The sequence below is a fragment of the Rattus norvegicus genome, chromosome 7 (genome assembly GCF_036323735.1).
Source record: "Rattus norvegicus strain BN/NHsdMcwi chromosome 7, GRCr8, whole genome shotgun sequence".
Lineage (NCBI taxonomy): Eukaryota > Metazoa > Chordata > Mammalia > Rodentia > Muridae > Rattus > Rattus norvegicus.
The window spans coordinates 114,640,688-114,693,187 of NC_086025.1; the positions used below are offsets into that span (position 1 = coordinate 114,640,688).

Genomic DNA, 52,500 nt, shown 5'->3' on the forward strand with positions numbered 1-52,500 from the left:
ACTTAAATGGCAAAAAGGAAGCATGTGGCTGGAACTTGGGGGGAGCTGTACGGATCTCTCTCTGCACATTAAGAAGGGTTAACAGGCAACTATGTCAGCCAAGGACTTAGGCTCTGCATCTGGTCCTGGTGCATAGTGACAGTGTTTGATTGTGGCTCTCCAGGAGCTGTCAGCAGGAATCTGCAGAGAATTCTCTAATGCCTGTGCCCTCAGAGCCTGCCGTCCATCATTAATCTCTGAGTGGACTTATTCTCTTATGTTCTGATAATTGTTTCAGAGAGTCAAAGACAAAACCTCAGAACACTAGAAAATAAAACCTCCATGGCTGGCTCAGACTGATCCTGTGCAGAGGGAGGTTTGTTCTGTCAGCCCCTGATGATTGCCACAGTGGAAAGCCTGGGACCACCTTTGTGTACCAGTAAGGGCTAGCCATAGTCATCTAGCCAAGGAGATGTTTGGAAGTTATCAGGACACAGGAAGGATTTAAGGTGACCTCCAGAGTGTTTAGGGACCACGGGTGTGCCAGTCCAAGCTTCTGAGTCCCCAGCACTGGGAACAGTACCCCTGGCTCTTGCCACGTGGTCCAGCTTTCCTCAAAGCAACCAGACCATTGGCCCACGCCCCCTTTGCGTTTGCAAAGACTAGGATGGTCATGCAAGACAAGCCCTAGCCCCTGTGAGCTCAGAAGACCGCCCTCGGAGGAGCTCTCAGAGGAGCTAGGAAGAAGGCTCCTCCGCATGGGGTGGCTTGAGCCTAGCTGCTGGCTCTGTAGGCAGTCAGGAGTAGGAGCCGCAGCCGGGACTGAAGAGGTTAACGTGCATCTGCCTCCGAATGTTAATGTGTCTAGGTGATGTCAGTGGGAGCTGGGAAGGAGGGAGTGGGGCGAGCAGTTGGGCTCAGAGGCAGCAGAGGCTGCCAGGCGGTGGAGGAAGACCTTTTTCTGGACTGCGGGGCTCACGCTCGGGACAAGGCGGTGGCGGGCGCTGGAGGCTGCCGCAGCCTGCGTGGGTGGACGGGCGCTCAACTCCAGGGAGCAGGCGACCTGCACCGGCTGCATGGATCTGCAAACCTCGTTGCTGTCCACTGGCCCCAATGCCAGCAACATCTCCGATGGCCAGGATAATCTCACATTGCCGGGTGAGTTGGAGTCCTCCCTCCTCCGGGATGGGTGTGGAAAATGGGAAGGTTTCACCTCCCAAGCCAAACTGCCAGGGAAACTTTATCTTACAGTTCTTGGTGATAAGATCTGCAGTCTGCTTTGCCTGAAGGGGAAGAAGAGAGGAGGGGACACCACCTAGGACAGAAGGGGCAGGAAGGAATAGAGATGTGGCACATTTAGAAATAACAAGGGTTGGTGACGAGGCGTGAGGCAGGCAGGGGAATCTTGCCGATGAGTCCCAAATATGCTTTGCAGAGAAAAAAAAAAAAATCAAGGCTGTAGAAGCAAACAAGCAAGCAAGCAAGCAAGCAAGCAAGACAGCGGGCGGGTAGCATGTGGGAGCCGGCGGAAGCGCTTTGATTCACCGCTATCCTGGGCTCAATCCTCTGGCCTCGAGCTGGGGTAATGGGGTCTGAGTGGTCCTTGCTGTCTTGTAGGTAAGGCTGCTGGGAGCAAAAGACTTCACAGGGCGTGAAAGGATTAACTTTTCTGGTAAATTAAGCTTCTTGACATTTGCAGAACTGCAATGCCTTGAAATTCTAGCTCTGAAGGAGAAGGGAATGAGGGGAAAAGAGGAAAGGTTTGTGTGGAGAAAATTCCCAAGCTTCTGGGGTGTAACACAGCTTCAGTCCCTACCCTGTAGGGAAAGCCCAGACTCAGGAGACATGGTTCAAGGAAATCCCTGACAGAAAACCTGGAGAGGGCAGGGCTGTTGAGCCTGAAACACACCCCACACCCATCGTGACGGTCACTTCTCAGATATGCCTAGGAACCTATCTAAAACCTTTGGCCATCTCTCTCTGAAAAGATGAAGCTGCAAATACACACACACACACACACACACACACACACACACACACACACACACACACGTGCACGCGAATGTCCTTCAAGCCTTTTTGACAAGGTTTCCTGGTGGATCCCGGGGACATGAAGTTGTTCTTAGCAGATATCTGTGGGTCTTGACTCCTGGCCCTCTGAGTAAATGGATGAAGTGAAGAATGGGGTCCTTAGAGTAACAGGTGGATCTAGAAAATTCAGTAGGAGTCACCAGGGAACAGCGGAGGAGGTTAAGGCACAGAACTAACAACACCATGAGGAGGGGGGATGGTGGGAGAGGTTCCAGAGACATGTTGACCTCAAGGTGCAGTGACAGGCACGAGAGGCCAGCCAGAGGGCCGTCGGTGACAAGTTGTCACCTTCTACAGCGTAGGGCGGGTCACACTTGTTCTTTCTATCACAGGGTCACCTCCTCGCACAGGGAGTGTCTCCTACATCAACATCATTATGCCTTCCGTGTTTGGTACCATCTGTCTCCTGGGCATCGTGGGAAACTCCACGGTCATCTTTGCTGTGGTGAAGAAGTCCAAGCTACACTGGTGCAGCAACGTCCCCGACATCTTCATCATCAACCTCTCTGTGGTGGATCTGCTCTTCCTGCTGGGCATGCCTTTCATGATCCACCAGCTCATGGGGAACGGCGTCTGGCACTTTGGGGAAACCATGTGCACCCTCATCACAGCCATGGACGCCAACAGTCAGTTCACTAGCACCTACATCCTGACTGCCATGACCATTGACCGCTACTTGGCCACCGTCCACCCCATCTCCTCCACCAAGTTCCGGAAGCCCTCCATGGCCACCCTGGTGATCTGCCTCCTGTGGGCGCTCTCCTTCATCAGTATCACCCCTGTGTGGCTCTACGCCAGGCTCATTCCCTTCCCAGGGGGTGCTGTGGGCTGTGGCATCCGCCTGCCAAACCCGGACACTGACCTCTACTGGTTCACTCTGTACCAGTTTTTCCTGGCCTTTGCCCTTCCGTTTGTGGTCATTACCGCCGCATACGTGAAAATACTACAGCGCATGACGTCTTCGGTGGCCCCAGCCTCCCAACGCAGCATCCGGCTTCGGACAAAGAGGGTGACCCGCACGGCCATTGCCATCTGTCTGGTCTTCTTTGTGTGCTGGGCACCCTACTATGTGCTGCAGCTGACCCAGCTGTCCATCAGCCGCCCGACCCTCACGTTTGTCTACTTGTACAACGCGGCCATCAGCTTGGGCTATGCTAACAGCTGCCTGAACCCCTTTGTGTACATAGTGCTCTGTGAGACCTTTCGAAAACGCTTGGTGTTGTCAGTGAAGCCTGCAGCCCAGGGGCAGCTCCGCACGGTCAGCAACGCTCAGACAGCTGATGAGGAGAGGACAGAAAGCAAAGGCACCTGACAATTCCCCAGTCGCCTCCAAGTCAGGCCACCCCATCAAACCGTGGGGAGAGATACTGAGATTAAACCCGAGGCTACCCTGGGAGAATGCAGAGGCTGGAGGCTGGGGGCTTGTAGCAACCACATTCCACGGGGGCCCTCAAACTGCTAGGGAGGCTTGCAGACAGGTTTGGGGGGCAGCTTCAGACTTCGGGGATCCCCTTGACAGAATAGAAGTGGAGCCAAGAAGAAAATGATGGTTTGACCAGTTCGCGGGTTTCTCCATGTGTTGGCTCACATATATCTTTCTCTCAAGGGAAGAGGGTGAAGGTGCCTAGCTGGGTTCATTTAAACTAGGCAGGGTTAGGAACTGAATGGCTAGGACTATCCTGTGAGACCGAACAAGCGGAGCCCTCCCTCCCATCTCTCCTTGGTGTGGTAGAAGGCAGTCTTTCTCCCAAGCTGGTAGATCGTCTGAAGCATGCTGCCTGGGCTCCAGCATCCTGTGTGGATTTCACTCTCCCTTTAGGGGATGCATGCTTACACTGGGGTGGGGCTCTGAGCCCACACGAGTTTTAAAAAACACAAGAGAGCCCAGTGTATCGAAAGATCCAATCACCAAGAATGACAAGGCGACCTGGGGTGGATGCGGATCTTGAAATTAATAAAAAGGGGCTTTCACGGTGACAGAGGCATTCTCTTCATAGGGCACAGCTGTCAGTCCATGGCTGATCCAGAGAGAGCATCCGTGAATTCTGCATGTGGCAGGGGTCACTCTAATGCCTGATATTGTTGGCATCATCTTTGTGCTTGAGCCTTCCAGTCCCAAGTTGAAATGAAATAAAGGCAAATCCCCACCCACGTCATTCTGGAGGCTCCTGCGTAGTTGCTTGTGCTGTGTGTGTGTGTGTGTGCGTGTGTGTGTGTGTGTGTGCGTGTGTGTGTGTGTGTGTGTATGTGTGTATATGTGCGCTATACAAGGAAAGAGGGGTCACTTGACTATAGTATTTGGATCTTGTTTGGTGCTGCATTTTTAGGGAGCCTGAAGTTAGGGGATTTGGTTTCTAGATCCACAGAGTGAAGGTTAGCAATATTACTGTGAACTCATTCGATCGCGGGGCCTCAGCTGGACCTGTTCTGGGATTCAGCGTCCCCGGCTTGGACTCCTGTCGTCATCAATGCTGGTCCCTCAGGCCCCCAAGGTCTAGCCCCGCATGACTCCCCCAGACCCTTCCCCCCCTCTGCCTCATGCTGAGTCACCAGCTGCAGGGCTGGCTCTTGGGGGGAAGTCTGAGCTAGTCTCTGCTTGATGCAGCTGAGATCTGCTGGGCACCTTAATGCAGGCGACCACTCGGGCCGCTGGGAGGCAGTCGTGGCTGCTGTTTCTTAGCACTGCCATCAAGAGGGTGCAGGAAGCTGGAGTCGTGGGGATGTTAATGAGAGCTGCAGCAAGTTGTCCAGAGGCATCCTGGAGGGTGGCCCTCCTCCTGCCGGTCACTTCTCACAGCAGAGTCCTAGTAGTAGCTACTTAGAATACTTCTAGGCAGCCTCCGCGGGTGCTGGGGGACCAGCCTCCTCATTAGTAGAGTTTCTTGATAGGAGGTCAGTTCTCCTTCCTCCTCTAGCTGTCCTCTACACACCACACCATATTATGACCCCTCATAATAACAGTAAAGTTTAAAGAGACAAAGAGTTCAAGTGTGGAAAAGGGGGTGGGAAGAAAGGTAAGAGCTGGAGCACTGGGAGGAGCACTGGGAGGAGCGAGGGAAAATGCTGTCTTGGGTGCATGACTGGGTCATCATAGCCGTGAACTCACTCCAGCTGTGACAACTGCATAAGATCAAGTTCACAAGGTGTAGCAACATTCCAACCGGCAGTACTAGTCAGACTCGGGTTATTAACAACACAAAAGGAGTGGACATAAAGAAGGAACCCCAGGCCATCCTGGGCTACAAGAACCCTGTCTGAGGAGAAGAGTCTTACAGGAGGAGCCTTAAGGCAAATCTAAGGAGGAGCAGCTACTGCCCACTAGTGTAGGAGGAGGCTTCCTTTTAACCAGCCTGTCTAAGAAGTTTCCCATCATCTCCACACCCACAGCCAGGTGATAGGGCCTCTCCTAGGACACGTGCCGACCAAGCCAATAGCTAACCATGGTGGCGATCTCAGAAGCTCTAAGGAAGGGTCTTCCTTTCTTGTTAATCCCACAGGGGAGAGACTGAAACGGAAACAAAGTATTCTGAGCTTTGAGAGTGAGTGGGTGGAGATGTAAACAGGAGAGGGTAGAAGAGGGGGAGGGATCGGGGATCCAGGACGGTGCAGAGGAGGCTGTCACCAAGGCTAAGAGAGATGGGAAACTGTATTGGGAGTGTGGTGACTACCACAGGCTCTTAGCTTCCTGACCTCATCAGTAGCCTGGGCAACTCCTGAGGTGTCATTGGGTAAGAGTGAACATAGGCAGTCGGGTGTGGTGACTTACACATAGAATCCTAGTGTTCAGGAGGCTGAGGCAGGAGAACATGAGTTCGAGGTCAGCCTGGACTACAATAATAAGACTTAGGAGGAGGAGGGGAAGGAGGGGAGTTTGTGCAGTGTGCTGAAGTCAGGATTAGGCCGCAGGACAGCTTGCTGACAGTAGGAATGGAGTATTCTGAGGAAGGCTGTTGTTCAGGTTCAAGGAATGAATGAGTACAACTTTCCTATCTTCTTTCAGCTCAGGGCTTGGCAAGCCAGAGTTGGGATGGGCCCTGAAAGATGCAGAAAGTTGGAGGAGTGTGCAGCTGATCTCTCTGCTTCATGTTCCCCTCACACACCCCAGCTAGTCTCTCTCAGGGGCCTCGCCATGTAATCTCCCAGAACGCAGAGAGATTTTCTATATTGCTTCTCTAACTCTCCCCAGGAAACGTTTCTCCATTGTGAGGACGGACCTCCTAAAATTCTCTGTGGTAGAGAAATACCACAGCCGAGCTTAAGATCTCACAGTAGCTCAAGTAACAAAAGACCACTAGAAGGGCTATGTGAGTCCTTGTGTGTATGTGTGTGGAAGTCTGAGGACTTTCTTTCTATCCTCTTTCATTTTGGTCTTTGATTTTGTTTTTTAAATTGTAGTAAAATGTATACTTTGCCATTTTGACCTTTGTTTTGTTGGTGGTGGTGGGGTTTTTTGTTTTGTTTTTGTGCTGGTTTGTTTTTTGTTTTGTTTTGTTTTGTTTTGTTTTATCAAGACAGGGTTTCTTTGTATATCCCTGGCTTTTTTGGAAACTCACTCTGTAGACCAAGCTGGCCTCCAATGCAAAGGTCTGCCTGCCTCTTCCCCTCTTATACTGGGATTACAGACCTGTGCCATTACCATTTGACCATTGTAAGTGGATCGTTTGGGAGCGTCCACATTGTGCAGCTGCTGCCATCCAGGTTCAGAATATTTGTCATTGAAACTTAAAGCTGCAACCATACTAACTCACGGGCAGGTAGGGAGGCTCAGAGAGTGAAGGGCTTGCCCTGCAAGCATGAAGACCTGAGTGTGAGCTTCAAATCCAGGTTAAATAAAAAAGCTGGGTGCAGTGTGTGTACCTGTAATTCTAATGCTGGGCAGAGACAGGAGGGTCCCTGGAGCTCACTGGCCAGCTAATTTAGCCTAATCGATCAGCTCCAGGCCCAAGGAGAGATTCTGTCTCCAAATCACATGGTGGAACTGTCGAGATGGCTTACTGGATAAAGATGCTTTCCACACACACAAATAATGGATACACGTAAAGACATAAAAATAAAGATACATACACGTGAATGTTTCCTAAGCAGCAACACTAAGTTTGTCCCCTGGCTTCCGTGTGCACCCAAATACCCACATGCCCTCACACAAAATGACTACGAACTTAACATTCTCTCCTGCCTCCAGCTCTTGGCAGCCAACCGTTCTATCTTCTAGAAATCTTGACTCTTCAAAGCGGCTTCTACAAATGCCTCTATGTGCTATCTGTCCGCAATTTGCAACTGGCTTATTTCTCTTAGCACGATGTCTTTAAAGTCCATTGGTGTTCCTGCGGTAGGGCCTTACCACACTGTGCTTGTCTACGGCGACTGATGGGCACTCGGGTGTCATCGTCTTTTGACGACTGTGGTTAGACCATGCTGCTGTTAACTGTTGGAGTCTGGGCTTTTAGTTCCCTTGGGTGTATAGCCAGAAGCGAGACGGGGGATCTTATCACAGTTCTATGTTTAAGGTTTTGAAGATACCTAGCTGCCTCCCTACAGCAGCCGCATGGTTTTACATTCTTATCAGTGGCACACAAGGGATCCAGTTCTCTACACCCTTACACCTGCTTTGTCTTTCCCCCTCCTCTTCCTCATCTTCTCCTTCTCTTAAATGAAACCTGCTCAAACAGGCGTGAATCAGCCTCCGCTGCCTCATCATTAGTGAGGCGGAACAGATTTTCAACGGTTTGGTCTTCATTTGTGTAGACTCTTTGGAGAATTGTCTTCAAGTCCTTTGTCCATTTTCTTTTAATTGGGTTGTTCTTTTGTTATCGTTAGAATGATATTTTACTCAACTCAAATCAGTAATAATTGGTTCTGGATGCTTTGCTACTAGGAAAAAATAGATTGAAAAAAACAATCTAAGCTTTCTCCTCTATGTGCTTTAATGAAATTCTTGCCCTTTTTACAAAATTGAGTAGCGCCTGCCAGATGACTCAGGGGGTAAAGGCACTGTCCTATCATGTTTGGTGACCTGAGTTCTATCCTGGGGATTCACGTGGTGGAAAGAGAGAATCTATTCCTACAAGTTGTCCCCTGACCCCAACATGTGTACTGTGGCATATGAGTGCTCTGAGATACATGCACACACATAAATGGATAAGCATAATTAACTTTTTTTTAATTTTAGGATTCACAGAGATAGTTCAGTTAGCATAAAAACCTGAGTCTGAATCCCAGCACTCAGGTAAAAAGCTGGGTGCCGCTATGCGTGTTTATAGTCCTGGAGACGTGAGACAAACAGATTATTGGGGCTTGCTGCTCAGCCAGCTGAGCCTAAACATGAGATGGTTCTTGACAAAGATACCTGAGGTTTTCCTTCAGCCTTCACACATGCTTACATACATGCAACTCGCACATTACACACGTTACATACATATACGATCATTATACAAATTGAGCATATGGCCAAAGAACATGAGTTTCCCACAAAACTCTTTCTCCTCTATGGTGATTTGAATAAGAATGGTCCCATAGGCTCATATATTTAAATACTTAGTTATTAAGGAATGGCTATTTGAGAATTAAGGAGTGTAGCCTTGTTGGAGTAGGTATAAACTTATTGGAGGAAGTGTGTTACTGGGAGTGGGATCTGAGATTTTAAAAGCTCACATCAGGCCCAGTGTCTTTCTCTCAGCCTACTGATTATGATGTAATTCTCAGCTACTTCCTCAGCACCATGCTTGTCTGTCACCATGCTCCCTGCTGCCATACTTCCTGCCATGATGATAATGGGCTAAACTCCTGAAACTGTAAGCAAGTCCCCAATTAAATGCTTTCTTTTTAAAGAGTTGCCTTGGTTGTGGTGTCTCTGCACAGCCATAGAACAGTGACTAAGACAGAAGTTGGTACCAGGAGTGGGGTCAGCAACTAAGACACCCTTCAAAGCTTGTGACCAGCAGTAAGTCCAAGGGATTCAATGAGTCGAGGAGGTCAGGAAAAGCAAAGCAGTTAAAGAGTGGTGGTGGCTTTCCCAAGTGCCCATTCAGCTCTCACTCTCAAAGGTTAGAAGAGGGCAGAACTTCCAAATGGTCAGAGATGGGATAGGTAAACCTGTCATTTGTCTTCAATGCTGCTTCCCGAGAGGAGAAGATGAATGGTGGTCATCCCAGGCTATGGAGAAGGGAAAAAGTCCTTTTTAAAGGACAGAAGAGGGCAGGTCAGATGACTCAGTGGACCAAAGTGCTTGTCACACGTCTGTCAACCTAAATTCAATCCCCAGAATTCACAGTGGAAGGAGAAAAATGACTTCACATGTGCATAGTGGCATATATATGTACCTGCACTCATTGACAAACACCACAGAAACACACACACACACACACACACACACACACACACACACACACAGATGCACACATAAGTGATGAAGTTTAATAAAACATATATTAAAAGAGAAAGCATATAACTTCTTTTCTTAGGGGGAATGTTCTTTGAGACAGGGTCTCACTATGTATCTCTGGCTGGGCTGAAACTCTCTATGTAGACCAGGTTGGTCTCGAACTCACAGAAATCCTCCTGCCTCTGTCTCCTGAGTGCTAGGACTAAAGCTGTATACCAGCATATCCAGCCCACCAATAATCTAATGTTTAAAGATTTCTCTGGTTATTTAGGTTGAATAAACCAACTTAAACTTCAGCTTGGGAGAAGGGCTGCAAGTAGGTCAATTCCTTGGATGTTCATGGCAGGGTCCCTGTGTACCACCTGCACCTGGTTCAAGTGACCTCTGTGGTGTCACTGACTCTCCAAGAAGCTCCTGCTCTCTGTACAGATAGCCTCAGGCACTCAGCACTAGTTCAAGCCTGAGAACAGAAGGAGTGAAGGGCCCCATTAGGAAGGATGGGGGCTGACTGGTAGGCCTTGAGTTGAGTTGAAGGCCAGTTGATGCCTGCAGTGGGGACATTCCCCCTGCCCTCACCTCCCAGGCCCAGACTGCTGCCCTGCTTCTGGGCCATGACTACTGGACCTAAGTCCTTTACTTACTTATGGTTTCTTCCCAGTTCCAGGGCCTCCTGATCTCTCTTCTGGTTAAACTAAAGAGATGCTACAACTTAACACAACAGGAAATCTATTCACGCCAATGAAGACACTATTATGCTCCTGCAGAGCCAAGTATTCCTCTAAGCCACACTGGAGAAGGGGAGGCGAGAAGCTTTATCATCTGGCCCTCGCAATGCTTCTCTAACATTTGTTTTGTCCAAGATTCTTAGAGCAGAAGCCAAATCCAGCCGCTCAAGGGCTGATTCACAGTCACAAGTACAGGATATTTTCTCTTATTTTTTTTTTTATAATACCGGAGAATCAAACCCAGAGCCTCGTGCACGCGAGGCAAGCGCTCTGCCACAGAGCTAGTGCCCTGCACAGACACGTGTTCTTTCTGCTTTACCTCATATGGAAAGTTACTAAGCTAGTTGCCGACTTTTACCATTATAGATCTACTTAAAACGTTGGGTTTCTGTTGCTGTGACAAAACACCTGAAAATGATCCACTTAACTGAAGGAAAGGTTTGTTTTAGTTCAGGGTTGCAGCCACAGTCACTGGAAGAACACAGGGGTGGACTGCTCGCCTCATAGTGATGGGAGAAAGCAAAAACAGTGAGACAGGAATACCATGTCAAGGCCGAACCCTGGTGATACAAGTTCTCATAAGGTGCCATTCCTGAAGCTTCAGTACCTCCTAGGAGTGTTGCTTCCTAGAAACCAAGCCTCTGGCCCGCCTCAATGCGTAAAGGTGCTTGCCGCCCAGAGTTCCAACCCAGGAACAGAGAGGGTAGCCGAGAACTAGTGCCTCGCAAAGTTTTCTGTAACCTCCGCACATGCGTTGGGGCATGACCTATAAATACATGCCTTCCCTCACTAATAAATAAATGTTAACAAAATTATGTAAACGGCAGGGCTGGGGATATTCCCCAGCACCATATAAATGTTAGAAGAATGTGACAGGCTGTCTATAATTCCAGCGCCAAGGAGCCAGAGACGGGATCCCCAGGGCAACCTTGCTAGCTGTAGAGTAGAATCAGCAAGCTCTGGGTTCTCGTGAGAGACCATAGCTTAACACATAGCACAGAAAGGGGCTGAAGAACACACATAAGCTGCTGGCTTCCACATACATGTGCAACCCAACCTGTACATACACAGGCACCCATATCCATGTGAATGTGTGTGGTTCGCGTGGGCACACAAATCCTACGCCGTTCTTGTGGCAGCCGGAAGGCCACTCGCAAGAGCTGATTCTGTCCTTCCACCATGTGTGTTCAAGGGACTGGGCTCAAGTTGTCAGGAAATGCCATTACCTGCTGAGGAATCTCACTGGCACCCTTCCCAGGAGCCTGGCCTCAGATGAATTCATCATCTCTGGATCCATTGTGAGACTTCCTAGCTGCATCAGTGGAAGATTAACCTTGCTGTGCCGTATGTCTGGGGTTTCTCTTGTGAGTTATTGCCCTGTCTCCCCATTGTAAGCTGTGGTTAGAGAACCTGCTTCCTCCGTATCTCACCCCCACCCCCCACCCTCCAGCTTGCACACAGTACCTTGAGCAGAACAGACACTTGGTACAGAACGGTTGGCTGGTAACGTGAACACTCGTCCCTAGAAGTGGACACTGATTGCTTCGCCTGCGAAGCCCTTCTTCCTTTTCTGGGAACTGTTTACCATCTCCCCCCTCCCCTCTCACGGTTAAAAAAGGAAGCGCTGCTCCCCTCCTGCAGTATCCCCCACCCCCACCCCTGTTCATATTCTTCTGAGTTCCAGAAAGGAACACACAGTCTCACCAAGTTCTTGGAAGGGATCAGCAGTTATGACAAACATTTGTTGAGCGTGTGCCAGGGACAGCTCCGAACGCTGAATAAACATTGTGTTCAAGTTCGTTAATTCCCTACAAGGCACATAGTATTATTTTGTTTTGAGACAGGGTCTTGTGCAGTCCAGGCTGGCCTTGAATTCGCTGTCACTAAGGACCCTAATTCATTGGGTGCAGGCATTAGAGGTGAATCGCCATGTGAGTTACGTGCCTTCCTAGTTCCTCCTAAGCACAGCCTCAGGGAAGTGGGACCCACTGATTGGCTAGTATAGGTCACATGTTCAGCACAGTGGACCATTTTACTGACCCCAGTGTGAATGCACGGTGTGCAATTTGTGTGGTGAGAGAGATGTGTGGTGTTTGTGTGATGTGTGTTTTGTGCATGATGTACATTATGTGTTGTATGGACAGCAGATGTGATCTCTGCGTCTGTGTGCAGTATATGTTATGTGAATAGGAAATGTGTGCATATTCGTGAGATGGGAAGTACTCTTGTTTTTAAACCTGTGTATGTATGCATCCATTCACATGTGTGAATACACACATACATGTGTTTGGAGGTCAGAGTATACAACGTTGGCAATCAGTCCTTACATTCCAATTCGTTTGAATGGAGCCTCTTGCTGGCTTGCCACTATGTATACCAGGCTAGCCAGGCCTCGAACCTCCTGTCTCTGCTTCCAGTTTTCTCTAGCAACACTGGGATTGCGGGCGCGCATTGCTAAGCCAGATTTACGTACAGTCTGGGGATTCAAACTCGGGTTCTCAAGCCTAATCCTCCGAGCCATCTGTCCTGATTCATTCATTCATTTATTTATTTATTTATTTATTTATTTATTTATTTATTTATTTATTTATTTATTTATTTGTGTGTGTGTGTGTGTGTGTGTGTGTGTGTGTGTGTGTGTGTGTGTGTGGTGGTGGTGGTGGTGGTGGTGGTGGTGGTGGTGGTGGCTGGCAGATAGCAGGGGACTTCTGCGGCCTAAGCGGAGTGAACGGTACATGAGGTAACGGCTGTGCTACCTGGTAGGGTCTCCCCAGGTAGAGATGAGAATTCAGGGAAAGTGTGCAAGGAAAACGGAACAGAGCAAAGGAAAAGGCTGGAAAGATCAAGGCTTTGTGAGCAATTTCCACGAGGACTTTGCCCAGGGAGGTATCTTTGATTTTACTGTGGTACAGACTTCACGAAAACTCTGGAGCCCACCCTCCCAGATGCACTTTTGCGTGCTTTTACAATTGCCAAATAGGTATGGAAGGTGTAGAAACTCCTTCCCAGAGTTCAGAGGCACAAGCCCTGGTCCTGGAGCCATACCTGGCCTGAGAGAACACAACAGGCTGCAGAAGCTAAAAAACTCAAGGGTCAGAGGAGACCAGCAACCGTTTCTCCAGTCCACAGGACCCTGGGTTCCGCCAAACTCAGTTCTGGCACTAACCACCCAGAATTAGTGGGGTTTTTTGGGGGGTTGGGGGGTAGAGACAGGGTTTCTAGGTCTAACCCTGGCTGTCCTAGAACTTGCTCTGTAGACCAGGATTCAGAGAGCTACTTGCCTCTGCCCTGAGTGCTGGATAAACAGTGTGCACCACCCCTTGGCTACGTTTTACCATGTATGTGTAAGCACTGCTAGGATGTGTGGGTAGGGTAGGTAGATGCATACCACAGTTCACCTGTGGAAGACAGAGGACAGTTCTCAGGAGTCAGCTCTCTTCCCACCATGTGGGTTCCAGGCATTGAATGTCCACCACCCCTGACACCACCCACAATTAATATAGACCACACAGGCTAATGATTCCCAGTCCCACAAGGCTGGCCCCTACCCTCAAATGCCAATCCCAACAGGTGGGTTCCTTGGTTGCCCACAACATCTTCTTAAATTGCCTTCAAGTTGGAGGTTCCCATAAGTCTTTCTTCATGGTCAGTAATCTACTAAAATAGCTCCCAGAAAGCCTGTTCAGCACGGGGTATGGTACCTGTCCCTGGGGCAAGGGGAGGCAGGACTGTTCTTCTCATTGGGCTGCCGATGTGGGGAGATGGAGTTTTAGGATAACCCCATAAACAGTCATAACGTTACTGATTGGACTCACCTAGGAGAGGTCTAAGGCTGTGAGGAATAGACCTGCTAGAGACTTTACCTTGCCATAATCTAAGGGCCAGGGAGGAAGGGCAGGGAGGAGGGGAGGGCACCTTCCCAGCAGACAGTCACTGTACCTGTGCAAGAGCCTTCTGCTTCTGCACATGCATGGTCTGCACACGCATGGTCACGGGATGGATCTGGGGATGCCTCAGCTGGGTGCTCCTACTTTTGAGTCCTTCTGGGGTCTGGTTTGCAAGGTGTGATAAGATAGCAAACGGTCTGGGGTTACCTGGTGCTGTCAGCAGCTCTGAGCAAATCAATTCACTGCAAAGAAGGAAAAAAGCAAGCGTGTTTGTTTCTCGGAGACACCGCTGGCTTCATCTTGGTTTCTCCTGGGTTGCGCCAGGAACAAGCACTGGAAACCCAAAAGCCAGCAACATCTCCAAAGTGGGTAGAGGGCTGGCAAGGGCGGAGATGTGGATTTCGAGCACAAGCTCTCCAGGTTCCTGTACCTTACTTGGTGTCTCCTGTGGTCGTTTGGGCCGCTCCGCTACCCACTCTCAATGGAGAAGCCTGGAAGCACTGAGCCCAGGCTGCTCCTCCTGTTACTTCTACAGGGACCACTTGAGGATGTCTGGACTCCCTCCCCTCCTCCCTCCCCTCCTCCCTCCCCTCCTCCCTCCCCTCCTCCCTCCCCTCCTCCCTCCCCTCCTCCCTTTCCTGTTCCCTCCCCTCCTCCCTCCCCTCCTCCCTCCCCTCCTCCCTCCCCTCCTCCCTTTCCTCCTCCCTTTCCTGTTCCCTCCCCTCCTCCCTTTCCTCCTCCCTCCCCTCCTCCCTTCCCTCTTCTCTTCCATCATTCATTCCCTTTCCTTGTTCTTCCCTCAGGATACAGAGTAAAAATTAAATTATAAAAATAAAGCCTTCAGAATGAACTGGAAGGGAATTCAAAATCCCACAGCACCTTTCACGCAAAGGGCTCCAAGAAAGCTACCCCTAAATTCTAACCCCTGCTTGGCCTCCATCTCCTTTATTATTCAGTCAATTTCTTAGCCTCTTGGCCAATGCTCCCCAAATCCCCCCTTCAAGCCCCAGGGTTGAACTAGGGATCTTTGGTATATATGTTTAAATGATGTACACATTTATGCAGTGTGTGTGTCACAGTGCATGGGTGGATCGTAGGGGAAAACCTCAGATGTCAGTGTTATAGACTGCCCACCAGAGATGACACAGATTTCACGGCCAATTGAAAGTGTTTATTCTAAAGCCAGGCAGTGGTGGCGCATGCCTTTAATCCCAGCTCTCTGGAAGAAGAGGCAGATGGATCTCTAAGTTCAAGGTCAGCCTGGTCTACAGTACAAGTTCCAGGACAACCAGGGCTATACAGAGAAACCCTGTCTCAGAAAAGAAAAACAAAAACAACCCCAAAACAACGACGACAAAAGGAAAGTATTCCAGCCAACTTGGACTGCACTCAGAACCTAAATGAAGTCTTGAGCTTTCGAGCAAGGGACTTTTAAAGGCAAAACCACATCCTGTATCTTACTCGGCAGCTGCGCAGGAGCTTTTGTGCAAGCAGGGAGCTTAACAGAAGCTAAGATAAGCAGTTAGCTTAGCTGGAGAGGGAGGTTTGCACAAGCAGGTAGTTTAACAGACACTAAGAAGAGTCAGCTGGGCATCATGGCCTCAGGTTCCTAGAATACAGTTGTGTAATTTTCCAAGGGATTCTCTATCATGGAGACCAATTCTAGTTAAACATAATATTTCCTCAGAAAGAATATGAGATGGAGGATCCTCTTCACTGCCTTTCCCTGTCAAACCAGTTCTTGCTTTCTGTGTTTTCTTTTGTTATGTTTCCTTTTGTTTTGTTTTTAGAGACAGGGTTTTTCTGTGTAGTCCTGGCTGTCCTGAAACTTTCTTTGTAGGCCAGGCTGGCCTTGAACTCAGAAATCCACTTGCCATTTCTCAAGTGCTGAGCTTAAAGGAGTACACTGTGATGCCTGGCTCTTGCTTTCCATTGTGATGGAGACAGGGTCTCTTCATTGTTTTTCACTGTGTTCTCCAGACTAGCCAGCTTACAAGCTCCCGGGGAGCCTCCTGACTCTGCCTCCTGTCTCTCGGTAGCATTGCTAGGAATACAGATGCTTATGCTATACATCTGGCTTTACATGGGTTCTGGGGGTCTGGCCTCATGTCTTCATGCTTATGTGGTAAATGACTACACACACCAAACCCCACTCTCTCCCTTTCTCATCCTTTGGTCCAATGTTTCCAATGTTCATGCACCATCTCCACCATCACAGAAGTAAATATGGCTGAACTCGAGCCCTCACGACCTTTTCTATCTCTCTCCGTCCATATCAACTTGTTCAGCAACATTCTCCAACTGGATGCAGAGGTGTCTGCTTGTTGCCTGTTATCCCTGAGAAGGAAAACAAAACCAATTTTCTTTAATATTCCCATAGCACTTCAGTTCTGACACTAAGTGTGCACCTCTGGGAGGTTTTTGCAGCAACCACTCTTACAGTGGTCCAGTTCTCTCAAGGAGCTGGCCTCTGTCTACTCAACGTGGCTACAAGCCAGAGGTTCCCACAGGCTGTTTTTCACAGTCAGCCATCTTCCAGATGGCTCCTGGAGCCCGGGGAAGCCTTATTTCCTATTACTGACTTCTCATGAGAATATTTTATTCTTGTTCTTATTTTGGGGATGCTGGAGATGGAACCAAGAGTGTCAGTTTCCTCCCAAGCTTAAAATGTGTTGAGATTCAGGAAGGTTTAAATGATATTGTGTGAGTTTGAGGGTAGCCTGGTCTACCAGCTTGGCAAGCACCAGGACAGTCAAACAGGACTACATAGTAAGACTGCTCCCCCCTCCAAAAAAAAAAAAAGAAAAACAAAAGAAAAGAAAAAGCAAAACAAATAAACAAAAAAAACCAAACAAGCAAACAAAGAGGAAAATGAGGTTGGAGATTTAGCTCAGTGGTAGAGTGCTTGCCTAGCAAGTAAAAGGCCCTGGGTTCGGTCCCCAGCTCTGAAAAAACAACAAACAAACAAAGAGGAAAATGAAAATTTCTTAGCAGAAAGAGATGGAAGGATTGGGCGTTTAAGACCATAGCAAGACTCAGTCTCAAAAAATAAATAAATAAAATTTTCAAAAAAGGCTGAGCTAGGTACCTAACTCTGTGCTAGAATCCCTGTCCAGCAAGTTCTAGTATCTGCAGAGTCTGGGCTCCCTCTTCAGCATAAAAACAAACAGAAGCACAGGCTTACATTAATTAGGTTAGTTAAAAGGGCAGGGTTAGCAGCTTCAGAACAGGTCAGGGCTGCAAGGGACCTGGTGGCCTTGAGATAAGACAGGGGGCATCTGTAGATGTTCCTTGTTTGAATTCCACTGCTGCCACTTCCTCCCCCCTCTGCCAGAGGCATCTGTTTGCTGAGAAAACCGGGATGCAAAGCAAGGAGGAAATGGGCGCTCAGCTGTGAACAGCCCCCGAAATATTTCTGAGTCTGAAGCAAGCAAGGTAAGAGCTTCCAAACCTAGTCTGCCAAGGCAGAGAAGGATGCTCTAAATAGTTCAAGCTCGTGGAAGAGATCCACAGCCTCCCCCTCCCATGGTCTGGATTGCCGAGCTTCATTCTGTGTGTTTGCAGTGGAAGGAGATCTAGACAAGAGGCAGTAGAGGCTGCTGAGGATGACCACAAAGGGACAGAGGTGAGGGTCAAGGAAGTCAGTCCTTGTGTGTCTCAAGCACCCCTCAGGCTAATCCAGGGGTTAACAAAGGCTCATACTAGAAGAGGTGAGGAGGAAGAGACAACTAGAAGTATGGGGTTCTTGGCCCATTTGTTGGTTCAACCCTAATAGGGCCCGTATACTGGAACAGACACTGTCTACACCCAGCAAGGAGAGCACAGGAGCTGGAAAGTTCCTGCAGGCACATCATTATTGTGTTTTATAAAAAAGAAAGAGGGGTTGGGAGTTAGCTCAGTGATAGAGCGCTTGCCTAGCAAGTGCAAGGCCCTGGGTTCGGTCCCCAGCTCTGAGAAAAAAAAAAAAGGAAAAAAGAAAGAAAGAACCCGGATATGTTTGGTAGAGGTAGGGTATAGTGTGGGGGAAGGGGGTGTCTCTGAAAGCCCATGCTGAGGCATCCCTTCCCCCAGAGGTACCTGCCACATGATGGTATAGTATAGAATAGAGTTTATTTAGAGCATGGGGAGGGGAATTAAGGGAGGAGAGAGAGAGACAGAGACAGACAGAGACAGAGACAGACAGAGACAGAGAGACAGACAGACAGAGAGAGCAGAGGCCAGCCAGGAACATGTGGAGAGAGGTGGGAGGGGAATGTGGAGAAAAGAGACAGAGGGGGAAGAGGGTAAAGAGAGAACAAGAGAGTAAGAGAGAGAGAGAGGAGGGGGCAAGCAGCCCCTTTTATAGTGAGTCAGGCACACCTGGCTGTTGCCAGGTAACTGTGGGGTGGAACCTAGAAAAAATGCTAACAATCATTAAACTAAAAACACAGCTAACGGGGTTGGGGATTTAGCTCAGTGGTAGAGCGCTTGCCTAGCAACCACAAGGCCCTGGGTTCGGTCCCCAGCTCCGAAAAAAAGAAAAAAAAAAAAAAAAACAAAAACACAGCTAGCCTTGGACCCATCCCTACCACACTCTTGGCACAGCTAAACCTGACCCCAGAGAAATCTAAGCTGTCTGCCTTCAGGCACAGGTGGTCATCCTAAGGGGTTATTTGAATGGAACGCACTGGAGTCTTGTCAGTCAGTGAATGAAGCTTTCTTTCCTCTCTCCAGTTGCTGCCCCTCTGAGGGCAGAGGTTCATAGTGAGTCAGATTAGTCACAGGAAACAAAGGAACTGGCTGCTCTCCTGGAACACTTCCTGTGCTCCTGTCTCAGTCACGAGGCAGTGCCATGAAGCCAGGGCAGAGAGCAGGCTCCTAAGACCCACCCCTGAAGGGATCTGTCACAACAACCTGAAAGGACCCTTGTGGGTAGGGCCTGAAAGGTAACCACACAAATAGTCACTGTTCTCCTGAGAGATGACACTATGCCGTGGTTGTGTCTGGGATGAGATTTAGACAAATCAAACCAACACTTTACCTCCAACCTCCCCTGCCCCCACATTCCCACCCAGCACACCCAGTCAATGATGATGATGATGATGATGATGGTGATGACGGTGATGATGGTGATAGTAATGATGATGATGGTGATGGTGATGGTGATGATGGTGGCGGTTTTCTATAGAAGAGCTCACATTAGAGAGGTCAACCAAGGGAATTTACCAGAAGCTGCTAAACTGAGATTGGGTCCATTTGAGGCTTAGAAGAATCATTTTTATGGTACCTGTCTAAGCTCACTCAATCCCACCACAGCCCTCAGCATTCCAGAAAAAAAAAGCAAACCCAGTCATCGGTTCCCATATTTTTGTCGGGAGGTTTTGAGTGCAGACAATGTCAGTGACCCTAACGGTTGGATGGATTCAGCCTCCCATACCCTTACTGTCCCCAACACAGCCGCTGCCTGATTAAAGAAGGCACGTGCAATTCTGAAGGGAGAAGAGAGCTGGTAATTTGGGTGGGGCAAGTCCCTCCTGTCTTTGTCACTTAAAGGGAGATTTAATAAGCAGCTGTCACCGCATCTGGGAGTAGGGACAGTCCCTCTGCAGTCTGGTTTGCCTCTCACAATGGGTGAAGCGCTAGAACATGACCTTGCAATCCAGGCAGACTGAGGGTGGGGGCCAATCACTTCAGCCTGCACGCAGCAGTCTGTCTCCATTTTTGGTCCGAGTGAAGCAGTTGGAAAGAAGGGCGACCACTTTACAGAGCTGTTAAAAGAATTAGATGAGGGGGTGTTAAATCGTGTGGCCAGCCTAGAGCCTGACTCAGAACAGGTGAGAAACTGGAGAGAAGAGAGAAAAGCGATTTAATTTGGCCCATCCATCTGCCGTGCTCTCCCCGGCTCTATCCCAATCCACATTTTCAGGGTTGAGGGGGCAGCAGTACAGGAAGACTGTTTTCAAAGGTCCTAGCAAAGTTACCTTTGACATTTCTAAAGAAAGATCTAGAAGGGCTCCTGTTGAGCGAGGGCAGAATAGCCTTGCTGGGGGCTTGGTACACCTGTTCTTCTGGAAAAAGTCAGGAAGACAGTCCTGGTTAATGGTGGTCTGTGACATTGGCCTTTGAGTCCAGCTACCCAGGTGGCCTTGGGCCTACAGCAGGGAGGAAGGGAGGGAGGGCCAGTTCCACACACACACACCCAGTGAGGGAATTGGGGGAACCACATTCTCTCTCTTGGTGACAGTTGTCCACAGACAGGAAGCGTATTCTAACCTCAATAAAAGAACACCAATTCTGTCTTTCTTTCTCAAGTTATGTGGAAGGGAAGGAGTCCCTGCCAGGTGCAGAAGAAAGAAGAAAGCCCGCTCTTGGCAGCAGGGGAATCAGGTTGCCACAGCAACAAGCTTCTTCCCAAGTCCACTCATTATATGGCTTTTGAATTAGACTTCCTCTGTGTGTATACACCAGCGGCTTTGATTCCCCCCGCCCTGCTTACCACCAATCTGCCTCTCAGGCTTCTCCCCAGGAAAGTGCCACTGAAGGCAGCCACTGACTCCTCCTTTCAAGGCCGGGTCCCACTTGTCTCTGGGATGCATAATATTTACTTGTTGGTTAACCCCAGGAAGAACCCAATGGGTACGCAAGGTAAAAAGCCCTTCGTCTGCTGTGGATGGGAGGGAGACAGCGAGAAGGACTTTTTCAGGTATCGATTTGGCCAGAGAAAAATACAGACCCTTTGAACTCAACCCTCTGGGACTTCCATTTGTTTTTAAATTAATTAATTAATTTATTTATTTGAGACAAGGTATCTCTGCATAGCCCTGGCTGTCCTCGAACTCACTCTTTAGATTGGGTTGGACTTGAACCCAGAGATCCACCTGCCTCTGCCTCCCAAGTGCTGGGATTGAAGACATGTGCCACCACTTCCGGTCACTGATGGGAGTCACAGTAACCATCAGCTTAGACCAGGGTTCTCAACCTTCCTACTGCTGTGACATTTAAATCCAGTTTCTCATATCATGGTTACCCCCAGCATACAACCATTTCTGTTACTACTTCATAACTGTAATTCTGCTACCATTATGAATTGAGATGTAAATATCCATGGTTTTGGATGGTCTTAGATGACCCCTGAGAAAGGGTCATTTGATCCGCACGTGGCTTAGACATGGAATTCTACACAACGGAAGGACAGTCAGCCAGAACTGACACACTCCCGTGCAAAGATGGATTGTTTTGTTTTGCTTTGTTTTAAAGTGAGTTACTCAAACCCAGAATCAGAAAGAACAGAGCTGGGGGAAAGAGAAGTAGGGAGGTGTTAACATTTACAGAGTTTTACCTCTGCAAAATGAGAACACTCTGGAAACAGTGAGTTGTTAGGGGGAAAGGGACAGAAAGGTGAGAAGGTGGACCTGTTGTGTGGTGGGGGGGGCAGGGGAGTGGGAAGGGGGGGTCAAGGGTAGCTGGGATTGAGATGCTCTTACAGCCAGGTTGTGATGGCAGACACCTTTAATCCCAGAACTTGGAAGGCAGAGGCAGCTGGATCTCTTGAGTTTGAGGCCAGCATAGTCTATAAAGGGAGTTCCAGGAAGCTGTGTGTGTGTGTGTGTGTGTGTGTGTGTGTGTGTGTATTAGTACTTATATGATTGATATATATACTCATATATATGTATATATGGAATTGTCCACAAAAATGAGTAACAGATAATTTTAAAAGTTGTGATTAAACAATGGTATGGCCAAATCCCTACTGACCTCAAAACAGTTAGGTTGAGCATAGTAAATCTACACCTATAATCCCAGCACTTGGGAGGCCGAAGCGGGTAGATCTATACTCTATGAGTCCTGGGCCATCCTGTTACGGATAGAGATACCGTCTCAAGCAAAATAAAATGAAACAAAAGATGCTGGACGTGTGGCACTTCGAAATCGTAGTCTCAGTATTTAGGGGCCAAAGCCAGAGGGTCCAGAGTGTAAGACCTGCCTGGATGTGTGGCGAGAACGAGTGTGTATTTCTGTTTGTTTTGAGACTGGTATAGCCTTGGGCTGATCTTGAACTTGGCGTGTAGCTAAGGATGACCCTGAATGCCTGTTCTTACCCCCTCTGCATCTTTAATTTTGGAATTAGATGCCAACCTGGGGTTTGTTTGGTTTTTAACAAAATGTTAAGCTATGTGCTTGCTTGGTACTTTTACTTTTGAAAGATCTAATATATGTTTGTGCCTCTCGTTTTGCTGTTTTTGTTTTGTTTTGTTTTGTTTTAGAAATGGGTCCTCACTATGTAGCCTCTGCCTGGTTTAGAACCCCCTATGTAGACCAGCATCAAATTCACAGAGAGAGATCTATGTGCTTCTATCTCCCAAGGGCTGGGATTAAAGACGTGCACCATCATGACCCGTTCCGCTTAAAATTTTTTTAGAAAGTTTTACATAAGTTTGGAAGGAGATAAAAGTAAGCTCCTGTGAGTATTTATCTTTGAGGATTTTATTCCCTTTTGAAACTTTCAAAAGCCTCAATCAAGGGGCTGGAGAGATGGCTCAGAGGTTAAGAGCATCCGCTGCTATTCCAGAGGACCTGGGTTCAGTTCCCAGCACCCACATCATGCAATTCACAAATGTCTGTATTGCCAGCTCCTGAGAACCCAATGCCTCTGGCTCCCAAGAGCATTTGCATTCCCGTGCACATAGTGCCATGCACACACACACACACACACACACACACACACACACACACACACACATCTAATTAAAAAAATAATAAAAGGGAATCTTTAAAGCAGAATCGATATCCATTATCTTTATAATTCAGTAGGCTGATAAAAACAGAGAGATGGAATTAACATGCCTGATTTGCTAAACCTATCAGTTCAACAGGCGCTGAGTGTGTACCAGCAAGAGGCATGGTCACAGGGGAGGGGAGCAGGGTAGCCTTGCCTCTCCTTGAGCCTACACTCTCATGTGCAGAGAGTCGCCAAGCAGGACAAATGAGTATGACTGTAGAAACCGAAACCTGGAAGGACAGACGCAGACGCAGACGTGGAGAATGATGTGGGTAAAGGCTTGCTTCGTGCAGTGGGTCATCTCTTCCCGTGCCTCTGAGGAGGTGATGCTTAAGCCAAGAGCAGAAGGATGAGACTGAAAAGCCATGGGAAGATGCAGGGCAGGGCACCCCAGGCTTAGGAAGGGGACTGCAAAGACCCAGAGCCAAGAGACAGCTTGACTCGTAGCTAAGAGCGCAGGTCATTTTGGTGTGAGAAGTGCAGAAGAAGAGGGTGGGTGGCAAAGAGTGGTGCAGAGGGAGCCACGTGTTCCCAGGGCAATGGGAGGGCACCCGTGGGTTCCAAGCAGGGGATGCCATGATCCTGTCTATGTACAAAGCAGATCATTTGGCTGCTGTGGGAGGCTGGGCCACACAGAGGGCAAGAGAAGAAGCAGAGAGACAGGATAATGATGTCTTTGTTAGCTTCCTGCTGAATGACATCAATGACAGTTCGGTTTTAGACAAGGTTAGAAAATTGCTGGTAATTACTGAAAGAGGTTAGAAGAATATGCTTTTGCATAAGCCTTCTGTACACACAAAACAACTGACACTTGTTATCTTAGCTGGGGTGGGAGGATGAGTTACCACCAACTATTTTCAAACTTTAAAGGAGCCTCAGGCTGGTGGGGTCTTATTCCATGAAGAGATCCGACAAGTCTGGCTAGGACCTAAGATAAGCTCCTTCCTCCTCTCTCCCCCTCTTTCTGGCAGAGTGTTATATAACCCATGCTAGCCTCAAACTTGATATATAGCCAAGGATGACCTTGGCTCTTTGACCTTCCCATACCTATCAGTCCAGTGTAGGAATTTCAGGTCCACAACACCAAGCTCAGTTTAATGCAGTGCTGGGCTCGCTCCCTCACAAGCTGGGAAACCCCATCTCCCCTCCTTCCCCGAGCACCACCTGCACAGAGAAAACTCCCTGGCCTCTTGGAGAGAACTCCAGGCTAACATGTCACCACTCCTCCTCTCTGAGTTTCCGGTAACCCACCCGAGTGCCCGCCCAGGGGCTCAGTGTTTGACCACAGACAGACACAACCCCAGCTCCTAGCTGGCTGTCATCACTCCTCACCTAAGCTCTATAAACCCCCTTGCTTTAGCCTGGATGTGTGACATCACTGACCTCTGATCTCCACCTATGAGATGGGCGAGGCCACCCGAGAGCTGCCTCCTAATAAACCTGCCTTTATCTGCTTTCAATCTGGTCTAGCCTGGCCTACATCTGTGTCGAGAAGGGAGAGGAAAAACCAAGCAGCTTCATGTACAGTAAGCTCTCGACCATCTTAGTCCCGCCCTCCACACCCCAGCCCCAGATAGATTCCAGAGTCCTAACAGGTTCCTGGGTGTTTGCCATAGCTGCTGGTCTACAAAACACATTTTTTAAAAAAGATTTATTTATTATGTATATGAGTATGCTGTAGCTGTCTGCAGACACACCAGAAGAGGGCATTGGATTTCATTACAGATGGTTGTGAGCCACCATGTGGTTGCTGGAATTTGAACTCAGGACCTCAGGAAGAGCAGTCAGTGCTCTTAACCGCTGAGCCATCTCTCCAGCCCCCTACAAAACACATTTGATATAGAAAAATGTGCTGAAGCTCCAGCTCCAGAGTTTCTAGAAATATCAAACTCTTTTGTTAAAAAAAAAAAAAAAGCATCATTGGAGGCTGGCAGTGTAAGGTTGAGCGCTTGCTTAACGTGAATGAAACCCTGGGTTCAAACAGGGGTGGCTCAGGCCTGCAATTCCAGCACTTGCAAGGTGGAAACAGGAGGATCAGAAACTCAAGGCTATCCCTGACTCCATAAGGGAAATACATAAAGCTAGCCTGGACTACATGAGACCCTGTCTCAAGAGAAAAAAAAAACCATTTACTTTTGTGCTGGAAAATAATTATATAGAAATTCTCCAGCTTTACTGACAAATAATTGACAAATTAAAAATTGTGTATATATTTACTGTATACCTTTGATGTTTCAACAGACACATGCACACTAGGAATTATTGATAATCAATCAAGCTACCTAACACATCCGCCACTTCCCATAGTTACTATCTAAAAGAACATTCTTCTTTTCCTTTTCTTTTTCCCCTTGGTAGGGTTTCACTCCATGGACCAGGTGAGCCACACTCCTGATCCTCCTGACTCAAGCCTCTTAAGAGCTGGGGTTGTAGGTGTGGGCCGCCCTTCCTACCAACTCACCAGAGACTTCCTTAAATTTCACGTTTACCTCACACAGCACTGCTGACTGCTCGAGTGTGTCTCTGCTTTCTTGCCTTCAAAACACATGCTCAGATGTGGTCCCTAGTGGAGCGGTGCTGAGAGCCAGCAGGACCGAAAGGAAGCAACTGAGTCATTAAGAGAGGTTAGTAGAGTTCTCTGTGGACCACCCCTCCCTCCACAGCAGGTGGTTACAGATACGGGCCTCCTTTTAGCGCTTTCCCATATTCATGTACCTACTCTGCCTATTCCTCTGTCCTATCACGATATATATATATCGTGATATATACATATACATATATATACATACATACATATACATATATATATATCAATACAAACATGAGTGCAATAAACCTTCCTTTTATAGCTATTCAACCTCAAGTACTCTGTTTGGCAATGAAATACAGAATAAAACATCCAGGTCTACACTAGAAATCCGGAACTTACTTATCTTGCGTAACCGAAATGCCTTACCTTCTGACCAGACCCTCTGTCTTTACTCCCTGGCTCCCACAGTTACCATTCTGCTTTATGTTTCTGGGGATTCTACTTTAAATCTCTCTCTCTTTTTTAACCTGCAGCCTGGGGCATCCCAGATAAGTGCTCTATGCACTGAGCTTCAGCTCCTGTTTAAATTCAGGGTTTTTTTTTGTTTGTTTTGGTTTGGTTTTGATTTTTCAGATCCCACACGTGAGATCACACGGTGTTTTCCAGGGTCTGGCCTATAGCACCCAGCAGAATGTCTTCCATTTTTATCTAGGTTATTGCAAATGACAAGGTTCCTTCTTTGAAACAGGGTTTCTCTGCGTAGCCCTGGCTGTCCTAGAACTCACTCTGTAGACCAGGCTGGACTCCAACTCAGGGATTAACCTGCCTCTGCCTCCTGGGATTAAAGGTGTGCACCACCACTGCCCAGGTATGGTTCCTTCATCTTAAAGACCGATCAGGCCATGAAGATAGCTGTGCTTAAAGCATTTATTACGTAAGTGTAAGCCCAGGAGTTTGCAGTCCCAGAAACCCAGGTCAATGCTCGGTGAGCATAGTGACCCATTTGTGACTCTAGCTTTGGAAGAAAGCGGATCCCCAGAACAAGCTAAGCAAGAGTACACTTATTAGTAAGCTCTGGGTTTGATTAAGAAACCTGGTCTCAATGAATAAGATGGAAAATGGTTCAGGAGGATTCCTGACGTCAACCTTGGGTCTCCATATACACGAGTACCCACACAGGCAAAATCATGCACATGCACTTGTGTGAGTGCTTATGCCTATGCATACACCAAATACACTATGCACACACAGGAAAAGGAAAAACAAACACTGAGTAATGGCCCGTTGCAAATATGTGTTGCATTTTCTCCATACATTCATTAGGTAACAATTAGGTTGTATCCGTAACAGTTATCGTGGAAACTGCTACAATGAACATGGGGTTTTATCTAGTTCTTTTAAGATACTGATTTTCTTTGCTTTGGACCCCTGGAACTAGAGTTAGAGATGGTTGCAAGCCACCATGTGAATGTATAAATGTGTGAATATATAATGAATGTATATGTTTGAATATATATGAATATATGTGAATATATATCCATCCAAAGAAAACTTGGGCCCTCTGGAAAAGCAGCCTGTGTTTTTAATTGTTGATCCATCTCTTCAACTCAAAAAAAAAAAAAAAAAAAACTCTTAGGTGAATAAACAGAATCACACTGGGAGTGTCCAGAAGGGAAACTGACGGAGGGCAGGGCTGCTGCAGAACCAGCCTGTAGAAAACTCATCTCCCAGGTAAAGCCAGAGTCAGTGATCCATAGGCCTGTGACAACGATTTACCTCCGATGTATGTCTTCCGGTGTCAGGTGTGGCTCGAGGCAGATTTGTACAGGGTCCTGATACTTGGGTTCTATTCCAATGCTGTGCACTGAGTGTGCACGGGTACATCTTACTTACAGTTTCTGAACCTCAGTTTCCTCCCCTGAAAAAGCAGACATGCCGTAACTGGTAAGGGTGGTGTGAAGATTCTGTTACGTATGGTTCTCAAATGCTCACATATTCGCACATCTCATGCATACATTACCACTGCATGCCAAGCGTCCAGTATGATGCCTGGCACATGGCAAGAGCTTTGAAAGCACACATTTCACTACTGAATTCCTCTGATGGTTTTGCGGGCCTACGAATGTGAATGCTTGTTCTGTAGGTAAAGGTACAGAGACTTGGAGAGCTCTCAGCTCTCGGAAAGAATCCTACACTGTGCTCTGCCTTTTCCTAGAGGTCTCCATGCTGTGGGAGAAGCCCCAGGGACAAAGCAGGGCTCGCTCAGGATGCTGAGTCCTGCATCCTATTTCCCACAGCACTCTTCAAACCGAATGCCCAGATGCCCCATGTCCACCCCAGATAATTGCAATTCCTGCCCTCCCCAACTTTAAACACCCGCCCCTGCAGGAGCTGGCAGCCAGCCGGGGTTAGGCTTAAGTGTCTTTGGTCCCCAGCCTGCAGCATGTCCAGCTGTTTACTCACTTGGCACCTCTAAAGCAGACAAACTGAACCGCAAATCTGGAACTCAGCCCGCAGGGGCCACATTACAATGAAACCACCCCCACTGCCTTGCGCACAGCGGCCTCCGTGAGATGAAACCGGTTTGTGAGATGAGAAAGCTAGCTCTATGCATCTATCTTAATCCTGCTGGTTGGATGCAAATTGCTTTCTCCCACTGAGGCGAAAGAACGCTGGTGGGTGGCATGGAATGACTGGTGGGGGTGTGCAGCTGAATGTGGGATTGGGGTTAGTGACAGGGCACCCCAGGAATTCTTTCCTCCTGCCTGTCTACACACACACACACACACACACACACACACACACACACACACACACACCCCCGCCCCGCCATGCTCTATCCCTGTGCTCCTTCAGCTCCTGCACTTTTCTTCTCCTTCATCCCAGCTCTTGTAATAGGTTTTACAATCCGTGAGATTCCGGATCAGTGTTTCTCTTGACCTTGTATGGGGCAAGAAGCATTATGGTGGAGCGGAAGTAACCAGAAACAGCCTAGTAGGTCCCAGGGGAAGGCTACGCTGGGTAGCAAGGGGTGCTACAACAGATGGAAAGAAGTGGGAGCCGGGTGTTGCACCTCACTCTGGCCAGAAGAGAGGCCAAATTTACCTCCGTGGACATTGCTACATATTCGCATTTTACTCATGTACTGGGGTGGGGGTAGGAGACATTTTCACGCACGTATATGTTCCTACCTGCTTCGTTACACAAAACGCTCGAGGTGGCTTACAAAAATATATGCGATACCAAGGAATGAAATAGATATCGTTGGAAACGGAAAGAGAAATTCAGAGGAGGGAAATAACGAAGCTCATAACTGTGCAGTAAGTTGCCTTGCACAGTTGTTAATGTGATCCATAAACCCCTGCGATACAAAGCAAAGCACGAACCCTCAAAGGCAAGAAACGCGGAATCCACAGACCCAAAATAAAAGGTAGCGTCACGGGAGAAGCGCCATCGCGCACTGTCTTGCCTCCATATTGAAATTTGGGAAGAATTCTTAAATGACCAATAGATGAAACAGCCATTCTTCATTAGATTCCTTAGGTTGAGTCAAGCTGTTAAGATGTCATTCGAGATCCTAACCTTCATATGTATAATAATGGAAATTAAAATAGTCTAAATGTCCCTCAAATACATTATTGTACAAATGTCGGGTGGAGTGTTGGGCAGTTACTAAGGGGAAAGAAGGGGGCTGGGGATTTAGCTCAGTGGTAGAGCGCTTACCTAGGAAGCGCAAGGCCCTGGGTTCGGTCCCCAGCTCCGAAAAAAAGAACCAAAAAAAAAGGGGGGGGGAAAGAAGAACAATTTAGGTTCCTCACGTGAAACGATTTCCAAGATGTAGTAGGAAATGGAAGGAGCAGGAGGCAGGAGAGCGTCTCTTTCAGGGAAGCGTCTGCGAAAAGGAAATAAAAGTCTTGTGCTTCCAAATACTGTGCATGCCCTTAGTCCTCCTTAGGAGAGGTCGCAAAAAACACCAACTGGATGAAGATGATTTTCTGGGAAACAGTCTTTTCACTACACTGTTGTTTGAACCTTCTGAATTTTGTAGCATGGGAATATGTTAGCATACTTAAAATGAGTCATTAAAAAGTATGAAAGCTAGGCAGTGGTGGCACATGCCTTTAATCCCAGCACTCGGGAGGCAGACGAAGACAGAACTCTGAGTCTGAGGCTAGCCTGGTCTACAGAGGAGTTCCAGGAGAGCCAGGGCTACACAGAGAAACCCTGTCTCAAAATAAGAAACAAAAACAAACAAACAAAAAAACAAAAACAAAAACACCCTCCAAAACCAAACAACTATACCTAACTTATAAGGCTTTAACTAGACATCGCCTTGCGGGCAGACTTAAAGTCACATAGATTACTTCAGAGAATAAGAGACACTGTCATCCGCGGAGTCCCTTCAACATCGGTTCAGACTGGTCTCTGCTAAGACTCTGCCGAGAGATCTGCATCCCTGAGTAAGAGACATCATTTTCTTCCTCAAATGGAAATCTCAAATACCTTTACACACACATGTGCAGTTAGAACTAATTAACTCAGCAAAGTTTCAGGACATGAAACTAATACAAGTTGGGGATTTAGCTCAGTGGTAGAGCGCTTGCCTAGCAAGCGCCAAGGCCCTGGGTTCGGTCCCCAGCTCCGAAACTAATACAAAATTTGGTTTTGGAGTTGGAGAGAGGGCTCAGCAGTTAAGGACACTTCTTGCTCTAGCAGAGGACCTGGCTTTGGTTCCCAGCACACATGATGGCTCAGACCATGATGTGTTGTTTTGAATACAAACGGCCCCTATAAACTCATTTATCTAGATGCTTAGCCACCAGAGAGTAGCACTATTTGAAAGGATTAGAAGGATCGAAGGATTAGTGGGCGTGGCCTTGTTAGAGGAAGTGTGTCACTGGGGTGTGCTTTAAGGTTTCAAAAGCCCATGCCAATCCCCAAGCCTCTCTCTCTGCCTGTGGATCAGACTGTGGGTCTCAGTTACTGAGCCTCTGCCTGCATGATGTTGTGCTCCAGCTATGATGGTAGCAGACTAAACCTCTGAAACTATAAGCATGTCCCACATAATGTTTTCTCTTATAATAATCACCTTGGTCATGGTATCTCTTCCGAGCAGCAGAACAGTGACTAAGACACATGGGTAATTCCAGTCCAGAGAATCCAATGGAAAGAAAATACAAACAAAGAAAAACCAGAGAATCCATTGCAAACAAAATACAAAGGGAAAACCAGTGCTTGTGCACATACTGGACACTTAGTTCTGTTTATAACGTTATAACTTTGCTATAGTTTAGATTTTTCTGCCCCCAACACTCTTCTGTCAGTGACCTGACACTAATGGAAAGTAGCAGAATTTTAAAAGTATTTTTATTTATGTGTGTTCCTGTTTGTATGTGCACCACAGAACTTTACTGTGCCAAAAGCCTGAGGTGGAGAAGGCTGTTCACCTCATCAGGACTAAGAAGCCAGGAGGAACAGCAAAAGGGTTGGGACAAGGTGTAGGCTGGCTTCTTTATTTTCCTTTTTAGGTTTTTTTTTTCATTGTTACTCTACGGAAACAAAACTGACCTAATTTTCTTTGCATCTATTTATGTTATGGACATAGTGTTTTGCCCGCATGTCCATATATATTCCTGTTGCCTGCAGTGGCTCAAAGAGGGCATCCAGGCCCCTTAGAACAGAGAGTTACAGAGAGGTGAGCTGATACATGGGTGCTGAGAACCAACCCTAGTCTTGTGGATTAGCATCCGGTGCTTTTAACTGCTGAGCCGTCTCTCCAGCTCCAAGTCACTGGACTTGAGAGGGACTTGGAGGGAAGTGCATCATCAAAGAGGATACTGGGACCAGGTTTCCTTCTCCCTCTCTGCTTTCTGGCTGACACCAGGTGAGCGTCTTTGCACTGCCATCCACTGTCCACTGTGATGCTCTTCCTGACCACAGGCCCAGGAGCAGTGGTGGATGATGAGCTGAGACCTCTGACACCGTGAGCCAAGATAAACTTTTCCTCTTCACAATTTAATTCGACCTGGCGTTTTGTCCCAGTGATGAAAGCTGATTAACACAGATGTCAGTGTTATCCAAAGTACGCTACAGTTTTAAATGCAATCCCCATTAAAACACTAATGACTATTTTGGATAAGTATTGGGGGGAAAATCACTCTAAAATTCTCGGGATCTCAAGGAACCCCAAATAATCTTTGCCCCAGGTAAGGGGTAAAAAGGACAAAATTAGAGGCTTCATACTTCCTGATTTGAAAACTTTCTGCCACAAAGTTACTATAGTCAAAATAACACAGCAAGTCCCTATGCACATATTGTATATATCAGAGGAATAAAATGCAGAGACTAAAAATGTGTAATGTAACAGTTTTAGTAAAGAGATCAGTGTTTTTTGATGCTAGAAAAAAGTCTTTTTAACAAATGATAGAACATTTATATGCAAAAAAGTTGAACTTTTCCTTTATACCATACAAAACTAAACTTTAAAAAAAAAAAGGAGCAAAGACCTAAACACAGGAGCTAAAGCTGTAGAACTCTTAAAAGAAAGCATAGGGGAAATCTTCATAAATTAATAATATTTTCTTAGGTATGAAAACAATAGGGCCAGCGAGATGGCTTCAGCCAGGAAAGGAGCTTGCTGCTAAGCCTGATGATCTGGTTTGTTTCCTGGGCCCATGTGGTGAAATGAGAGAACTGACTCCTGAAATTATCCTTTGACTTTTACATACATGCTATAGCATGGGTATCCATACCACACACTAAATAAATTAGTAAAAATTTTAACTTAAAAAAAAAGGGGGGTTGGGGATTTAGCTCAGTGGTAGAGTGCTTGCCTAGCAAGCGCAAGGCCCTGGGTTTGGTCCCCAGCTCTGAAAAAAAGAAAAAAGAAAAAAAAATGGGGGTGGGGGTGGGTTAGAGAAATGGCTCAGTGGTTAAGAGCATTGGTTTCTCTTCCAGAGGACCAGATTTGATTCCCAGCGCCCACATGATGTCTCCCAGACATCTGTAACAGGAGATCCGCCACCCTCTACTGGCTTCTGTGGGCACCGCACACACGCGGTACACACCTACACGAAGACATGGCACCCATACACATAGAAACAAATTTTAAACAAATTTTAAAAAAAGTTGGGCTACATCGAAATTGGAGATGTTTGTGGGTCAAAGAGAGAAATTAGAGGGAACGGGTAACCCAGAGAAAGGGAAGGTGTGTTTGCGAATTGCCTACCTGATGAGGGGTTAAAGGCCAGCCTACAGAGGGAACTCCTAAAAGCCAAGGAGAAAAGCCATCCAATTATGGAATGAGAAAGGGAATTGCCCCCCAACGAAAACATGCAAATGGACAGCAAACTTACGGACAGACATTCCACACCAGCAGTCTAGAGTGTCACAATGAGACTCCACTTCACGCCCACTGAGATTGCTATTATAAAAAGGGAAGAAAAAGTGTAGGGGAGGCGGTGAAGCTGGGACTCTGGGGTGTTGCTGGCAGGAATGCAAAGATGGTAAGCTGCCATGGAAGCTGCATGGTGGCACCCCGACAATTACAGCCACCACGGGATCCAGCAGTCTCACCTCTGAAAACAGGGATTTGAATCTCCCCATGCCCCTGCTCACAGTAGCATGATTCATAAGAATCAAAAGATGGCTGCAATCTGAATGTCCACCAACTGAGGTAGGTGGACAACAAGGAGATGGCTCAGCGGCTGTGGGGTATTGGTCCCCAAGCTGGATGACCTGAGTTCAACTCCCAGGCCCCATGCGGTGAAGAATGAGAACAAACTTCCTTAACTTGTCCTCTGAACTCACGTATGTACACACGCACACCTCCGATAAATAAAAATACATAAATAAATACAATGTAAAGAAATATGTAAGTAAACACAAGGTAGGTTATAGTTTGGGTCCTGAATACCTGGGGGTTCTGTGCACTGAAGGATTGGTTCCCAGGGTAGTGATATCAGGAGGTTGTGAAGTCACTGGCAGATACGCAGACCATCCAGGAGTATTCCTGAAGAGAACTTGTGGGACCCCAGTCTCTTTCTCTTTCATTCCCTGGATTATGCATTGAGTAGGTTCTCTCTGCTTTGGCCTCTGTGGTGACAGATAAATGGCAGGTCCCAAACAATGGAGCAAATTGATCATGGACTAAAATCGGCAAAACGATGAGGCAAATGAAACCCTTTTCTTATAATGTTAACCCCACAGATGTGAGGAGAAAGACCACCTACCCAAATCATCGTGGCCAAATTAGCTAATTCAGGCAATTAATTAGAGCAAACTTCATTTTGTTTTGCTTATTTTTTGAGACAGGGTTTCTCTGTGTAGCCCTGGCTGTTCTGATACTGTAGACCAGGCTGTCCTTGAACTCAAAGAGATCCTCTTGCCTCTGCCTCCTATTTTTTTTTTGACTCCTGAACATAAGCTGCTTTCCCCTAAGGTAGAGATCAAGAGGTCAGACTTGAGTAAGATAAAAGTTTTTGTACTCCAGGAGTAGGGGTTCCAAATGGGGGACTCTGGCAGACCAACAGGTAGGGTTACAGGAACAGAACAGAACAACTCCCTGAAACAAAGACATGGTTGCAAAGTGGTCATAATAATAGTGGTTGTTAAATCTTTAAAAAAAAAAAGGGGGGGGGGCTGGAGAGATGGCTCAGTGGTTAGAGCACTGACTGCTCTTCCAGAGGTCCTAAGTTCAAATCCCACAACCACATGGGATCTGATGCCCTCTTCTGGTATGTCTGAACAGCTACAGTGTACTTATAAATAATAAATAAATAAATCTTGAAAAAATAGTGGTCATAATAACTTTTGGAAATAAAGATTGGTCATTGTTTCCTGGGACAGGCGAGGTTACAGGTCAGCTACATTTACTATGCAGATAGATACATATGCTGTACATAGGCCAACATGTGAGGAACAGATTTAATCACACACAGGAATGAACCTAGTGTGTCTTTACTATAAGATGGCCTCCAAGCCTAAGACTGAGGCAGGCTTATAAATAAATAAGTGGTGAATTTAATTATCTCAGGCATTTTGGAATACTGGTGGAATATCACTATAGCGTGCCAGCATACTTAGTGCTATCCAGCTTTAAGAAGGGGTGAGGTTTTGACATAAGCTCCAACAAGGATGACTCTTCAGGATGCGTGCTTAAGAAATACAAACCAGTCTCGGAGAGCAAAGTGGTACCCACCTAAAACTCCAGCACTGGCGTGGCGGACAGCCATCCTCATAACTCTTTTTTTTTTTTTTTTTTCTTTTTTTCGGAGCTGGGGACCGAACCCAGGGCCTTGCGCTTGCTAGGCAAGCGCTCTACCACTGAGCTAAATCCCCAACCCCCTCATAACTCTTTATGTAGCTGTCCCAAGCCAGCCCTGGGTATGTGGGACTCTGCCTCAAAGAAAACCAACAAGGGTGTCTTAGTTAAGGTTTCACCGCTGTGAACAGGCACCATGACCAAGGCAACTCTTAGGAAGGGCAACATTTAATTGGGGCTGGCTTTTGATTTCAGAGGTCCAGCCCATTTCATCAAGGCAGGAAGCATGGCAGTGTCCAGGCAGACACGATGCTGGAGAAGCTGAGAGTTCCACATCTTGTTCCCAAGGCAAACAGGAGAAGACTGTCTTCTAAGCAGCTAGGAGGACGGTCTCAAAGCCCACCCCCACAGTGACGTACTTCCTCCAACAAGGCCACACCTCCTAAAAGCCACACCCCTTGTGGGGCAGGCATATTCAAACCACCACAGAGGACTAGCAACCCGAGTTAGAGCCCCAGAAACGACATGGCAGAAGAAGACAACTGACTCCCCCAAGCTGTTTCTAGCCTCCAAGTGCAAGATCCCACACCACAGATGCATTCACACATATGACACTCAGCACAAACATGTATCACACACACCACACTTCCTACATGTTACACACACTTCACAAAGACAAATAATGCGATCACACACCACACCTCTCCCCCACTACTTATCCAATTCACTACATACAAACCACACGTCACATATACCAGAAGCATAGCAACCCCACCACCACCTTACCACACACGTTCTCCACATCCCCGCAGACACAGACTACACACCTCTCCATATATGGCAGGCACACACACACACACACACACACACACACACACACACACACACACACACACACACAGTGGGCTCATTCAGACCCAGCCTGACTTGCAGGAGGTCCCCTGAGTGCTTGGAACACAAACGAAAAATTTGCCACTTTTCTACATAGACACCTCTTCCTCCCACTGCCATAGCTCGCTAACTCATGTGAAGTGAGTCAGTCATAAATGTGTGCCTCCCAGGACTCCAGGGAAGCCCGAGTCTGTCCTCCCAGCAAATTTGCTGCTTCCTGCGCTGTTCTGCAATTCTCCTACAGGGAGCTTCGTTTTACCGCTTAATACCCCGAGAGAGGCACAAGACAAAATCCACAGAGGGAGGGTAACGCCAGGCTTCAGTCAGCGTGAGGAGGCAGTGAGTGAGACCGGGGAGCCAGGCCTGGGCTGCTTTCCAGCTGTGACGGAGGAGAATGCGCTGCTGCTGCGTGAGGTGTGATCAGAAAGGCAGTCAGCCAGTGGCACCAGGAGCTGGGGTAGGGCCTCTCAGGAGCTGTATCTGGCCAGCCATGCTTTCTTCTCATTGCCATCAAGGTGAGAGCAGAGCCTGGCTTAGCTCTCCAGGCCTCAGAGGCAGCAGAGAAAAAACCATGAGATGCCATAAACAGGCAGGGACAAAGAGCCCCAGCCCCGTCCTCGTGAACGCTGCAGCGTGGCTGAGAACAACAGAGCAGCTCCCAAAGCCCCCTCTCCAGGGCGATGTCCCGTGCCCCCTCATCCTCTCACTGTACCCCCGTTGCTTTAGTTAGGGTTCTAGCTGTTCCCCGAACACCCAAGTGTCAAAGCCTTGTTTCTCCAGAGCGGCCCTACTGAGAGACTGGGGACCTTTAAGAGACGGAAGAGATGGGTCCTAATGTGTGGGTCTGGATGTGTGGGGCGTGGGGTTGGGAGTGTGGGAGAGTGTGGGAGTACATCCCAGATGACTTGGGTGGCTCCTGAAGGGCATGGTGTGACTCCAGCCACCCCTCCCACCTTGTTCCAGCCATGAAACAAGCAAGTTTTATGCTGCCGCCATGATGCGCCATGATGGCGCCATGATTTTGCAGTCTTACCACAGTTACAAAGCAACGCAGCCAGCCAGGCATTGGCTGGACCCTCTCAAGCCTGGAGCCACAGCAGCCCTGCTCTAAACGATGAAAATCTCAGCTATTTCTTACAGGAACATGAAGCTGACTGGATCAGTTGCTTGTTCTTTGCTGAGACCAAGATGGCTTAAGGCTTTTTTTGGGGGGGGGGGAGCTCACAGTTTAAGGGGAATAGTTTGTTGTGGCGGAGAATGTGAGGCGGTTGTTACAGGACAATGGTGGTTAGGAGCAGAGAGAGGCAAATGTTGGTCCTCAGCTCACTTTCTCCTTTCTGTGGAATCTAGGATCCTGCTCCTGGTACCACCCACAATTAAGATGGGTTTCCCCACCTCAGTTAACCTGATCTAGGAAATCCCTACCTGCATGGCCACCGGTGTGCCTCCCTACATCCTCGTGACTTAAGAAAACCTGTATCTATTAATTGAATCATTCTCTGTAAATGTATTTTTAAAAACAGAAATGGCATGCCTGCAATCCCAGCACTTGGAGGAGAGGTAGGTGGGGCTCTGTGAGTTCTAAACTACTCTGGCCTACAGAGTGAGTTCCGGGTCAGCTAGTACTACAGAGATGAAATCCTGTCTCTTATATTTTGGTTGTGAGCCTAGCCTTTAACGGCTGAGCCATCTCTCCAGCCTGAGATCCTGTCTCAAAAATGTATTTTAACCTTTAAGTTCTACCAAAATAATGAGATCTGATGAAGTCAAAGGCTAGAAGGCCTTTTTGCTGAGCATTGCTGATGGAAAATTCTGGAATTCTGCAGATCCCAGCTCTGTTCCTTCTACACCCCTTACGGCTTTAGTGCTCCTGCTGGGGTGGGTTATGGGTTGAGAGTTGCATGTGGAGGCTCAAGGCCAAGACTGGGGTCACCGTTAGTCACTACTCTACGTTATTCATTGAGAGAAATTCACCACTATGGCTAACTCACTCTGGGGAATCTCCTGCCTCCACCCAAGGTTGGAATTATAGGTGGGCTGCTGTACTTACCCAGAATTCACATGAGCTTTTGAGGATCTCCTATACTTGTGGTGAGCGCTTTAACCACTGAGCCATCTCTTCAGCCCACAGCTTATATTTCAGAGAACAATGACACAGAAGGAAAGGAGGAGGGAGGAGGGAGGAGGGAGGAAGGAGGAGGGAGGAGGGAGGATTGTCACAGACTGAAGGAACCATGTCCTACACAACGATGAAGCTGAGAGCCTGGGTACGAACTAGTTAATTCCTTCTGTCTACACTCGCCTGTCCCCCCTGCATCACTTCATAAATAGATGTGAGAGACAACTAAGTACCCTAGGGACTGTTTGATGACTATGATTTTTGCAGTGATCTGAAGCCGGAGAAATGCCACAAAGATTGCACTGTGCAGCAAACCTCATGCAAAAGATGTATTGGAGGTGCTGTCACGAAAGGCCACTTCTGAGTGTGTGTGTGGGGGGGGGCGGCAGGGGGGATAGATTAGGAGAAAACAGGCCATGACTGCAGGGGTGGGAGGTTATGGCGGAGGGGAGAATGGGGCTTGCCCATAGTGGCGATGTGAAATATGTCACATTGGCCTAAAGTGATCACATGACTTTAGCCCTGAATCACTGAAGGTGGGAGGAACCTGGTTCTGGAATGGGAGTGACTCCTAACACTGACTAAGTGTCATAGTCAGAACGGAAGCTGCAGGTGTCCTACCAGACCTGTGTCACGCACGAGCCACACTCCTACCGGTAGCTGCTGTTCATATTGACAATAAATGGTCCATACCCACAGCTTTATCTAAAGCTTGCTGCTGGCTAAGAATACGGGAGCGTGTGACCTTTCCTAGGTCCAGTGACTGGATTAATGAAAGACAACAGCAGCCTTGTTCCTCTGTGGGAAGCCACCTCCATGGGGTTGACTTCTCCAGAGCACTCCATGCAGTTGGACTGAGGCTGGACTCCTAAAGCCACATTTCCCCCAACTCCCTTCCCCTTACGGGTTTCTCCAGAGAGCTCTTCCTCCATAAAGCTCCTGCCCAAGAATTCTTGCCCCAGGGATGAACACTCCTGGGTCTTAGCCAGAGCTAAAGACTCTTGTTTTTGCATTTAACAAAATCCCAAAAAAGAAAAAAAATCCCGGGTGTCTGAGTTTCATTTCCTGTTTGCTGTGATAAAACGCCCTGACAAAACCAACCTAAGGGAGACAATATTTATTTGGCTCACAATTCCAAGTTACAGTCTATTGTTGCGGGAAGTCAGTGAACAGTGACCGATGGATTAATGAATGTGTGCTGATGTTTGACTACTCTCTCCATCTTCCTTTCTGTCTGTCTGTCTGCCTGTCTTCTCTACCTATTTATCTTATCTATCCATTCTGTCTGTCTATCTATCTATCTATCTATCTATCTATCTATCTATCTACCTATCTATCTATCTCCTCTGAATTCTGTGGGCACTTGCACCATGCACATATATGTAGGTAAAACACTCAGAGATATAAAATGAATATTAAAGCCTGAGTGTGGTGGAACATGCCTTTAATCCCAGCACTCAGGAGGCAGAGGAAGACAGACAGATCTCTGAGTTCAAAGCCAACCTGGCCTACAGAGCTAGTTCTAGGGCAACCAGGGCTGCACAGAGAAATCCTGCGTCAAAAAAAAAAAATAGGTAAATAAATAAATACTTTTTAAAAAGAGTTAAGAGCACCTTTTGTTCTTCAGAGGGCCCGAGTTTGGTTCCTAGTACCTATGTCAGATGGCACACGACCACCTGTAACTCCAACTCCAGAAGATCCAGCGCCCTCTTCTGGCCTCCGTGGGCATCAACACACAGGTGCATGTGCGTGCATGCTCATACCCACCACAAATCTTAAAAAAAAATAACAGGTAACCTTCCACAGACATGCCCAAAGGCCAAAGTGATGTCGACAATCCCTCTCTGAGGCTCCCTTTCCAGAATCTAGACCCCTAGCTTCTGTCAAGTTGACAAAACTAACCATCAACCCAGGTGACCTACTTGTTCCTTAGAGCCTGGCTTGACTCTATGGAGCCTGCATTTGCCTTCCTTCTTTAGATGATCATGTGATTTAAATGATACCTCCAAGTAGGAGTTTGGTCTCCTCCCTTCTGGGTGTCAGTGTCCTCTTAGCCTCCCCCAGCAGCATCTTCCGTATCCATCGTGAGAGGGGACCATGATCTCTTCCTGTGTGCCAGAGGTACAGCAGGACATTTTAGGTGTGGCTGTCTTTGATCTAAACCTCCCAATACCTCTTTCCAAGTCACATCTGCAAGGTGGTCTCATGCTTGTTGGTCTGAGGAAGCCAAAGTCTTAATTCCAACAGTATTCTTTTAGGGCTGTCACATCAAATACAGTAGACAGGGGAGCTTAGTACAACAGAAGTCTATTGGCTTCCAGGCTGGAAAGCTGGGAATCCTAAGTCAGGTCAGGGTCACAATCCCCAGAAACATGAAGAAAACCTTACTTCTTTCAGTCACAGGTGTCTGCCAGGAATCTAAAGTCCTCCGGCTGCTACCTTCTTCATCGTGTGAGCTGCTTCTCTCTTACAAAGACACCAGGGTGGCTGCTGGTGCGGCCACAGCACTCTCCTAGCTGTTTAACACCTTGGGTCCAGTTCCTACGACTGAAGGAAGAAAAGAGAAAAAGCTGCCAGACGTATTAAAGGTTCAACCTCCTCCGGTCTGTCATCACTGGAGGACTAATTCTATCTGCACGTCTCTATTTGCAAAGCATGATTATATTCCAAGGGACTAGGGATGAGGACTTCCCCATGGCAGACAAAATTCCCCAGAATTCTGTCGAGGACAGAATTCAACCCAGACCAGCTCTGCCACTTGTTAGAGCAGTGAGGTGACTCGGTCCTAGAACCTTGCTCTCATCAGCCATAGGAAGGTGTAAGTCAGGAGACAATATACGGACTTTTCCCACCGGGTACCTGGCCTGGGGTAACGCCCAGCACATGGTGCCCAGAGGCTATCACGACAGCCCTCCATCCTCCCGTGTTTGTACCAGGCCACTTCCACACTCAGGCTGCCAGTTAGGAAAACTGAAACTTTACATCTTCCCTGGAGATCTGTTTTGTATCAGTGAAAGATTACCCAAGCCTCTCGGCAAGTTAGGCTTGAGGGCCCATTATTTAAGCGCAACTGCCTGTAACAGCTCGCTGAGCACCAAGAGACCTGAGTGCTACAGAGGTGGGGCCACCTGGGTGAGCCAAGTAAACATGAAAGACTGAACTCGGAGCCCCTTTCGGCTCAGTGTGCATGATGGGTAAATCAATCTTCCTGGGGCAATTTCCTGTGGCTGGGACAAAGCTGTCTCCCTTCTTGCCTTCCTGCTGTTCTGCTCCTCCTAATCTCTGGCTCCAACAAAAGGGTAGCATTCAGCATTTCTCTTAATTGACACCCTGACAGGCCCTTTCACTGACATATCCTGACATCTCCCCGCCATATTCTTATCCACCTGAAACCTATCAGCTATTTCCAGAATAATCCATTTCTTCCTGATCCGAGTCTCGAAGAACGGATTGATTTTATTCCCTCCTGAATATGAGAAGGTCATTTTGATAGCCAGTCTCCACCCCAGCCCACCCCAACCCACAGATAAACCTGAAAAGATAAACCTGAGCTTTGCAGGCTCCGCTGTCCGGCAGTGCTCTCTCTAATCTGAACATACACACACGTCACCCAGGATCTTGTTAAACACAAATGAAAAGTCTGCAGATCTGGGTGAGGCCTTGCCCTCTGTTTCCCTTCAAGCCTTCACATGCCGCAGATGCTGTTGGTCTCCTGACCACACTTCGAACAGCACATCTCTCAAGGTTAACAGAGATGCCCTGAACAAGACAGGCCATGCAATTAGGCTGCTCCCAGTGCTAGCAGTACAAGCGGGAGCAGGCACCTAACAGCCTGGGGCATTACAGGTACCTCCTGGGTGAAAGGGAATGGGGGTTGTGTGACTGTTCTAGAAGGATCCCTCTGGCTATGGTCTGCCATGTGGATGGGGTCAGACAAAGGCAGAGAGGCATCGAGAAGGCTTTTGTAGTAATCAAGAGTTCTCAAGCTGGAGAGATGGCTCAGCGGTTAAGAGCACTGACTGCTCTTCCAGAGGTCCTGAGTTCAAATCCCAGCAACCACATGGTGGCTCACAACCATGTGTAATGGGATCCAATGCCCTCTCTGGCATGTCTAAGACAGCTACAGTGTACTCATATAATAAAATAAATAATTCTTTAAGAAAAAAAGAGTTTGGGCTGGGGATTTAGCTCAGTGGTAGAGCGCTTGCCTAGCAAATGCAAGGCCCTGGGTTCGGTTCCAGCTCCGAAAAATAGAAAAAAGAAAAAAAAACAAAAAAAAAAAAGAAAAGAAAAAAAGTTTTCAAGTTGGTAGGGGGGCCTAGCAAGGAGGGGAATGTTAGAGACACAAGTGGAAGATGTATCACTGAGGTGCACGGCTGACTGGTGGGGGGGTGCCTGGCTGGCATCCACCTGAAGTCCCTCAGTCTGGTAGATCCTTAGGGAATATGGGGGTTATGAGAAAATGCGCAGGAAGAATGAGGAAAGAAATATGCATCTCTTCTGTCTGGGGTCCAGGGGAAGGGCTCACCCAACAGGCTCCTGGTGAGAGGCAGGAGAGGAAATCATATGGTAAGATACACACAGGTGAGGGCAATCGAGACTTTGAGGAGTTCATGGAGTCCCATGAAGGAGCCCAGGCTCCCCAGGAGCAGGAAGCAACAGACTCTATCGAAGATATCCATCACTGCTCAACTCAGTGGCTCGTGGAGGCTCCTTGTTAGCTTCCCACTTCAGCCTCACTATACCTGCTTGAGCTTACCTAGCTGGGCGTTCATCCCACCAGTCCTTTAGTCTCCCTTCTTCCAGAAGCAGTTAACCATACATTTCATGAGGTATGGCTCTCATGGCATCCTGTAAGCTCTGCTATGAGACAGGATCATTACCATTTGTTTGGTTAAGGTTTTAGTGCTGTGAACAGATACCATGACCAAGGCAATTCTTATAAGAACAACATTTAATTGGGGTTGGCTTACAGGTTCAGAGATTCAATCAATTATCATTAAGGTGGGAGCATAGCAGCATTCAGACAGACATGGTGAAGGAGGAGCTGAGAGCTCTACGTCTTCATAAAGCTGCTTGTGGAAGACCGGCTTCCAGGCAGCTAGGACTCTAACCCTTAAAGCCCATGCAACAGTAACAGACCTAATCCAACAAGGCCACACCTCCTCCAACAAGGCCACACCTCCTCTAACAAGGCCACACCTCCTTATAGTGCCACTACCTGGGCCAAGCACACCATTTGTTTGTTTTGAGACAGGTTTTCTCTGTGTAGCCCTGGCTATTCTAGGACTCACTCTATAGGCCAGGCTGGCCTCAAACTCACAGAGATCCACCTGCCTCTTCCTCCAGAGTGCTGGGATTAAAGGCCAGCACCTAAGTTTCTGCCTGTGCCTGGAGCTGACCCTGTGCCACAGTTCTCTTTACCCAGATCCTGCAGGGTCTCCAGGAGTGCTGACACACAGGCTTACAGGAGGGTCAAGCCACTGTCAGAGACAGCAAAACCAGCTTACACCAAAGATAAGCAGATGTCGAGGGGCAAGGGCAAGAACCGAAGTAACAGAAACCAAGGCTGCTTGGCATCATCAGAACCCAGTTCCCCCACCACAGCAAGCCATGGATACCTCCAACACACCGGAAAAGCAAGATTTTGTTTAAAATCCCAACTCATGATGATGTTAGAGGACTTTAAGAATGACATAAATTACTCCCTTAAAGAAATACAGGACAGCACAGGTAAACAGGTAGAAGCCCTTAAAGAGGAAACACAAAAGTCAACCAAAGAAGTGAAGGAATTCAACAAAACCATCCAGGATCTAAAAATGGAAATAGAAACAATAAAGAAATCACAAAGGGAGACAACCCCAGATAGAAAAACTAGAAAAGAGATCAGGAGTCATAAACACAAGCATCACCAACAGAATACAAGAGATAGAAGAGAGAATCTCAGGGGAAGAAGATACCACAGAAAACACTGACACAACCATCAAAGAAAATGCAAAATGCAAAAAGCTCCTAACCCAAAACATCCAGGAAGTCTAGGACACAATGATAAGATCAAACCTAAGGATAATAGGTATAGAAGAGAGTGAAGACTCCCAACTTAAAGGGTCAGTTAATATCTTCAACAAGATTATAGAAGAAACTTCCCTAACCTAAGGAAAGAGATGTCCATAAACAGACAAGAAGCCTACAGAACTCCAAACAGATTGGACCAGAAAAGAAATTCCTCCTGTCACATAATAGTCAAAACACCAAATTCACAAAACAAAGAAAGAATATTAAAAGCAGTAAGGGAAAAAGGTCAAGTAATATAATAAAGGCAGACCTATCAGAATCATACTAGACTTCTCAACAAAGACTATGAAAGCTAGAAGATTCTGGGCAGTGTCATACAGACCCTAAGAGAACACAAATGCCAGCTCAGGCTACTATATCCAGCAAAACTCTCAATTAACATTGATGGAGAAACCGAGATATTCCATGACAAAACCAAATTTACACAATATCTTTCCACAAATCCAGCCGTACCAAGGATAACAGATGGGAAACTCCAACTCAAGAAGGGAAACTACACCCTAGAAAAAGCAAGAAAGTAATCTTTTTGCAACAAACCCAAAAGAAGAGGGTCACACAAACATAATCCCACCTCTAACAACAAAAATAACAAGAACCAACAATCATTGGTCCCTAATATCTCTCAACATCAATGGACTCAATTCCCCAATAAAAAGAGACTGAATATGCAAAGACGACCCAACATTTTGCTGTATACAGGAAACACACCTCAGTGACAAAGACAGATACTACCTCAGAGGAAAAGTCTGGAAAACAATTTTCCAAGCAAATGGTCCCAAGACACAAGCTGGAATAACCATTCTAATATCGAATAAAACCGACTTTCAACCAAAAGTTATCAAAAAATAAGGAAGGACACTTCATATTCATCAAAGGAAAAATCCACCAAGATGAACTCTACATTCTGAATATCTATGCTCCAAATGCAAGGGCACCTTCATTCATAAAAGAAGTCTTACTTGGTCCCCAGCTCCAAAAAAAGAGAGAGAGAGAAAAAAAAAAGAAGTCTTACTAAAGCTCAAAGCACACATTGCACCTCACACAATAATAGTGGGAGATTTTGGGGGTTGGGGATTTAGCTCAGTGGTAGAGCGCTTGCCTAGGAAGCGCAAGGCCCTGGGTTCAGTCCCCAGCTCCGAAAAAAAAAATAGTGGGAGACTTTAACACCCCACTCTCATCAATGGACAGAAACTAAACAGAAACTAAACAGAGACACAGAGAAACTAACAGAAGTTATGAACCAAATGGATTTAATAGATACCTATAGAACATTTCATCCTAAAACAAAAGAATATCCTTCTTCTCAGCATCTCATGGTACCTCATGGTACCTTCTCCAGAATTGTCCCTATTATCAGTAACAAAACAGGGCTCAACAGATACAATAAGATCAAAATAATCCCATACATCCTATCAGATCACCATGGACTAAGAGTGGTCTTCAATAACAACAAAAATGACAGAAAGTGCACATACACATGGAGGGTGAACAATGCTCTACTCAATGATAACTTGGTCAAGGAAGAAATAAAGAAAGAAATTAAAGACTTTTTAGAATTTAATGAAAATGAAGGCACAACATACCCAAACTTATGGGTCGCAATGAAAGCAGTGCTAAAAGAAAAACTCATAGCTCTGAGTGCCTCCAAAAAGAAACTGGAGAGAGCATACACTAACAGCTTGACAGCGCAACTAAAAGCTCTAGAACAAAAAGAAGTAAATACATCCAAGTGAATTAGACCACGGGAAATAATCAAACTCAGGACTGAGATCAACCAAGTAGAAACAAAAAGAACTATACAAAGAATCAACAAAACCAGGAGCCAGTTCTTTGAGAAAATCAACAAGATAGATAAACCCTTAGCCAGACTAACCAGAGGGCACAGAGAGAGTATCCAAATTAGCAAAATCAGAAATGAAAAGGGAGACGTAACAACAGAAACTGAGGAAACTAAAAAAAATCATCAGATCCTACTACAAAAGCCTATACTCAACAAAACTGAAAAATCTGGATGAAACAGACAATTTTCTAGACAGTTACCAGTTACCAAGTTACCTGATCAAATCAGGATAAGATAAACCATCTAAACAATCCCATAATTCCTAAAGAAATAGAAGCAATCATTAAAATTTCCCAACCAAAGCAAGCCCAAGACAGAGGGTTTAGTGCAGAATTCTATCAGACCTTCATAGAAGACCTCATATCAATACTCTCCAAACTACTCCACAAAATAGAAACAGAAAGAACTCTCCCCAATGCCTTCTATGAGGCCACAGTTATGCTTATACCTAAACCACACAAAGACCCAACAAAGAAAGAAAACTTCAGATCAATTTCTCTTGTGAATATAGATGCAAAATTACTCAATAAAATTTTTGAAAACCATTCCAGGGTAGGTATTCCAAGCAGGCTTCATTCCAGGGATGCAGGGATGGTTCAATAAATGGAAATCCATCAACGTAATCCACTAGGTAAACAAACTCAAGGGAAAGAAAAACATAATTATCTCATTAGATGCTGAGAAAACATTTGACAAAATTCAACACCCCTTCATGTTAAAAATCTTAGAAAGATCAGGAATTTAAGGCCCATACCTAAACATAGTAAAAACAATAGCCAACATCAAACTAATTGGAGAGAAACTTGAAGCATTCCCACTAAAATCAAGGACTAGAAAATGTTGCCCCCTCTTTCCCTACCTATTCAATACAGTACTTGAAGTCCTAGCCAAAACAATCAGACAACAAAACGAGGTCAAAGGGATACAGATTGGAAAGGAAGAAGTCAAAATATCACTGTTTGCAGAGGATATGATAGTGTACTTAAGTGACCCCCAAAATTCCACCAGAGAACTCCTAAACCTGACAAACAATTTCAGCAAAGTGGCTGGATATAAAATTAACTCAAACAAATCAGTAGCCTCCCTCTACTCAAAGGATAAACAGGCTTGGAAAGAAATTACAAAAGTGACACCCTTCACAATAGTCACAGATAACATAAAATTCTTGGTGTGACTCTAACCAAGCAAGGGAAAGATCTCTATGACAAGAACTTCAAGTCTCTGAAGAAAGAAACTGAAGAAGATCTCAGAAGATAGAAAGATCTCCCATGCTCTTGGATTGGCAGGATTAATATCGTAAAAAATGGCCATTTTGCCAAAAACAATCTCCAGATTCAATACAATCTCCAGCAAAATTCCAACTCAATTCTTCATAGAGTTAGAAAAAGCAATTTTCGGGGTTGGGGATTTAGCTCAATGGTAGAGCGCTTGCCTAGGAAGCGCAAGGCCCCGGGTTCGGTCCCCAGCTCCGAAAAAAAAGAACCAAAAAAAAAAAAAAAAAAAAAAAAAAGAAAAAGCAATTTTCAAATTCATTTTGAATAACAAAAAACCCAGGATAGTGAAAACTATCCTCAACAATAAAAGAACATCTGGGAGACTCACTATCCCTGACCTTAAGCTGTATTACAGAACAATATGATAAAAACTGTGTGGTATTGGTACAGAGACAGGCAGGTAGATCAGTGGAATAGAATTGAAGACCCAGAAAGGAACCCACACACCTATGGTCACTTGATCTTTGACAAAGGATCCAGTGGAAAAAAAGATAGCGTTTTCAACAAAAGATGCTGGTTCAACTGGAGGTCAGCATGTAGAAGAATGCAAATCGATCCATTCTTATTGCCCTGTACAAAGCTCAAGTCCAAGTAGATCAAAGACCTCCACATAAAACCAGATACACTCAAACTAACAGTGGGGAACATATGGATACTGGGGAAATTTTCCTGAACAGAACACCAATGGCTTAGGCTCTATGACCAAGAATCGGGAAATGGGACTTTATAAAATTGCAAAGCTTCTGTAAGGCAAAGGACACTGTCATTAGGACAAAACAGCAATCAACAGACTGGGAACAGATCTTTACCAATCCTACGTTCGGTAGAGGGCTAATATCCAATATATACAAAGAACTCAAGAAGATAGACTCCAGAGAATCAAATGACTCTATTAAAAATGGAGTACAGAGCTAAACAAAGAATTCTCAACTGCAGAATATCGAATGGCTGAGAAGCACCTAAAGAAATGTTCAACATCCTTAGTCATCAGGGAAATGCAAATCAAAACAACCCCGAGATTCCACCTCATACCAGTCAGAATGGTTAAGATCAAAAACTCAGGTGACAACAGACACTGGCGAGGATGTGGAGAAAAAGGAACACTCCTCCGTTGTTGGTGGGATTGCAAGCTGGTACAAACACTCTGGAAATCAGTCTGAATGTTCCTTAGAAAATTGGACATAGTACTACTTGAGGACCCAGCTATACCACTCCTGAGTATATACCTAAAAGATGCCCCAACATATAACAAGGACACATGCTCCACTATGTTCATAGCAGCCTTATTTATAGTAGCCAGAAGCTGGAAAGAACCCAGATGTCCTTCAACAGAGGAATGGATACAGAAAATGTGGTACATCTACACAATGGAGTATTACTCAGCTATCACAAACCTCATGAAATTCATAAAGCAAATGGATGGAACTAGAAAATATCATCTTGAGTGAAGTAACCCAATCACAAAAAAAAATCACACATGATATTCATTCACTGATAAGTGGATATTAGCCCAAAAGCTCAGATTACCCAAGATACAGCCCACAGACTACATGAAGCTCAAGAAATAGGATGGCCAAAGTGCGGATGCTTCAGTCCTTCTTAAAAGGGGGTACAAAAATATTAACAGGAGGAAATACAGAGACAAAATTTGCAGCAGAGACTGAAGGAAAGGCCATCCAGAGACTGCTGGACCTGGGGATCCAGCCCATACACATACAGTTACCAAACCCAGACACTATTGTGGATGCCAAGAAGTGCTTGCTGACAGGAGCCTGATACATCTGTCTCCTGAGAGGTTCTGCCAGAGCATGACATATACAGAGGCAAATGCTCTCAGCCGACCACTGAACTGAGAATGGGGTCCCAAATGGGGGAGTTAGAGAAGGAGAAGCCCTCAGTCCTGCCAAGGCTCGATGCCCCATTGTAGGAGAATGTAGGAGAATTGGGGAGGCAGGCGGTTGGGTGGTGGAACACCCTCATAGAAGCAGGGGGAGGGCAGATGGGATAGGGGGTTTACAGACTGGAGACCAGGAAAGGGGATAGCATTTGAAATGTAAATAAAAAATATCCAATTTTTAAAAAAAGGAACAATTTTACAACCAACCTTAAAAACAAAAACAAAAAGCAAGACCACCACCATCCACCTGGCATGTTATTATTTACTTGTAAAGAATTTAATGTTTAATCTTTTCATCCTTTGGGTTATTGGGAGAAGGATTTGGGGATTTTCAAATGCCTTTGCACGTTTGTTTTTGTTTTGTTTTATTGTGAGTCGGGGATGGAATCCAGGTTCTTGCAGGTGTCACGGAAGCGCTTGCCCCGGTACTCACCTGCAGCCTCTCTCGCGTATCTGGTTTGTAATTTCATGTCTAGCTTCTGTTTTTCATCTCACTCCTAAGCCTCTGTTTCTACATTTTCATTTTGCTGTATGCTTCATTAGGGCGAGCAGGGATCACGCTCTGTGTGTCAGGGATCCCGTGCTATGGGAAAAACGAGGCAGCAAACAGAGTAATTGAGCTCTGCGTGCTTCAGTGCCCGCTAGTAAGGGCTTCATAAAGCTCCGCTGAGCAGAGCAGGCTCAGAGCGGGCTAAGCACTGCCTCAGCTTCCAACACGTGTTTATATAGAATTTCCTACTATCCAACAGTGTAGCCGGGCCATTTTTTATTTATTCAGTCATTTAGCTAATCAATTTTTATTTATTTTTTATTTATTTTGAGATTTTTTTTCTCCCTGTAGCTATGGCTGGCCTAGAACTCATGATCTAGACCATTGGTTTCTCAACCTGTGGGTTGTGACCCCTTTGGGGGGTCACATATTAGATATTCTACATATCAAATGTTTACATTATGATTCATAAGAGTAACAAAATTACAATTAGGAAGTAGCAAAGAAATAATTTTACAGTTGGGGGATCACCACAACATGAGGTACTGTATTAAAGGGTCACAGCATTAGAAAGGTTGAGAACCAGGGTTGGGGATTTAGCTCAGTGGTAGAGCGCTTGCCTAGAAAGCACAAGGCCCTGGGTTCGGTCCTCAACTCCGGGGAAAAAAGAAAAAAAAAAAAAAAGGTTGAGAACCACTGGTCTAGGCCATACGCCATGCTCTCTTTGAACTCACTGAGATTCGCCTGTCTGTCTCCCAAGTGAAAAGCTTTTTAGATTTCAAAAAAAATTATTTGTGTGTATATGCATGTGTGTGTGTGTGTGTGTGTGTGTGTGTGTGTGTGTGCATGCATGCCATGTGTGTGCAGATGCCCACAGAGACCAGGACAAGCAGTTTTAAACTGCCTGGCATAGGTTCTAGGAACCAAACTTGGATCTTCTGAAAGAGCAACAAGTGCTCTTTAATGGCTGACCGTCCCTCCAGTCCCTCATTTATTTTGAGACAGGATCTCATGTAGCTCAGGCTACCCTGGAGCTCAGGCTGTAGCTGAGGCTGACCTTGAAGTCTGACCTTTCTCCTCTACCTCATGTCTTTTTTTTTTTCTTTCTTTCGGAGCTGGGGACCGAACCCAGGGCCTTGCGCTTGCCAGGCAAGCGCTCTATACCACTGAGCTAAATCCCCAACCCTCTACCTCATGTCTTATGCAGAGCCATGGTCAAACCTACAGCTTCCTGAGGGTAGACAAACACTGTCAACTGAACTACATCTCCAGTTCAAAATAATAAAAATAAAATAGAATAAGCCTCCTGGGCCAGGTGTGGTGTTGAAGACCCTTAATACCGCCAGGGAGATAGAACTCTGGGAGTTCAAGGCCAGCTAGAGATACATAGTAAAACCCTGGCCCCCCAAACAAAAATAAAACAAAACCACAACAACAACAAAAACTTCATCAAAATGAATGCTCTATCTATTGGTCAGTATGGCCCTCTGGGTGTCACAGCACCACGGATTGGTGAATAAGGCCCCTTTTGACTTTGTTGCTTTTGTTTGAGTCTGTCACTACCTAGCCCACTGTGCTACCTAGGCCTCCATAGGGCTGGGACTGCAGGCGAGCATCTCCACAGACTGAGTCCTCATTCTTGACATGGGTCTGGTGGTTTGAAAACAACTTCTGTTTTCAAAATCCTGTTAAGTTTGTTTTAGGTAGCCCAGGCTAGCCTCTAACTCCTGATCTTTCTGCTTCTATCTCCCACGTAGCCCAGGCTGGCCCTCCATACCTGATCTTCTTATGACCATCTGCCAAATTCTGGGATTACAGGTATGTACCACCACACCAGCTAAAAACCTCTTTTTTTTTTTTTTTTTTTTTTTTTTTTAGATCACATTTGTGTCAAGAATTACAGCAGAAACAAAGACTGTCCCTCCTTAGGAAATCTAATATTGTATAAATTGAGGGTTCCAGCAAGGGATGGTAACAAGGGGAGGAGACAAAGACAGTCCAGACTCAAGAGGAGCAGCCCCCACTGAGAGAGCAGAGAGCAAGGGATATTCATCCCCTATGCACAGTGCAGGGACAGCTACTCCGACACTGCCATTGTGGGGACGGTGAAGAGTCCTGTTGTGCCGATCCTAAGCCTGTGGCTAATTTTTCGGCTAAGACTGAATTGGAAATTCCTTTGAAGAAAATAATTATCTTAAAAACAAACCCTACCTTTGAAATGAGGGAAGTGAGGTAGTGGGGGCGGTTTCCTTAAATCAGCTCCTTTTCTCCAGCCTCCAGTTGATCTGTCCTCTCAGACAAACAAACATGTCAATTATTTCGGAAATCAGTGAATTATTAAGGCCCTTTGAGACAAGCATTTCAAGGGGAAATCAGGAGGCCGTAGCCACTCAGAGGCCACAGCACGGAACTGTTTATTGCCTGTGTCAGTTCTGTCTCTCTGCTGATGCCTAACTTGTGGCTTTGGTGATTGCTAATGTCGGTTATCAAGTGAGCTCCTCTGGGCTCTGCTTGTCCCTGCTCTTCTGAGTGACATTTTTCCTGCTTTAATGGCCTAGAAACATAATGAGCCGCATGAATCACAAGGAATAATGATAAAAAGGAATCAAGGTAGAAACAAAGTTGACCTCGTTACCCTGAAGGAGCGAGCGGCATTTTGATGTAGAAAGGAAAACTCCGAGAGCAGAGGGTGGTGCATTTAACAGACCCTCGTGTATCACTGGGTCATCAAAGCACGAGTGGGCACTCACCCATTCAGGGTTCACCGAGGACTCTGAGAGCAAGAGGGGTTAAGGGGCGTATATGCGTGTCTGTGTGTGTGTGTGTGTGTGTGTGTCTGTGTGTGTGAGATGTGTGTATGACATGTGTGTGCGGTATGTGTGTTTGTGTGTGTCTGTGGTATGTATGCATGTGTGTATGTGTGTATTGTATGTGTGTATGCATTGTATTATGTGTGTATATGTATGTGTGTGCTGTGTGTGTATATGTGTGTGCTGTGTATGTATGGCATGTGTGTATGGTATGTGTGTTTGTGTGTGTGTATCTGTGGTATGTATGTGTGTGTTGTATGTGTGTATGTGTTGTATGTATGTGTGTATAATGTGTGTATGTGCATGTGTGTGGTATGTGTGATGGTATGTGTATGGTATATATGTATATGTATGTATGTTGTATGTATGTGTATGTTGTATGTGTGGTATGTGCGTGTGTGAGGTATGTGTGTGAGGTATGTGTGTGGTATATGTGTATGCCTGTGTGTATATGTGGTATATGTGGCGAAAGAGTGGTGTGTGTGGTGTAT

General features: G+C 46.5%; 1 protein-coding gene and 3 long non-coding RNA genes across 6 annotated transcripts; 3 read left to right on the forward strand and 1 right to left on the reverse strand.

Moving 5' to 3' along the window:
- The first annotated feature begins 1,033 nt into the window (after window positions 1-1,033).
- Mchr1 (melanin-concentrating hormone receptor 1) lies at window positions 1,034-4,226 on the forward strand. Of its 2 annotated transcripts, none has more exon segments than NM_031758.1 (2): window positions 1,034-1,137; window positions 2,403-3,512. In NM_031758.1, coding segments are annotated over 2 exon segments (1,062 nt in total). In that variant the 5' UTR covers window positions 1,034-1,055; the 3' UTR covers window positions 3,383-3,512.
- A 4,574-nt stretch (window positions 4,227-8,800) lies between these two features.
- LOC134479942 (uncharacterized) lies at window positions 8,801-10,554 on the forward strand. The gene is made up of 2 exons (XR_010053889.1): window positions 8,801-8,861; window positions 10,110-10,554. It is a non-coding gene; the product is annotated as an uncharacterized LOC134479942 (long non-coding RNA).
- Window positions 10,555-24,660: 14,106 nt separating this feature from the next.
- On the reverse strand, window positions 24,661-40,136 carry LOC134479757 (uncharacterized). Its single transcript, XR_010053449.1, has 3 exons — window positions 40,012-40,136; window positions 33,267-39,731; window positions 24,661-27,269 (listed from the first exon to the last, which is right to left on the reverse strand). It is a non-coding gene; the product is annotated as an uncharacterized LOC134479757 (long non-coding RNA).
- LOC134479756 (uncharacterized) lies at window positions 35,936-40,256 on the forward strand. 2 transcript variants are annotated; one of them, XR_010053447.1, is made up of 3 exons: window positions 35,936-36,019; window positions 39,251-39,362; window positions 40,021-40,256. It is a non-coding gene; the product is annotated as an uncharacterized LOC134479756 (long non-coding RNA). The 2 variants fall into 2 exon arrangements; XR_010053448.1 differs by having other exon boundaries at window positions 40,027-40,256.
- The last annotated feature ends 12,244 nt before the right edge of the window (window positions 40,257-52,500 follow it).

Bases quoted from the DNA above. Each gene is read 5' to 3' on its own strand.
- Mchr1 (XM_039079955.2), top strand. From the start codon at position 2,447: ATGCCTTCCGTGTTTGGTACCATCTGTCTCCTGGGCATCGTGGGAAAC.